The 60948-nt window shown below is 38.0% G+C and overlaps 7 protein-coding genes and 2 pseudogenes across 8 annotated transcripts; 4 read left to right on the forward strand and 5 right to left on the reverse strand.

Annotated features, from left to right (window-relative positions):
• The first annotated feature begins 1951 nt into the window (after positions 1-1951).
• On the forward strand, positions 1952-3044 carry LOC148294811 (uncharacterized). The gene is made up of 2 exons (XM_088252257.1): positions 1952-2702; positions 2734-3044. Exons 1-2 carry the CDS (start codon positions 1952-1954, stop codon positions 2877-2879), a joined length of 897 nt encoding a protein of 298 aa, XP_088108383.1. The 3' UTR covers positions 2880-3044.
• A 9277-nt stretch (positions 3045-12321) lies between these two features.
• On the forward strand, positions 12322-17943 carry LOC110754173 (N-acetylglucosaminyl transferase component family protein / Gpi1 family protein). Its single transcript, XM_021955208.2, has 9 exons — positions 12322-12825; positions 13040-13339; positions 13455-13595; positions 13682-13785; positions 13881-14102; positions 14669-15163; positions 16522-16937; positions 17399-17492; positions 17571-17943. The coding sequence occupies exons 1-9, from the start codon at positions 12652-12654 to the stop codon at positions 17680-17682; spliced, it is 2058 nt and encodes a 685-aa protein (XP_021810900.2). The 5' UTR covers positions 12322-12651; the 3' UTR covers positions 17683-17943.
• Positions 17944-18118: 175 nt separating this feature from the next.
• LOC110754293 (F-box protein At3g56470-like) lies at positions 18119-19682 on the reverse strand. Its single transcript, XM_021955351.2, has one exon. It carries the CDS (start codon positions 19266-19268, stop codon positions 18264-18266), a length of 1005 nt encoding a protein of 334 aa, XP_021811043.1. The 5' UTR covers positions 19269-19682; the 3' UTR covers positions 18119-18263.
• Positions 19683-20788: 1106 nt separating this feature from the next.
• On the forward strand, positions 20789-25255 carry FCLY (farnesylcysteine lyase). Its single transcript, XM_021955319.2, has 5 exons — positions 20789-21546; positions 21637-21810; positions 22883-23242; positions 23338-23513; positions 24794-25255. Exons 1-5 carry the CDS (start codon positions 20971-20973, stop codon positions 25056-25058), a joined length of 1551 nt encoding a protein of 516 aa, XP_021811011.2. The 5' UTR covers positions 20789-20970; the 3' UTR covers positions 25059-25255.
• A 6177-nt stretch (positions 25256-31432) lies between these two features.
• Positions 31433-37078, forward strand: LOC110754191 (cell division control protein 48 homolog C-like). The gene is made up of 12 exons (XM_021955233.2): positions 31433-31586; positions 31686-32670; positions 32808-33424; positions 33536-33688; positions 33812-33928; positions 34074-34178; positions 34324-34389; positions 34489-34553; positions 34637-34838; positions 35006-35146; positions 35269-35350; positions 36731-37078. Exons 2-11 carry the CDS (start codon positions 31698-31700, stop codon positions 35326-35328), a joined length of 2499 nt encoding a protein of 832 aa, XP_021810925.2. The 5' UTR covers positions 31433-31586; positions 31686-31697; the 3' UTR covers positions 35329-35350; positions 36731-37078.
• A 2043-nt stretch (positions 37079-39121) lies between these two features.
• Positions 39122-42007, reverse strand: LOC110754206 (F-box protein At5g39450). Its single transcript, XM_021955247.2, is given in 3 exon segments — positions 39122-39372; positions 39375-39388; positions 39513-42007. Coding segments are annotated over 3 exon segments (1896 nt in total). The 5' UTR covers positions 41372-42007; the 3' UTR covers positions 39122-39349.
• Positions 42008-43429: 1422 nt separating this feature from the next.
• LOC110754187 (leucine--tRNA ligase, cytoplasmic-like) lies at positions 43430-48214 on the reverse strand. 2 transcript variants are annotated; one of them, XM_088252049.1, is made up of 3 exons: positions 46854-48214; positions 46637-46680; positions 43430-43764 (listed from the first exon to the last, which is right to left on the reverse strand). In XM_088252049.1, the coding sequence occupies exons 1-2, from the start codon at positions 48212-48214 to the stop codon at positions 46677-46679; spliced, it is 1365 nt and encodes a 454-aa protein (XP_088108175.1). In that variant the 3' UTR covers positions 43430-43764; positions 46637-46676. The 2 variants fall into 2 exon arrangements, with proteins under 2 accessions (XP_088108175.1, XP_088108174.1); XM_088252048.1 differs by lacking the exon at positions 43430-43764 and adding an exon at positions 43788-45394 and having other exon boundaries at positions 46854-48130.
• A 5-nt stretch (positions 48215-48219) lies between these two features.
• LOC148294812 (leucine--tRNA ligase, cytoplasmic pseudogene) lies at positions 48220-50241 on the reverse strand (annotated as a pseudogene).
• Positions 50242-57791: 7550 nt separating this feature from the next.
• Positions 57792-59770, reverse strand: LOC110773419 (uncharacterized; annotated as a pseudogene).
• Between the last annotated feature and the right edge of the window lie 1178 nt (positions 59771-60948).

Raw genomic sequence — 60948 nt, forward strand, 5'->3', positions numbered from 1 at the left:
GCAATTCCAACCAAGACTAATGATGCGAAAGTTGTTCTTAGCTTTCTTCGAGCCAATATCTTTTGTAGGTTTGGAACACCAAGGGCTATCATTAGTGATGGGGGATCCCATTTTTGCAACCGATCATTTGAGACCCTACTCAAGAAGTATGGCATAACTCACAAGGTGTCCACCCCCTATCACCCTCAAACTAGTGGACAAGTGGAGATTTCTAACAGAGAGGTGAAGCATATATTAGAGAAGACTGTTGGTCCTACTCGAAAGGATTGGTCTTTGCGCCTTAACGATGCTCTCTGGGCCTACCGAACTGCTTACAAAACTCCAATCGGTATGTCTCCATTTCGCTTAATCTTTGGTAAACCTTGTCATTTACCTGTCGAGCTTGAACACAGGGCCCTTTGGGCAATTAAGAAGTACAACTTCGACATGAAGGAAGCAGGAAATATCAGAAGGTTACAACTGAGCGAACTGGACGAGCTTCGCAATGATGCTTATGAGAACGCAAAAATTTACAAGGAAAAAACAAAGGCGTTTCATGATAGGCATATCATTAGGAAGTCGTTTGAAATAGGGCAAAGAGTATTACTCTTTACCTCTAAGTTCAAGCTTTTTCCAGGTAAGCTTCGATCCCGTTGGACGGGCCCGTATATTATTACTAATGTCTACCCTTATGGTGCAGTTGATATCCGACATATTAGCACAGGAAATGAATCGAAGGTTAATGGGCATAGGTTGAAAGTCTACCACGAAAATGTTTTGCATCAAGAAGATGAAGTGCTCCACTTCATTGATGTACCTGCTATGGTGCAAAACTGAGTTGGGAAGGTAAGTCCCAAATTAATCTAAAAAAAAAAATTTATAAAAAAATAAAAATAAAAAAATTAAAAAAAAATAAAAAACCCAGAAAACGACCGGTCGCTTTTCACTTGCGACCGGTCGCGAGTCGCGCAAAATAAAAATTTCAATCTGTGTAAGAGCGACCGGTCTCTTTTGCCTTGCGACCGGTCGCTCGTTGGTATTTTGGAAGAATTAGACTCTGCCTAAAAACGACCGGTCGCTTTTGCCTGACGACCGGTCGCTATTTTGGTTTTCTGAGGAAAATTGAATCTGTTTAAAAGCGACCGGTCGCTTTTGCTTTGCGACCGGTCGCGCTTCGCGAATTTCTTTGTTTTTGAATCTGTTTCAAAGCGACCGGTCGCTTTTCACTCGCGACCGGTCGCTCGTCGCGATTTTTTTTTAAAACCGGTTCCTTTTCTTTTCTTTTCTCTCTTCTCTCTCCTCACTTCTTCTTCTTCCCAGCGACAGAACCCTCTCCCTCTTCGTTTTCTCTCTTCTCCCTCCCTCTACCTCCCTCACAACCCACCCTAATCCTAACCCAAATCACACTTTTCTCACTTAATTTTTCGAGTAGAATCCGTTTTTGGCTTCTATTCCTTGAAATTTCAAGTGTTTTCATCAATTTTGGAGGATTTCAGTTAGGGTTACTGTTCACCCAAGGTAAATTTCGAATTTTTCTTTGAGTTTTCCTTTGATTTTCTTAATCTAATTGCTTTTCTTATTGTTTGTTCGTGATTCTAACTTGTTTTTCTTTGTTTTTGTTGTTGATTGTGGTTTGTGGTTGTGTTGGTGTGATTTTGCTCAATTGGGTATGTTTTTCTCACTCTCAATCTCTTATTTGATTATTATTGTTGTTATTTGTGTTTATTATTGTCTCATTACATTTGTGGTTGAATGTTGGGATTGTGGTTTACATTTTGGAATTTTGGCATAATTGTGCATTGTGATTAATTTTGTGGAATTGTTGAATTTATGCATAATTGTGGTTGAAATTTTGGCTTTGTAAATGCAATTCTGGCATTGTGGTTAAATTGTTGGCATATTGCATGTTTGGGAATTGTGGCATGAATTTTGTTGTTTTCTTGCTTTGTGCATATTGGTTTTTTTTCTTTAGATGTCTAGAGCTAGAACCGGTAAGAAAAAGGGTGCATCTTCTTCAGGAAGTGCACCTCAGTCGGAAGAGGCCATGCTCACAGCCACTGTGGTTACTGAGCGTAACCTCGATCTTAGTCCCTCCATCCAAACCGCTGGACTTCTTCAAGTCCAGTACCTTCTTAGGGACCGTAACATATTACCTCTAGCTCGCATCTATAAAAAATACAATGAGTCTGTTGTGCGAGAATTCTATGCTGCTTTCCCTAGTGAGGAGGTTAGAGCTAATGAAAATGTGCCCATCAAGGTTCGGGGCAAAAATGTTGTGCTATCCCCCTCTATTATTTCTGAAATCCTTCACATACCTGTGCATGACACTTCTGCTTGGAACCCTTCTCTGTTATGCCATTTTGACATGCAAAGCGCAGCTGAAACACTTTTATATGCTGATCCTACTGCCTTTGCATCTCAAACCAAAAAGAATGTCCTCATTCAGGGTAAATTGACACCCTACTTTGCCATCTTGTGGAGCTTTGTGCGCCACAACATCTACCCTTCCGGCCAACGGTCGGAAATTCCCACAATGGGGGTCAGGATCCTGAAATGTTTGCATGAGGGATATTTTTCCCTACCTATTTGTGACATTATTTTTGAACGCTTGAAGGCTTGTGCACGTAAAAAGAGCATAATCTATTATCCTTGCCTTGTTAGCATGTTATGTGAACGCTCAGGGGTTAGGGCTCGCCCTAATGATATATTTGTTGAGCCCATGGGTCCCATTTCGGACACTTCTGTGTCCAAGAGCATTTCTCAGAGGCGCCATGCACCTGCACCTGCACCTGCTCCGGTGCCACCCCATATGCCACCACCACCGCCATTCCCACCTGCTCCCAGTATCGACACTTCTGCTTGGGACCCCAGTCATCAAGCCATCTGGGACATGCAAATGATGCAATACCAGCAGATGCAGCTCCAGTATCAGCAGATGCAGCATATGAGCACTTCCATTGACACCATTTGGACGCACCTCCAGATGCCAGGTCATCCCGGGACCTCTGCACATGTTGATGGTGATGATGTTGATGGTGATGATGATGATGAGACTGATGATGATCAGTAGTTCTTTGAGCTTTGTACCCTTTTGAACTTTTAATTTATTTTGTTTTTGGGTTATATTTTGAGACGGGTATTAGTTAGTTTGTTTCAACTTTTACTGTTAGTTCAACTTTTATTTGTTTACTACTTCTTTTATTTTGTGATTATCCATCCCATTTTTTCTATATGGCATTGTTTAGTATTAATTCTCCATCATTTATAAACATTGTTTCATATAAGTTTGGGAAGTAGGTTGCTTTATGATTATGCACTCAGAATTTTGGCTCAAATGCTTATTTCATTCCAAAACATGTGATTCTACACATAATCTAAAAAATAAAAAATAAAAAAAATAAAAAAAATAAAAAAAAAACAATAAATTTCTGAATCACTTGTTTCTTTTGCATTTTGAGCTAGCTGAGGCTTCTGCTAATTGCCTCTGTCTGTTCTTGCTTGTAGAATCTGCAGCAGCTCTACATGATCTTCGTTCCTTTTCTGCAGCATCTCTACATGCTGGTTGGCGCTGTAGAGCCGCTTCTGCAGGTCCGCCACCAGAGCTTTCAGGGCCGCCACCTCCTCACTCAGTGCCCCGCACTCTCGTGTTCTCGCCAGTAGGCGCATGCCCAAATTTGTGGCTGAGACCGCGTTGAGCACGGTTAGATTGTGGGACTCATCCACTGCCATCTGGTCAGACCTCTGCGCCACATGCAGGTGATCTGCAACTGTCAGTCTGCTGACAGTCATGCCCTCCGGCATTACTACCCTTCGCGGCACCACCTCAGAGAAGTTTGAGGCCGAGCCATGATGGTATGAGGAGTTTTGGAAGATAGGGGTTGGATGAGCCCTTATCTGGGAATTTGGTGGTGCTAGTGACAGCTCAAGGTTGAGATCATCAAGGTGAGTGCATGAGGATGCCATTGTTTTGTTTTTGGATGTTTTTGATGGTTTTCCTTGAATTTGCAGAAAGAAATGCAGGGTACTCTTCCGCTTGCAGAGGCATGGTTTAAATAGACGTTTGCTGATGAGAGATTTGTGGTCCAGCTGTTTGCCATTTTCTCTCGATACCTACGCTTCACGAGGATTTTGCGGTCGCATGCATTTAGAAGGGAGCATTTCTACTTTCACTTTAATTTTCTTTTTACCTCCGTGTTTTCTGGTGTTTTATGTTTTTTTTGGTGCTTTGTGTTTTGTTTTGTTTTATTTTAATTTTGGGAAGTGTGTTTTCCCTTTCGGCTGTCGTCTTTGTTTTGTTTGGGAAGTGTGCTTCTTTTTCTTCTGCAACTTCATTTCTTTCAATTAAAAAAAAAAAAATTTAAAATACACGGAAAGGGCAAAGACAACCAGGCACACCACTAATACATTAGAAATTATTCTTTCACAGTGCTCGGTGTCTCGGCCATTGGACCTTTGAGTTTAGCCCTATGGCTATCCTCTTCCGGGGCTTCTCGCACAGCCTCTTGGGGCTCATCACTCGAGCTCCCAAAGATCGCACTCTTAGCTTGAGCATACCTACTTTCGCGATCTGTTTTCTTGCGTTTACCCGGTTGGTCCAGGTCCTCCAGCTGCTTTCTCATGTCATGGGCGTAAACACTTACCATCTTTGAGAGATTTTGGTTCTCTTCCTGCAACGCCTCTAGCTGGTATCGATTCACCTCCACTATCCTTGCCCTTTCCCTTTTTAAACTTTTAATAATACTCTGGCACTCTTCCACCATACTTCGCTCCGCCGCCAACTGACCTCTTAGCACCTCCACCTCATGGGACTTCGCAAGTAGGCGATGACCCACACTTGCGACTGTTGCGGTGCTTTGCACGCTTAGTGCCAGAGCTTCGCTCACGACCCGGTTGTCATCCCTTGATCCCAGCACCCGTATATCCTTGGGAGTTACTAGATTTCTAGCAACTCCAAGGGCAACATCGTTGTCCAGCAGTATCGAGTCATTCACTGTCACGTGCCCCCGTGCAGAGGCAAAGTAGGGCATCCACACTGGTGCCACTGCTTGGCCCCGAGTCTGAGTCGGTGGAGCTAGGTTGAGATCCAGCGAGAATGGGTAGGAAGAAGCCATTTGAACTTTCTTTTCTTTTTGTTCTTTCTTTTCTCTGTTGTGTGTTTCTGCGTTTGTGTGTTTTTCCCCAACTCTTTCTCTTCTTCTTTTATAGAGTTAGTTTCTACGTAACCCTAGACACGGCGCTTCTGCGTTTTGCGCGGCCCTTACGGCCTATCCCCTTAGGTCACCTCACCTGGTCCCCAACCCCTTTAATTACAGTTCCGCCTTTCAGCACTTTTGAGAAACGAAAGTCGTCACACCTTCCTATGAAGCCAATAATTCTGGCTTGGGACCGAGAGAGAGACCGCTGCTTGTCGACACGTCTCTCACTTTGTATCCCGTGACTCACAGGTGCCGAGACTTCAGGGCCCACTTTTTTCTATTTTACTGAGTCCTCGCTCTTTGTGCTTCTGACTTGGTTTCTCTGTTTTATTTACTTTCTTCACTTTTGGGCTTTCGTTTGGGTTGGGCTTTCATTTTGGTTTGTGCGTTTCTTTGGGTTGGATTTCTGCATGTCTGAGACTGTTGTTAGGGCTTACTGTTTTATTTGTTTCTGTTTGGTTTCGTTTTTGTTTTTGTTTCTGCAACCGTGTTGTAGTTGTTTTTCGTGTTTGTTCTTGTATTTACTTGCTTTATTCCCTTTAATTCTTGTTATAACGTTGTTGATGCCTAAATTCTTTAACATTGAGGACAATGTTTGTTTCTAAGTTTGGGAAGGGATAGCAAGTCTTTTTCGTTTCACTTAAATTCTTGCTTTAATTTGTTCTGTTTTCTTTTCAGTTTTGAGTCTTTTTGTTTTCAAGTCACTTTCCGGACATATATGATGAGATTGTGATGAATGTTTAAATGACTTGATTGAAAATGCTAAAAAAAAAATAATAATTTGTTATTCACTAAATGGCATCGTTCTAGCATGATATGTTTGAAACCCTCTACGCACTTGCCATTTGTTTCATAATTCTCTAGTTGAGGGACTTGCATGATCCAAAGAATTGTTTCAAGCATGAATTAGACTTGTATAACCATATAATGTGAGCTTTGAACCTTGTGCTTCAATTCATGAGTGTTATACACATATTCTTACTTTTCTTGTCATCTGAGTTGTTGTTTGATCTCATTTTTCATTGATTTGGTTGAGCACTTAAAAGTCACTCATTCTTGTGCAATTTGATTACATGACATTTGAGAAATGATATTAAGGCCCTCTTTGGACCGTTTGTGCCTTTCAAGCAAACCCTATGCATGCTTAAGCATGATTTTCCATTGTTAACCACCTTGAGCCTATATGTATGCCTTTTCTTTCAAGTAACCAATTATTACTTCTAGCCTTAGCCTGAAAAACAAGAATTTACCTTTCTAAGGAACTCGTGAGCTTTAATTTAGATGTGTTTTTCATGCTAAGTTTGGGAAGTTTGTTATTACATTTCGAAAAAAAAGAAGAGTACCTCACTCAAAGGGTGAAAGAAAAGAGAAAAGTTGTGGTTATGTGGCAATGGTTTCAAATTCAATTCCATGTTTCTTGGTTGTTCGAATGGAAGGAAGGAGTGTGAATCATAATTAGTGGAGGTATAAGGCTTTGTGGTCTAATTGATCACATAAAAAAAAATAAATAAATAAATAAATGAGTGAAAATCTCAAGCGTGATGTTTCAAAGTCTTTTAGTCAACGATTATATGCTCTTACATTGTGAGTTCCTTGGACTTTGTTGTATCCATATCCTTCATTTCTTACTCACCTTACACCCTTAGCCCCATTACAACCTATAATAAAGACCTAAATTGATCCTAAATGTCATGTGGTTGATTTGCACACATTTTTCAGCTTTTAAGTGTTTAGCATCCTTCTTGAGATCATATTCATGCATGTTTTTCATCTTGCTAATTGTGAGTTAAGTCCCTTATGGTTTAACTCTATTCTCATACTTACTATTGAGTGTTGCATTGTACCCCTCTTCCGAGTGATTCATTTGTGAGAGGACAACTTTGGTGAGATTTGAAGTTACATTTGTGCTTGGAATGATTTTTGAAGTTGTGTAAAAACTGAAATTGGAGAATGAGTTCCATTTGGCCATCACACTACTACACTTGAGCATGTTGTGTTATGAATTTTGCCGCCTTATGAATAATGTGTAAACTGAGTTTTTCTTGTGAAAACTTTTGAGTCGTTTGCATGAGTCGCTCTCTCCTTAGAAAGTGTTCGGAAAGTTTTGTTTCGAGTCTTGTTTTAATTTCTGTTTTGCTCGAGGACTAGCAAAAGATAAGTTTGGGAAGTTTGTTCGGTTCATTTTTACACATGATTTTTCATGTTATTCACCCACTATTTTGAGTTAGTTCTTGACATTTTATAGCTTTTTACTTCCTTTTTGTGTTTTCTTAGATTTTACCTTGGTTGGGATGAAAATGAGCTAAAAGTGCATTATTAGTTATAAATTCTGTTTTTGTTCATTTTCGTAGGTCAACTTCTTGGCCTGGGATCAACATGCTCTGGTGCTCGGATGAGGTCGTGATCTTCATGAGACTTGTTCCAATGGATGTTAACTACAACATATCCAAATTTGAGCTCCATTGGACAAGTATTGCCTATCCAACCAATCCAGCATGTTACCACAGCTCTGGAAATCCGGATTTGGCCAGCTTTTACCTCCTTTGTGTCATCTTAATTTCTTGTTACCATAACTCTTGGTAACAAGAAGTTACCTTAGCTTTGAGATATTTTCTGAAGCAGTTGGCATCTTATTGAGGACAAAGCTTCATCATGGCAAGGGGACAATGGGCTAAGGCTTTATCAAAGGTGGTAGTTTAATATTAAAAGGTAAAAGCTGGAAAGGAGGAGAGAGGGAAGGAAAGGAATTGCAATCTGAAGTTGGGAGAGCCTTTTGAACGTGGGAAAGAAAGTCATTGAGGAGATTACACAGAGGAGAGCAGATTTTGGAGAGCTTGGAGCTTGGAGAAGGCCAAGGTGCAGCCAAGCTAAGTGGAGAAGAAAGCTTCCACCATTGATGACCTTGAAGCTTTCATCATTTTCTCAAAATCTGTAAACTCTTTCTAATTTTATTTTGAGTTTGTATTTGGAATGAGTATGAGCAACTAAACTTCATAGCTAGGGCTTAGGTTGAAGCCCTAAACATGATTACCTTATTGTTTTGATACTTGAATGTATGAATTTCTAGATATTGTTGATGAATTCCAATTCACCAAATTAATCTATCCTTGATGTGTGTTTTTCCTTGGTTGGCCATCTTTGAAAGCATGCTTCTTGAGATTGTTGGGATTATGTGTATCTTCATGTTATCCTAAGCAATAAATGGATGAAGTAAGAATCATCCATGTGAATTGGTTTCTTGAATACCTAATGTAAACACCATGCTATTAGGGTTCTTGTGATGTTCATATTCTCTTTGAACTTAATGGGTTTTTCTTGTAATTGAATCAAAGTACTAAGCACACCTAGATTCGATTATAGGGAAGGCACAAGTATTGTAGCACTCGTACTGCACTTTACGTACATTAGAGAGAATCAATGCGTCTTGAGCCACTCGTACTGGTCTTGATTGCGAACATCTTCATCAACACGTTTAGAGTTCATCACTTGAGTATTCATGAACATTGGTAGAATTGTTTAGGGTGGATTCCGAAACCCTAGTGTTTGTTACATCTTGATTCCACTCTTTGATAATTCATCTCTGCCTTTCTTATTCAATTTTAAAGTCCATTTACTTTCATGCAATAGAAATAGGTCACTTCAAACAAATCAAACCCCCCCCCCCCCCCCAAATGTGTGTGTGAGTTGCGTGTTTGACACGTTATGTGTCTTTGTTACTAAATTTTATCTATTTCCGTAATTGTTTTGGACTTTTGGTCCGCTTTGTGTTCTTGCATTTTCTGTGCTGAATCCAACCGTATAAAGAACGTGAATTTTGGACGTACGGTTGGAAAGTTATAGGCAAAACATTGGACAGAGGTCGAAACTGAAAAACAGAGAATTCGACTCTGCCCAAAAACGACCGGTCGCTTTTACCTGACGACCGGTCGCTTTTCACGTCAAAACAGAGAATTTCGACTCTGCCCAAAAACGACCGGTCGCTTTTACCTGACGACCGGTCGCTTTTCACGTCAAAATTTGAGTTTCGACTCTGCCCAAAAACGACCGGTCGCTTTTACCTAACGACCGGTCTCCAGACCAAAAACGACCGGTCGCTCTTACCTCACGACCGGTCGCTGGTCACTGTTCACAGCACATTTCCTTTTTTTTTTGTGTTTTGTTTGTTTCTTTTACATTTCTTTACTTTCTTTTTAGTTTTAAATTTGCATTTTTTGCATTGTGGTGTGTTAGTTGAGTGTTCTCTTTGTACTCGAATTAGAACTTATAGGCAACCGACAAGTTCTTCGTGGGATCGACCCCGTACTTACATAATCTATACTTCGATAGATTCGTGCACTTGCGGGTATTTTTAATTGGTTGTTTGCACATTAAATTGTGTCCTTTTAGGAATGCAACAGGTTTATGTCCTTCTCCACTTTGAACCTTGCATATTTGCTCTGAATATCCTCTCTGGAGCATTGGAGAATATCTTGTAGCCCTTCGGTGGATTGGTCTTTGTAGACCACGAATTTCTGGTTCTTGACTGATTTAAGAGCAATAAACTTTGGTAATTCTGCCATTTCTGATGATCTCTCGCTCGCACTTCAATATGATTTTTATTTTTATTTTTATTTATTTTTTACGTATACAAATGTAAACTCACTTCTCTCTTTCTCTCTCTCGTTGCTTGTTGCTTTTCCTAGCTCCAACCTACTGTGCTATTTATAATCAAGCAAACCCAAACCATGCATACAGCTTTCGCTTCTTTTTCTTGCTTTTCCTGGCGTAAATGTTGAGATGTTTAGTACTTTTGACTCAAAAGTTTTGAGAGACCCATAGGCATCATGTGATTGATTAATTGAAACGTTTCCTTTATACAAAACAAATTCATGTGTTTGACGGAAAGGTCATTAATTAATTAATTTAGTACTTTTGAGAAAATCATAGGGATTTGCATTCATTCATGAATTCTGTTATTTGCACACACCTCTCCTATTTTCACACCTACTTTATCTTCAAAATTTTAAAAAATACACTCCAACTCCATCTGCTTTCTCCCTCTTTCTCTCTTCCTCCCTCTCTCTCTCTTCAACAGCCAGGACTCACCCTACCATCTGTCTCATAAAATCACAAAGACAGAAAAACCTACAAAACAAAATACCATATCAAATTCTTTTTTTTTTTGTTGTGGTCTGATGCGAATATCAAATTCAAATCAATATGGTTCATGGTGGAGATCTGGGAGGGTGGTTTGGTGGAGGATGATGGTGGCTGGGGTTTTGAGGGTTGCTTTGGGTTTGGTGACAGAGAGACAAGGGAAGAGAGGGGCGGTGGGTGGGTAAGGATGAGAGAGAGAGAGAGAGAGAGAGAGAGAGAGAGAGAGAGAGAGAGAGAGAACCATGGTAACATGGGCGAAACCACACTAAGGGCTACAATGGGTTATAGCCCAGTGTGGTTTTTTAAGGAAAAAAATATAAAACCTATATATTTAACTTGTTTTCAATATTAGCCTAGTTATTAAGGTACAAAGAGGTGCAGCTACACCTCCCCTCACTGGAAAAATCATTGTAGGTGCTTCAAATTGCCCATTTGCTTAGCTGGCGGTGGTGCACTCCAGGTGTATAGATTTCCTTATTTCCATTTTCAGCATTCAACTAAATGTCTTTGTCCTTTTACTTTCAATTATTTTTATATTACTCCATTATTTAAGTTTACAATATAAATAAGGAAGTACCCCCCATTTGGATTCAAATAAAAATACTAGAAAATAAAATTCCCACCAAATCAGAAAATGAAAAATCAGTTTTAGTGCAAAATGCTATTTAGGCTAAAAATGATGGCTCATTAAGTTAATATATATTTCATACTAAAATCCCATAAAATCAAGTTTTCTTATTTGATGTGTAAGGAATAAAAGCCGCCAAAAATTATCTTGAGAAAATGATTCTTCCGAAAAACCATTTTTCATACTTAGTCAATATTTTTACAAAACAATTTTTCATGTATTATATGAATGCATGAAGGGACCTAAGGTAAATCTAGGTAAAAAGCCTTAGATGTTCAATCCACAAAGAGTTCTTAACCTTTCAAAATTGCACATCCGCTAAAAAATTCCTGGGTCCGCCAGTGAGCCCACTATATATTAACTTATTAAAGCCCAAAAAAATCTTTTTTTTTTTTAATAATAAATTTAGTTGGAGGGTAGCAATAAAAATACACATTAAAATAGGTTCGCTTTCAGTTATGTTATTGAACATATATTCATTTTGATCATATGTGTCTTTCAGTTGCATTTTATATGTATTTGTTTTTGGTTTTTGATAAAGAGCGATAGTATTTTATTGATAAGAGGAACATAAACAAGTACAAAGCCACTATGGTGTTAAACCATATTTGGTTTATGTTAAAGCTTATTGAAAATAGTCTATGGAGCTATGTACTAGTGTGGTTTATATGATTTAATATTTACTTTTATTTTTAGAAAGACTAAGTACCAAAAAAAATAATCATTAAATTTTAAGCTAATAACTTTAGGTAGCCCATCCATTGAAAAATTCATGGTTCCGCCCTTGGTGCCATCCTCCCCAGACCCATCATTGGATAAGATCCCATCCTCATGACAAGAGGTGTACACATTAGCTAGAGGACTACGTACGAGAGCCAATGTTCGAGTTGGATGACTATGTGATGCATTTAAAATGACCATTTTGCCCATAAATTCTCATAAAATGTAACAAATATGACAACAGGAATAATGGTACTAACGAAAGTAGAGTGGGGGGACTACAACACCCATTTTCCGAATCCAATGACCAAATGCGAATCGAAAGAAGTTTGAACTATTGCTCTTAAAAAGTTAAAAACCCTATATAAGATATAAATAAATAATTTTTTTAATAAAATATGAAATTTTAAGCTGGCAGGTCCAACGGTGGTAGATCCATCCAGCTCGAAAATTCGTGCTATGCTTAATTTGGCCCGTCCAAAATCGAGTAATGGTGTGCTGGAAACCTCTTTAAATGGGCCGGGCTCGCGCCATATTCAAATCGGCCGGCCCATTGTACACACCTCCAGTTGCGCGCAATATCTTTGTTTTTTTAAAAAATACTGAGCGTGACCCAACCTCATCAAAAGGTCGAGATTTATAACTTTAAAAACGAGCAGTGCGGAGGAGTTTTATAGGAAATAAGCTGAAAAACCAAGTGAGGACTAGCGAATAACATAATTCAGGGGTCGTTTATATATATGACCCGTTCAGACGCTGAAAATCGGAGCCAGAGGAATAATGCATGGCGATTTCCCTTCCCTTCCCTCCCTCTCCATCTCTGAACAATAGCTAGCGAGAACCCTAACCCCAATCGCTCAAGCTGGTTCAGAAGGGGGATCTGAACCAAAAGCAAATTTTGGAATGAGAAGCAAAATTTCGATAAAACTTTTGAAGTTGGGATAAAATGGAGACTGTAAGTTGAGCCACTGATTAGCAATCATATTCACAAGGATGGGAAGGAGGTGTAGGGTTTGGTGGCCAAAGCAACTCTCATTGAGCACACCATCATCCTGCTCCAATTTCTTGCTGGGTTGGTTCATTTCGTCGTCTTCGTCTTCTCTTGACGTTGTCGTAGCTTTTGCCTGCACTGAACAAGCGATTTCTGATAAAAAATTAAGCATTCAGGTATATAATGTTCTTCAGTAATGAATGCTAATCAGATTTCAATGACTTGTAACTGCAATTTAGTTGGGTAGGTTTCAATTTGTTTCTTTATCATTGTATTTAGTGATTTTGGCATGCATTCATTTGTTGCTTATTTTGTATGGTTTGGGAAATTGCTTTATTGAAATTGTATGTGTTTTTCTTCTCACCAAAGAAAAGTATTTATTATTTTCAGGGAATCCTTCATGACACAAATGGAAGGATGCCTGTGTTACTCCAGGATAAGTCATTGTTGTGTATAGTGGGTCAATTTTTTAAGGTTCACTCCAAAGAAGATCAATATCATTCTTCTTGTTGTGGGTGCCACAATCTCAATGGATCACTAGAACAATGTAGGCAAACTTTTGTAGGAAGCAGTTATTGGATCCAGATGCTATGTGATCCTCAAGAACAAGTTGGAACAGAAATTAGTTGGATTCCTAAACTGCATCACATCCACTGGAATGGGCAAATGGTGTTTCCATGTGATATCCACGTATGTAAGTCATGAATGCTTCAATGGCATGCGTTGGGCTTATTTTTATTTTTATTTTTAAGTATGACATCTGTTTTGATTGATTAAAATCTTTTCTTCTCTTGATCAAATGTAGTTAATATTCTACGAGACCCCAGCCTATGGTGCTCACCATTTCTCATTACATCCTTGGAATTCATTTGATCAAGTGAATGCTCCTGAGAGAAAACCCAAGTGGGTTGATGAACTTCACCAGAAGCAGCCACTCCTTGACTTGGTAAGAGTTTTTGAGAAATTTTTTTGCATCAAGACTTACCTTTGTTGTTAATATTGCAATACGACTATTATTTTGTTTACATGCAGGATACGGTCATTCTGGCAATCAATAGCTCTGCTGCTGCTGACAAAGTTTTCGAAACATGCATGGGTCCCAAGAAATCTACTGTGTGCTTTTCCACAGTTTACATGTATTTTCTTCACACATTTGTCCTCCCCACTTCCTTTGCTTTTGATGTCCTGCTTTGCTCTGTAGTATTCAAATGGACTTTGTGTGGCATTTCAGGTTTCTTGCCTTCACATGGCAACTATTTGCTGTGTCTGTGGCTTCATTGTCCATGTTATTCTATGTCATTGTTCAGTTTCTCTATAGGCTTCTGAAGTATGCATCAGATTCATGGGTATACATCATATCAGTAAAGGTATTCAGCAGTTCAAGGATAAATATCAGAATCCGTTGTTCTCAGATCTTGTATTGGCCAATCTTTCTTCAAGATAATGGCACAAGGTAATATGAAATTCTATGTTGAACACTGGAAATTTATCTGATTGATGAGTTGTGTTTAAAATGCCATTCAAAATAGCATTCTAATTATTGATGAAATTTACAAATGCAAATACAGAAATCTATGTTGAATACAGTTGAGTTGTCTAACTGATAAGTTGGGTTTCAAATGCCATTTCATTTAGCGTTCTATGTTGAATACTGGGAAGTTATATGACTCATAAGTTGGTTTTCAAATGCTATCAGATTTCACACCATTTTGATTTATGAGGAAGTTTTTCTCTGTAAACTTATGCATGTTAATAAAGTGTTAACATTTTATGATCTGTACTTTTGTAGGCTGGGTTTGCTTGACTACCATGATTGGCATTCACCTGATCTCTTTCTTTTCGTCCTTGTCTGCTTTGCCTTACATTTGACCCCAATTGACAGTTATCGTGATTGTGTTTCATCTTGTGTATATTTATTTCTTTTGTTGTGTCATCATTTTTTCTTTTTTGGTATTGCACTTTTATTTCTTTCATGAACAAACTGCAAAAAATTTCATCATCTTCTTCTTTATTTCAAAGGTCACTATCAAGTGTTGAATATGCGGAGAAAGCTGCATTGCATAAGCATTCCATGTGGTCAAGTTTAGCTGTTGATGTACTTCTGGGAAACTTGTTCGGTTTGGCACTGCTGTATCATGCAGAATCTGCTTGCATGTGGGTCCAGAAATTTGCCAGTGACATTACAAATGAGTTATTGCGCTCGGGTTGTGTGTGGTTAATGGGAGTTCCTGCAGGTTTTAAGTTAAACACGGAATTGGCAGGAGTTCTTGGGATGATTTCTCTAACTGCTATCCAGATTTGGTCTACCATTTGGATCTTTTTGGGGTTTCACTTCATTTATTTCATTAGAGGACTTGCTATATCAGGAATCATTTTTGGGGTGACTATACCTGCTGCTTTGATAAAAGACTTGATTGCACTAGCAACGTTACATGTGTCCACTCTTCACTGGTTGATATCACTTTTATATTCGACTCAGATACAGGCATTGGCAGCTTTGTGGCGCCTTTTCGGGTATTACTCTCGGATTTCTTGTTCTTGCTTTTTCAGTCTTTAAAACTTCTACACATGGCCAACCAAAAGCAAATGTACTTTGTTTGGTAATCCTATGCATGCGATAGGGTCATTTTTCTAACCGACCTATTCTCTATACCTTAATGTTTATTCAGCACCTGTTGGTTTGGTTGTTATGTATTTAATACATGTTCTGCGGTCAAATCACACTTTAAGTTGATGTAGTTTAGTCTGTTTTCTACCTAATTATGTGTAGTTAATAAAATTTCAATTGTACCCCTATAGTTTATTACGGTTACAATCAAGGACAAAACATCAATTCCGTCTAATAAATTGATGGAGTGGCAACCTGGAAACATAGGTATGTCAAAAGACATCTACGACCACATGTCTTTAAAATTATTAGACTAAGTTGATGTTTTTTCCTCAGTTGCAAATGAACCAAAATACAAGGGTACAATTGGAAAAATTTAGGTGTACAGGAATTGAAGTGTAAAAAAGAGGCTGAATACAGGGACTACATGTGTAATTTGATCTAGTTCTGCCAGTAGCCAATATTCCATTAAGGAGGCAAGTCCATCCATGATTGCTGTTATTGTGGAACTTCCTCATTGGTTTGACAGACTTTTTCTTTATTTCTCAAGCTAGTTGGGACTATGATTTTGTTTTTGCATTTTATTGTATAATTGTATTAGTTAATATATTTTAATGCCCATAATTTAATAGATATTTGAAACATGTAAGTGTGCCTTGAAGCATTGAGATGCTTAGTTTATAATGTGCTGGGACAAAGTTTACCATCGTGCTGCCAGTTGAATCAGTCCCACGACTATGTGACTTTTAAGTTTTTTATGCTTGTTAACTACTTCCTATGGTCTTTATGTTCTTTACACTGTCTGTAATTTATGCATATCCATCTAAGAATTAGTGTGCACTCAAAACTTCAGACACTTTATTAATATCACCTCTTGAGACCCATAGCAGAATCATGTTCGTGTAAGTTGTACACCAACCGACCAAAAAAAGAAAGTAAATAAATGTACACCTGTACACCCATGCAAGACATGCTTGTCTATACAGTAGTGGAGATAATTTTGTCTCAAATTGGTTGATGCAAATTGCTGTTTTCTGAGAAAATCTTCTTTTCTTGTGCATGCGGCTACAATTCAATACCCTTTAGAATATATTCAATGGAATTTTCAAGGCATTTATTTTTTCTTTTCTTGAATGGCAAACTCCGATCAGAATTTTGATTATATATAATTGGGGAAGGTGCAAGTAAAATTTGTCCTTTATCCATGATTGTTTTTCTATTTTATAACATCTAATTGCTTGTGTACTTGCCGAATGCTCTCCAGGGGTCGAAAGTGGAATCCTCTTCGTCAGAGATTAGATAGCTATGACTATACTGTCAAGCAACACATCGTTGGATCTCTTCTGTTCACACCACTCCTGCTTCTATTACCGACAACTTCTGTTTTCTATATTTTCTTTACCATTATGAATACAACCATCAGCCTAATCTATATACTGATTGAAATCACTATATCTGTTATTCATGCCACGCCTTACATCAAAATTTTCCTTTGGTTGGTCATGCCAAAAAGATTTCCCTCTGGGATATGGTTTGAAATTGTGTCTGTTTGGAGTGATTGCATTTATTCACATGAGGATATTAGTTCACCAGCAGATAAATTGCAGAGTGAAAAGGGCCTAACTGGAGAGAGAGCTTCTGTTGTGGTTTCATTTCTTCATAGCAACTTCTTGACTGTAGGTGAGACCTCAATTCTTTTATTTAGTGAATTAGTGATGTTTCATTGGATTGCATCTGAAGAAAGCATCATATGTCAACTACTTGGGCTTGGATTTTGAAATAACTCACCATTTATAAGTCTATCAGGAGTCAGGACCACACATAACATTATTAGCTTTGGCTTTAAAACTTTGATAATTTTGAGTGTAAAGTTGTGAGGCTCTGTTTACGTGTGTGTGCGCATGTGCTGTAGCATTGATCTTTGATAATTTGAATGGTTAAAAGGAGTAGTCCAGCTAGCTCCAATGCAAGTTATAATATATGCTGATTTTGTTTTAAAAGCTTTAAGGTAACTCATATGCATATGCATGCATATTCATGATAATAGCTGAAAGATGCATCTCTACTGTTGAAGTGGAGAAGTACTTATTTATGTCTGGTATTTGTTCTGCCAACTGTTATTAATGGGGCATGCATATCAGGACAAATAGTCATGCCTCACTACAACAAGATTCTTTCTGGGAAACCTCGGACATTGGTTGCTACAGCAGCTTATGGAGTCCTTACTGGCAGACGGTGAGTTGAAATTTGAATATAGTTTTGATGGTTATTTTGTGGATATTTCAATTTTTTAACTTTTAAAATTGGTTCCAGGATTCCATCTACAATTGGGACTGATCTTCCAATATTTCCATGGATGCTAATCTCCTACAAAGAGTATTGGCGGCTCTGCCATGATTCAATTCTTGCCTGCTACAGAAGATGACTAGATATTTTTTTAATTTTTTATATATTTTTTTTTACAACTAATTGCATTCTTCATTTAACCTAGCTAGCGATACTCTCTCTCTCTCTCTCTCTCTCTCTCTCTCTCTCTCATGTAACCACTCTTGCTGCCCATTGATTGCTTCTAGGACCGTTCAGGCTACACACCTGATTCAATTTTGAAAGGATTTGTAGGATGGGTTTTATGTAAAGAAAAAGTAGGTTATTTTTTCAGCTTATTAAACTCAGTTTAAGTGTTAAATCTAGAATGTCTGCTTGAATTGTTGTTAGCTACTTGTTGCAGCTGCCCTCAGTTAAAGCCGACCCGACCTCTATTACCTGCGTTGCTTAGAAACATGAGAACGAATTCTAGAGCAAACACGTTTGGATTTAAACTAGCTGTATTATAATTTTCAATTCAGGTTAATTCTAGCAATGCACAGCAAAGAAGATATAACAAATCAGGTACTTAGAATTAACCAAGAAACAAGTTTACCAACAAAAGATAAACTGCTATAATAATTTTCCAAGCTGCTAAATTCAGACACAAAGTTGACCAACAATTTAGAAAGCAAAACGGAATCACCAACTCTGATGAATTGGGGAGATTTGACAGAATATTGGGTGGATCCAAATCCCTTTAAAATCAGGGCTCTTGGTCTTGGATGAGGAGGATTGTTCAGCAGACACAATGCTCCCATTCTCATTGAAAACAACACGGTCTTGGCCATCCAACACCCGGATTTGTGTTCCACAAGTAGAAATTGAAACATCCCTTCCCATCCCCAGCTGCTGCTTCACATTCTTTTTGTCCAAATAACCCATTTCATCTCTCAATGATACAATTTCATCTTCAGCTGGTGGTGGTGCTGAAACAGCCGAAACAGGAAGAATGGAAAAGCACTGCCACTGTAGGTTGCTGGCAGCAGTGACAGCAACCTGGATCAACCTGTCTCCTCCGCAGGCGAAAAAATAGAATTCTCCATTGTGAAAAGCACCACATTCAATTCTGTTAACTGGCCATGGGGTGAAATTGCGCTGGTGTCGGATCCATTCATTGCCTCCGCGATGAAGAACATTCAGCTCCAGTTCTAAATCATTGATACGGCTAATGACAGAAACAATGCAATCTTGACAAGTGGGAGGGGATGAAAATGCTGCAACATGCTCACATAGTTGTGAGGCTGGCAACTTTGGAAGGTCGATTTTCGCACGAGAGAAGGGGCAAAAGAAGAAGATTGAGCCGCATGATGGCTTGAAAAGAAGTAGCCATCCTTGGTTTGATGCAAGGCAAGTTGCTCCTTTTAGTTCTGGAATATTACTGATAGTGTACGTTTTACCACTTTCACAGATTAGCAATTGGCATTGATCAGAATGTTCCTCGTACAGTAAAAACCAGGGTTCATATGAAGATTCATTCTGAGCTGAAGCTGTTGAAGAAGCAGAGTTCCAAGCCTTGCAGACACTGCGGAAACTCAGAAGATCGATTAGGCTTAGACCATCTGCTATTTTTGACAACAGTTCAGGAGGAAGAAGATCGAACAAGGGCAGCGGGGGACGGCTTTCCATGCACACTTTTTTCCTCATTTGCTCCTCAGAAGATCACCTTTGGCGCTGCATATCAAAATGGAACAAAAAACACAGATGGAGGCAACCACATATTACTATTCTTATATACCAAACAACAATATCTCATGCATTTATATTAAATGAACATATAACATTGCATATGTCTACTGTCTACACATACATATCAGTCTTAGTCCCCTTCTATAGGCACACCTTCTTCATTCGTAGATTATCCTTGCAAAAGCTTGACAAATTGAAAACTTTAAGGCATCTAGTTGCAGAGGAATACCGTGTTTCAAGAAAAAGACTAAAATAACAACCATCTAATTGAGTGATCAAATAATTTTGCATTTAAGTGATTTTTTTGTAGAGATGGTGTTTGAGAGAACATCTAAAAACTAACGGTTCAGATCAGGGAAATATAATGCGTGATGGTCAGGATCCCTCAATTGAAGCTCACTATAGCTATATATATACGTATAACATAATCATGGAAAGTTCGGAAAGAGAAAAAAAAAAAAAACCCAACAACAATAAATCAACAGCTTCCAAACTCTATGTTTTGGCACACAAAAAATAAAAAATAAAAAGAAGAAGAAGCAAGAGATGGATGAAATATACTTACACCTGAGAACTAGTTGAACAAAAATGGAGTCACCGGAACGACACAGAGCAAATTTTGTGCTTATTTCGATCGAAAAACGTTGTATATATTTCTGCCTCTAAGAGCTTCTGTTAAGAGTGTTTTGTATGAAAAAGAAAATATATTATAAGTAGTGTTTACGGTTTAACATGAAATATTCAAATAGAATTGGGTGTTCTAATTTCAGTCAATCACAATAGCTATTTTACTCCAATAGGAAATCCTAAATTCGACCAAATTACTCACTCCATCAACTATATCGTTTGAATTTCTATTAAATTGATAACTTCACTTTTATTGCCTACGTAATTTGACAACAATACCATAACCCGCAACTTCGCCGTTTGATTTTCTATTAAATTGATGACATCGCTTTTAATCCTATAAATAAATATGATCCACTTTAAAAAATTTATTCCCAAGTCAACATCGTGGCCGCATCCCTCATCCATTTTTTTGGTGAAATAAGGGAAATCCCTAGAAAACAACTAAACCCCGCACATGAGTCGAGGCCTAGCAAGACCAAGTAAGTCATCCATCAACAAATAGCTAACCCAAACAGGAGCCTCATCAAAGAAGCAAATTCCCAAGTCCAGATTATAACTCCAAATTGCCAAACAATCCGCAACACAATTCTTTTCCCTGTAAATGTGGACAAGATGACAATTTCCAATTTGTCTCACGAGATCACAACAACTATGCACCAAAGCAGCATCCATTTCAATAGCAAGGTTAGTGACACCTTTCTCAACAGCAAGCTTTAGACCAAACTATAGGCCCCAAACCTCAGCCTCCAGGATATGACATTGGCCCAAATTCACAGCAAACCCGACAATCCAGTCACCTAGGAGTCACGAATAACACCTCCTGCTCCAATAATATTAGTGGCAGCCTTTCTAGAACCATCCACATTCAGCTTTAAGTTAACCAATTGTAGGAGGTTTTCAAGCCAAAAAAAACAAGTACTCTATCAGAATTAGAAGTCAGAACGAAGCAGATCAGAACTTCAGACTCTCATCCATCCATCTAATCTAATTAAACTTGGTTCACTGCACAATTCGCAAAAGAAAGAAAAACATGTTGTTGGCAATGGCATCATCAGCTCCCACAATCAGACTCAGTAGTAGGAGCTTAATCTTCTCACTCTGCTTCCTCCTCCCACTGTTGATATCAACACTTTGTTCAAATGCAAATGCAAATGAACATGGCGACTCAGGCTCTGCTGCTTCTATTTGCATCGTCGGCAGCGGCATCGGTGGGTCCTCTGTGGCCCACTTCCTCCGCCGCTACTCTCCCCCTAATCTCGACTTCACTATTCGGGTCTTCGAGCGAAACGGCGTCGTTGGGGGTCGCATGGCCACGGTCAACGTCTCCGGCCAGACCTTCGAGGCCGGCGGCTCCGTTCTCCACCCGAGGAACTTGCACGCCGTGAACTACACGAAGCTCCTCAACCTCACCATCAACGCCCCTTCCGATTCCGATTCCGAGTCCTCTTCTGGTTTTGCAATTTGGGATGGCCATAAGTTTGTATTCAAGACTCTCAGCTTCAAATCCAAGCTTCCCTTTGCGCAGAAGATTGTTTCTCTTGCTAATTCACTCATCATGCTCCTCAGATATGGCTTCTCTCTTGTCAGGATGGAGAGATTTATTGAGGTTCTCTCTTTCTTTTTTTTCTTTTTTTTTCCTTTTTATTATTCTATTTTATGTGGGCTTTAGCGGTTGATTGTGATTTTTCTGGTGCAGAGTGCTGTGAATAACTTCTGCAAGTATTATGAAGTCTTTGAGACAAGACCTGTTTTTGAGACAGTGGATGAGATGCTTCAGTGGGCTGGTTTGTACAATCTCACCAAAAGGACTTTGGCTATGGAATTGGCTGATGCTGGCGTGTCTCCCTTATTGATACAAGAGCTTGTCACTGTAAGAACCTTCCCGCTACAACAATTTTCGAGGGTCTTTGCTATTCCTTAGTTTTCTTTTTCTTTTTTCGTTATATATGAAAAATATTGTGCATAACAATTATCACTAGTTTCACTTCAATTAGATTGTTATGAAGAATGCAGTTTGGATTATGTTGTGAAGTAAATCTAACCTGACAAAAAATTATATTTGAATACACATGTTGTACTTCTCTATAAAAGCATAGAGTATTTTGGAAGTTTCAACTCATGTTATAGAAGTAGCTCAATTGATCTACGATGGTCACTTTAGAAAATTTCTGTCCTGTTTTTCTGATTGTTAATTCCTGTAAAAAGGGCAGGGACCTGCAAAACGCAGGACATCGTATGCTTTTGTTATGAGTGGTTTTAGATCCGTGCAACTTCAAATTTTTACGAAATTGTCACAAATTGTTTCAGTGTTTTATAAACTGTATCATCATGCATGGGATTGCTAAATTTGCAGCACGTGCATATTAGAATTGTAAAACTCGGTTTGATGATTTAAGATGATAGCCTTATGGATTTCGGTTCTTACTAGGAAATTTTGCAAGACAGGGGATTCAGTACAATGAATGGATGTATAACCTCAAACAAAAACACGAGCATATGGGACCCTTCTTACCGTCTTTTGTTGGCCTAGCTTCATGTTTGAAAAGTACTTTATTTGATTTTGATTTTGATTTTACTTTTCTCGTTTGTGTATTACATATTTTCTCCTCAACAAGGATTTGATACAAGCTCATTTACGTATTATTGGACATAGGCCATGTCATTCATTTCCCTTATCTAAAAGTGCTAGTTCAGTTCTTGTATGTTTAGGATTTCTTAGCATACGGGGCTTCTACTTTTCTGGTTTCCTTTCAGTCAGTGTAAATGGAAACAAAAACATGTTTCATAGGTGTGGGGAGAGGTTCCACTTCATTTCAACTTAAGGAAAACTCTTGGTTTGTTGAAATGTTGATACTTTGAACTATGAAATTGGTTTACAAGTGCAGCAGTGTTTGAGGTTTTAGAGATTTCATTAGAAGTTAGTTCTCTGCTGAATTCTGCAGGTCATCACAAGAGTCAATTATGGCCAAAGTGTCAGTATTAGTGGACTTGCTGGTGCAGTTTCATTGGCAGGATCTGTCAGAGGATTGTGGTCTATTAAAGGAGGAAACTGGCAGATGGCTGCCGGATTGATTGATCGTTCAGAGGTTGAATTGCACCTTCATGAAGAGATAGAATCTATCTCTTCAAAGGGAGAATATTATGAACTTAATTCCACCCAGAGAAACAGTTATACATGTGACGTTGCAGTGGTTGCTACACCTTTAGATGAGTTGAGTGTTCAGTTTACTCCGCCAATCTCAATCCCTAAGAGAGAGTTGCAACACACACATGCAACTTTTGTTAGGGGCCTCATAAATCCTGTAAGTAACCCAGCAATGCTAAATATCATGTGTGACTTCTTTTCTTTTATATTCAGATAGGTTTTGGGGTTTAATTTGTATGTTTTTTGGGCAAGGTATATTTTGGCCTGAATTCTGTGGTAGAAATCCCAGAACTGGTTGGCACAATTGAGGATCCTGATCTTCCATTCTCAAGTATCTCGGTTCTGGAGCAACATAATGAGAATGATTTCACGTACAAGATATTCTCTCGTAAACCAATGGCGGATGCAACTCTTGATAGTATCTTCAGGTAACAATCTAAGTTATAGTCATCACTCATTTGCATTATACAGGAAAAGAGAATAGGATAACCCTCAGAGTGTGATCAGTTTTTCTCTCTTGTCCCCAATCGTCAAATGTCAATAATGTTAACCTTGAATGCTTAACATTGTTTCACTGTAAATCTTCCATCTGACATCTTGAAAAAATCTTGAAATTTTGAACCCAGGTTCAACCATTGAAAGGAATTAAAACTGAAAAACCTTAGACATGCCTTTTTTGTGCTAAAAAGTTCTGGAAAATGACGAAAAAATCCTTGTTAAAGAATACATTTTTTGTATGTATTTCACAAGGTTCATAGTTTTTAAATTCAACCATTGACTTCAATCATCATGATCCTGTCAAAATGTACAAAACTCATTAAAACCATCCATCATCACGGTAGTCCATTGATCTGTCCAATTAGGCATGGCCTGGCCAATTGATAGATAGGCCTCTTTGACAGTTGACAATAGATGCACGTCAATGATGTTGATTCCAGTGATGTGTAGTACATTTCTCCCGTAATCTTTCCTTCATAGCAGTTTCTCTCTCTCTCTCTCTCTCTAAATGTTGATTCCAGGGATGTGTTAACTCACACTTTGTTATGATTTCCTGTAATGTCTGTAATCATGGCTTGTTGACCTACTAAAATCTTAGTTGAAAGTATCTCCAAATGCATATCCTCGTTGATCTCTCGCATTTGGTCATAGAATATTGTTTTAGTTTCTGTATGTCATTGTAAATGGAAAAATAACATTTAAGTAACTTGTCTGCTCGCTGCATGGAAGTCACATGACTGTCGCATGCTACACTTGTGTTCAGCTAACAATTTCAAAAATTCAGGGTCGCCATTGTTGAAATTGAGCCTAGGTTTAAAAAAAACTCAGGATGTCTGTTGAACAAAAATATTTGTGGTCGTCTAGAGCACTAAGTAGTTTCAAAAGTCGGTTTCTGCTAATCTTACCCGGACAACGACTTTAAAACTCTTGGTGTAAGTCAATGCAGGTCCACAGATGTAGTAGGTAACTTATGTAGTTTTCAACAGAAGCGTTTTGGTAATTTAATCTTTATTTTTTGGTTTGCTTGGATGAGTAGACTGTTTGCCTGACTGTTCCCTAATAACAAAATCCAATAGGTGGAAGTGGTACCCATTTATTTGCCAATCTTTCCATGAACTGGTGGGATCTTTATCTGGTTTATTAGGCCAAGAGGGCAGGTTTAATTTTAATCATTTGAATACTGATTATCGTTTGCTTCTGCAACTACTAGTGTGCAGACGGAGACAATTCGAATAAATTGGGGTGCATACCCCCATTACACTGCTCCTGAAGTGTTTGCACCATTTATTTTGGATGGTCAGCATTTGTACTATGTAAATGCTTTTGAGAATGCAGCAAGTACAATGGAGACGAGCGCTGTCGCGGCTGAGAATGTTGCAAGACTCATCCTGTCAAGATTTTTCACCAGTGGACCTATAAGTTTGGCAAACTTGAGCTCCAGCTCCGACGGAGGGGTTCGCCATGTAGATCTGTGAATTGTGTTTGTGGTCTCTAATCATTAGTTCTGGCTGTAATTAAGATTAGGTAACACATGCAAAATGTTGTAATTCCTGGCAAAAAGCGAACCAACTCAAAGAATGAACGGTTACAGATTGATTAATTTGTAAGCTTTAATTATAGAATCTATTAGAATGTGACTTGAAATGCCTCTAGAAATGGCATTACATTTACACGGGACAATTTGTTGAACTGATTCAGCATAAGTTAGGCCAAAATAATAAGTTTGAAAAATTTGTTGATACTATTTTGATTTTTGAGGATGAAAAAAAGATTTGTTCAGATTTACAATCAGAATTTAGTTAGATTTCTCAGAGAGTCCAGGAAGATATAAGTTTTATATAGAATTAGTTGTGCCTCTTTTTCTTTTGAATTATAACCAATACAAATTGGCCCCTAATTGCAGGTCGTATAGATAAGAAAATAGGGCGGCCAACATGAGCGAGGGGCTGATCCTGTGTTCAACGCCAATGAAAAATCCAGTGGTACTAGAACTCATGTGTTCAAATCCTCCATCCCTCAACGCGTAGCATATGAATTGCCATTTATTCCAAGTTGTCCTGGTGTCTGCTGTGCAAATCTCACGGCTTGGAGTTCCGGGCCGAGGGGATGTGCGTTAACACGGGGTTTCCTGCTTTTGGGTGCGGTGCGGTTGTGCGCGGGCGTGCCAGCACGGTTTACCGTGCGTTGATGTGTTGATGAGTGTTGGATGGATGAGTGGTGCGCCTATTTGATCTGTCTTCCTAGTCAAACAATTGTAGCCGAGAGAGGAACTGGTCTCGGCTGTTAGGTTCACGGTCTGAACTACAAGGCCGTCGAGTGATGGTGTTGGTGGTGGGTTTTGGGCGGTGCTCCGGCGCGCTGCTCAGGGAGCGACGGTCGTGTGATATATGGGGTGAGTGAACGAACAACAAGGATGGTGCTCCGGCGCCTTGAAAATCAAGGGTCGTATGATATATTGATGAATGGATTTTGCTTACAATCTACCACTACTCCTAGGAAAGCAAGTAAAGATATTGAAAGTGCATTACAGGAAAAAATAAGTTGCTCCGTGGGAGGCTTGTTTTGGTGTTGAACCCTTTGAATGTAGCTCGAGTCTTGTATTTATAGGAAGAGTCCCTGGATGAGTAATCGAGGCTGAATTTACGCGTAGTGGAGTCTGATTAGTGCAAGTGGGCAGTCCAATCGACATTTGGGATCGTGAAGTATGGTGGTGAGACCCCAGAAATCCCGGTGAATCTCGGCCGCCGCTCTTGATAGTGGGTTCTGAGCCTCTGGCCGTGGAGACGCATTTATGGCCTGGATAGCTGGTGAACCAACATCTCAGGCTGTCAGAATTCTTGTGAGAATGTCCACGTCTAATCACTCTGATCTTCATCACCAAATCCTGACTTCAGTCACTTCCCACCTTTCCTCATGCATTAAATGCTTCTTTGTGGCCAATGGGTTTGCTGCATTAAACATGCACTACTTCATTAAATGAAGCCTAGGACCCTGTTGTCACGTGATGATTCGCTTTTAATGCTTTGGCCGCAATTTTGTTCGGCCTCGGCCTCGGCCTACGCTTGAGGCCGGGATGATCATGCCTTAGCATTTCTTCTTTTATTTTTAAGAAGGCGAAATGCCCTGGCGAAACGCTGCGTTTCAGCTTCTGCGAACAAATGCCAGGGCCGAGAGAAAGGGCTCCTTCGGCCAGCTCATGGCTGTGATTTATCAGGCACAAACACCTGGTGAATCAAAGACTCCTTTTTTTTCTTTTTTTCCTATTAAATTTATCTATAACATTAGCAACAATAACATAATTAACCTCAAGTCTTCTTTTTCCATAGGTCAAAATGTGTTTTAAAAAAAAAAACTGTTCTGTTCTTCAATGTGAACATTATATTTTTCAGCAATTAGTTCTTCTTTTTCTTCTTCTTTTTTTTTTTTTCTTTTTTGCCATTTCAGCAATTAGTTCTCAGGTGTGTGGGCTGTAAACACACGTGTTTAAAAGGGCTCCGCTAAACTTTTTTTATTTTTTTAAATTTCGATGCTATTTAATCTAAATTAGAAGGACAAATAAATACAAATACTCCTAGGCTTATACCAGTGGATATGTTTTGATAGAGTAACGCTATTTAGAGACACAACATTGACCACTTTAGCTGACCACCTTATATGGCAACTAATGTGTCATGCCATGTCAATTAATGAATGTTGCCATGAGGCCACTTACTAGGAAGCTAGGGTTTTTTAATTTGTTTTTTAATTGACACAGCGATATTCATTAATTGACTTGGCATGACACATCAATTGCCACATAAGTTTGATATTTATTTATATTTTGGGTGGGCTATTGTGATTTACTGAATTTAGAACACCAGTTCTATTTGAATATTTCATGAAGGGTGGCTTCAGTTCAACAACCGAATCGAGCTAGGGAAGCCGACTACCAAAATGGAGAGAAGCGGATTGCCTATAGAGATGCCAAAATTTGATTTGACCGAGACTTTTGATTGAATCTGTTCAGCCCTAATATGTACCAACCCTTTGCAAACGTGGTTATTGGGCCTAATTTTGAGTACTTTTTAAGTGGGCTTAGTTTTTTTGAATCCAGTTGGGCTTGTTCTCGGCAGTTCCATTGAATTTAAATATGAGATGGATATTTAAACAGCTGAGCAATCTTAAACAACTTAAGGCCATCTCCAATCATATGGTTAAATGTAATCCAGGGCTATAAATTTAGCCCTCCAAAATATTAATTTTTTAAAGAATAGTGTAGGGTTAAATTTTTCCATCTCCAGTCATGTAGGGCTATATTTTACGGTCCTTTGTATTTTATTATTTTGAAAAAAACTATGCTACAACACTCATACATTCCACAACTATGTATTGTTTAATTTAATTAAACTACTATTTAGAGACAATATTCCTTATATGACACGTGTACGTTGATAAGCATTTAACAAGATTTCTGATAAGATTTTGTGTCCATGTGGCACGTCTTATCCTAAAGGAATCTTAATAATTTTCGGATATGATTTTCAAGTGACACGTGTCGGTCCTAGAGCAACTATCTAGATTTCCGATTAGATTTTTTTCGACGTGGCATCTCTTATATTCATCTTCAAATGTCAATAAATGGAGTGTTTTCGATTCAATATCTCACAACTTTATCTACATCCTTTGTAAATGGAAGGATTGATGATGCCTTTGTGTATTTTTGAGAGATGTATTCCCAAAGCCCAATGTTTTTTTGGTTAGTACCCACAACGCTATCTTCGGAGACTTTTATGAAAACCTTACAAAGATGTTCATCTTCCACTCGTGACTAATTTCGTCCCTTCAAAGTCCGAGATATTTTTCAAACAGTATGAATAACAAAATAAATAAAGAAAATAAATTTGTAAGAAATGTGGAATGAAATGAGTGGGAAAATTTTTTAAGAAATTTTGAGGTATTTATAGACATATTTTAGGTTTTTAATTTTTTTTAAAGATAATAATAATAAAGCCAACAAAGGCAATTTAAAAAATAATAATAATAATAGGCTGCATTTCAAAGGTTCTGACCTCCAATGATCATAATCAATATATATATATATATATATATATATATTCAACAAAATGTTATAAAACTAGGGGTAATTGTAGAGACCAATAAGAGGAAGAGAAAGACAGAGAATTTGTTTTATGAACTTTTTGTCTTCTTCTTTGATAAGTACCTATTTATAGGCTTACAACCATAGGAAATTAACCCACTAAATATAAATTAAAGGCTACTAATTACTATACTAATAACATATGTTACAAAACAATAAAAAATGGAGATAATGGATACAATGGTAGTCATCCACATTCCATGGATTTATAACACAAAAAGAATTTAAAACATTTTAAAAGGTTTTAATTTTTTTTTAAAGTAACTTTAATATTGGATGTTGGATCTGCAGTTGTACGAGATGTTTCATGCTCTTACCCACATGTGATACTTTTTCTTCTTGAAAAGCACATGCGATGGACCCACAAAAAATTTGGCCTAGGCCAAAGCTGGGCTACAAGTAGCCTGGTTGGAGGGCTAAAAAAATTTTGGGTTTTGCAGGCTATATTTGACATGTGGCCCATGACTGGAGATGGCCTTACATTCTACAAATATTTCTTCAACTGGGCAGTTCCTAAACAAGCAAATAACCAAAGTTCAAAATTACAAATGAAAGTTGAAACTTTAACAATCCAAAGTTCTAAATTACAACATAATTCTTCAAAACTTGGGCACCTAACTAGACAACTTAAAATAACCTAAACAACTTAAAGTACTTTGAAACAATCCTAAGTTCAAAATTACAACACAAACAAATAATATAAAAAAACATGGGGTAGTCAAGATTAAATACAAACTTAACCTAAACTAAGAAATGAAAGTTAAACAATCTAAACTTCAAAAAGTCTAATTAAATACAACCCAATAGTGAAAGAAATTGTATCAAATTAGAAATTCAAATTAAACAATTGAAGAAGCATAACAGTACATGCAAAAAACAATTGAAGAAGCTCTTGCATGTCACATGAGTAGGCATATTCTTCAAAAAGGAGGTGGTAGATGAGTTGTAGTTGTTGTAAAAGCTTGTGGATTAGAGGATACTACAAAATAAAAAGGAATAATCAATTAAATAAATGAAAACAAAAGCTAAAATGTAAAAAAACATAAGCTGAAATTCAAAAAACAGAAGCTTAAATGTCTTACTTATTTCAATTTCTTCACATTCCTTGTAGAGTTCAACCTCATCTTCCGTTGGTTTCTTGTAGAAGTTAAATCATTCGGCCCTAAGCCAATCACTAGAACACATTAATGCCTCTACCATTTTAGGTGTCAAGCAACTTCTAAAAGGATCAACAACCCTCTTACTTAGGCTAAATGCATTCTCACTAGCCATGGTAGAACTTGGGATTGAAAAAACATCATTGGCAACCTTTTGAAAGGAATGTATATCTTGATTGATTCCCTTTCCATCAATCCAAGAGGTTGAACCCTCTATTCTAGGGTCTTCAAAGGGATATGCAAAATATTTATCTACATCATTAGAAATTTCCACAAGATGTTGTTCTCTCCTTTTTAGCAACATGTCCCTTACCATTTGGGATTGAACATCGTCACCATAAATGGCGTCATCAATTGCATCATTAACTACCTCATTTGATGTTCAACCTCAAGGGTACCATCAACCCATTTATACTCATTATACAAAATGAGCAAACACTTTTTAACCTCACTAACAACTCCTTCAACCCTTGTCTCATCCGCTCTAAGATTATGGAAACTAATTTTGAGGAATTCTAGTTTCCACCTAGGGTCTAGAACATGGCCTAAAAACACAAGCTTGCTCTCACCCTGAAAACTGCCCCAATATTTATCAAATTTCAGCTTCATTGAACCAGCCACCCTTTGCATTATATGATTAGCATCCTTCATTTTCTTCTCAATTTCAACTTGTAAGCCAACCAACTCTGTAAAAATTAGATTGGATGTTACTGTTTTGGTTGCACTAAGCTTGAGGTTTGTCTCATAAAACTTTTTAAGTAAATGCACACATAATTGTGCATTCTCTCGATCCTCTCTATTGGAGGCCCCACTTTGTTCACAAGGTTTTTTCTTGAATCCTCAAAGGGAGTATTATCTTTCGTCATCCTCCTAAAAACAATCTTTGTAAAACAGGCCCTAGGCTCTAAAAGCCTACAGAGGGGGGGGGGTGAAGTAGGCTATATGCCAATCAGCTATCTTTTTAAAATTTAAGCCCAGCTAAGAAATAATAAGCGGAAACATAAACACATGCACAACCATGGTGTTTAATTACTTAGCATATGCAGTGAGTAAATGGAATTGACTTCATGAAACTAGATTGATAAAAACGACACCACGTATTAATACAAACAGAAACCCTTGTGATTATGGATCAATACAGTGCAACACAATATTGATCCACGTTAGTGTACTGATGTCATTTGAACAAGATGCAGCAAGTACAACTAATGACAACATGAATATAAACATAAACAAAGATTTGTTAACCCAGAAACCCAACAATGGTGAAAACTGGAGGACCAAGCCAGTAAGAGAATCCACTATCAATGAGAAGTACAAGATACAAAAGGAGTTGAGCTCCATCTACACTCAGTAGGCAGCTAACTATCTAACCTTCTAGCAAAGCACAATATTAGCTCATTTACACACAATAGGCTAAATCAGTAGGCAGCTAACTATCTAACCTTCTAGCAAAGCACAATATTAGCTCATTTACACACAATAGGCTAAATTTGAGTGTTTGGTTATTTTTGAAAGATTTTATAAAAATTGATATTTATGAAAGTATAGGGTAAATTTGGGCTATTTTTAATAAAAATTCTTGTTTGACAAAGAGAGGAGAGGGCCAACAACGTTTTGAATCAGAGAAGAAACGGCCACAAAGAAGAAGAAAGAAGAGAAGTCGAACTGACCCGCCGTCACCTCCGCCTCCGCCTCGCTCCTCTCAGGTCAGCTTCTCTTCGCTCTCTGTCTTTCATCTCGTCACTCAATCTCTGGCTTTCATCTCCTCTGCTAACTCTCTCTCTTTCTCTTCGCCGCCACAACAGAGCAACTAAGAGATGAAGAAGACGGGAAAAAGGTTAGACGGAGGAGGGAGGTCGCTCTCTGAACAAAAGCAGAGGATTCTTCGTTGTCGTTTGGAGACCTTCAAGCACCTTCGCTCCTCCTCTCTGGACGAAATCGTCCACCAACTTCGCAATAATTACCGAGACTACCACCGCATCAAGCTCCAGTCTTTCACCAAGTTCGTCCAGCAAACGCTAGACTCGCCTTCCTTTAAGCAATCCAAAACCCTAATCCATGTCAGTGACTTAGAAGAAGATGAAGATGAAGATGAAGAAGAAGAAGAAGAAAACGGCCAAAGCAATTCCCAGAGAAGGCGGAAGCGTGCTGCCAGTAAGGGCGAGGATAAATTGCAGCGAATGGAGTCTGCTCACCTCAGAAGGGTTCGTCAAAAGAATGGTGACCGTCCATCTACATCTTCTTCTGATGATGATGCTGATGAAGATGGGTCTGTGTCGACGTCGGAGGACGCGATATATAGCGAGAAAGTGGACCCGGAGTTTGATGTGATGAAATCGAGTCTCCGAGCATCGTATATGGAATCGAACAGCGCCTTGAAGCCCAAGGCAGCCGAGGAGCAGAAGGAGAAGAATGTAGAAATGGAGCTTCCTGGGCGCGAGCAAGTTGAGTTAATGGGTGGAAATGGAGGGCCAGGGCGGCCAAAGACATTGCAAACACCTGAAGCCAAGGGCTCGGTTTCTACAGGGGTTGAGGTGAAGGGAAGCGAGGGGCCGAGGTTTAGTGACTTAGGTGGGATGGAGAAGGTGATAGAGGAGCTGAAGATGGAGGTGATTGTGCCGCTGCGCCATCCCGAGCTGCCTCGGTGGCTCGGAGTCAGGCCAATGTCTGGGATTCTGTTGTACGGCCCACCCGGGTGTGGCAAGACCAAATTGGCTCATGCCATTGCCAATGAAACCGGCATTCCCTTTTATAAAATTTCTGCTACAGAAGTCGTCTCTGGTGTCTCAGGTATTAGCATTACTCACTACAAAAGTTTGAATGAGTTGAATTAAAAAGCTGCAAAACCCTGTTATTGTTAAGGTTTTTATCTTCCTTTAATTTATGTTGTTGTGAATTGTAATCTGTTGTCACGTCATAAATTTTAGGTGCATCTGAAGAAAATATAAGAGAGCTTTTTTCTAAAGCTTATAGAACTGCCCCTTCAATTGTATTTATTGATGAAATTGATGCAATTGCTTCAAAAAGAGAAAGTTTGCAACGAGAAATGGAGAGGCGAATCGTGACACAACTAATGACTTGCATGGATGAATCTCACAGTCTTGTACAACCGGCTGATGCAAATTCCAACTCTGAGAGTTTTGATAATAAGTCTGGCTATGTTCTTGTTATTGGAGCTACCAATAGGCCTGATGCTGTTGACCATGCTCTGAGGAGGCCTGGGAGATTTGACCGTGAGATTGTTTTAGGTGTTCCAGATGAAAATGCCAGGGTTCAGATTCTTTCTGTGCTTACACGCAATCTAAGACTTGAAGGTTCTTTTGATCTTCTTAAAATAGCCAGGTCTACACCAGGGTTTGTTGGGGCTGATTTGGCAGCCCTGGCCGACAGGGCTGGTAACATTGCCATGAAAAGGATTATACACAAGAGGAAGACTGATATGTCTATAGATTCTATGAATGAGGAGTGCAATGAAGAGTGGTGGAGACAACCATGGTCGCCTGAAGAAATGGGAAAGCTTACTATCAGTATGGCTGATTTTGAGGTGTTTTGCTACATATTCTCTTCTACATATTATTGCAATAAAAAAAACATTTAGTATGCTTTCTTCGTGAAATTTCTCAACTTGACAGTGTTATCATGTGAGTTCCTGCAGGAAGCAGTTCAAGTGGTTCAGCCTTCATCAAAAAGGGAAGGATTCTCTGCAATTCCTAATGTAAAATGGGAAGATGTTGGTGGGTTAGATCTTTTAAGGCAGGAATTTGATCGTTATATAGTTAGGCGTGTTAAATATCCTGAGAACTATGAGGTATCTTGTTGTTCTTTCACTGCTTCATACTTTCTGCTGCCTGTACCTTATTCTATATATTTGTTTTATTTAAGTCTGCAATCAAGTGGCTAATTATGATTTTGAAATGGTTTGTGGTTTCAGGAATTTGGAGTAGATTTAGAGACAGGATTTTTGCTCTATGGGCCTCCAGGATGTGGTAAAACACTGATAGCGAAGGCTGTCGCTAATGAAGCAGGAGCCAATTTCATTCACATTAAGGTCAGTCATTGACTTTTCCTATAGGACACTTTTGATTTGTTAGGTTACTTTATTTTGGTCACTGTAACAATAGATATTACAGTGCATGTTTTTGGATAAGCTGAGAGGATCCATTTGATTGACATGGCTTTTCTTATCTTGTTAGGGCCCTGAACTTCTGAATAAATATGTTGGAGAAAGTGAGTTGGCAGTTAGGACATTGTTTAGTCGCGCAAGGACATGCTCACCATGCATACTTTTCTTCGATGAGGTTTGTGGTTCTCTCTTCCTGCCAATTGTTATTGCTACCATCAGCTTCTTTAGAATTTTATCTTTTGATTTGAACATTCAATGATATGAAGTAGCATAGATTACTGGCTTGTCGTGATCAAGTTTTTCCCCTCACTTACTGATAGGTTGATGCCTTAACAACAAAGCGGGGGAAAGAAGGAGGATGGGTTGTTGAACGGCTATTGAACCAGGTAAAATAATTTGCGAAGGCAATCTTTAACTCACTGCTTACAAACTCACTCGTTTTCATTCATTTATGGATACAAAGAACTGACTTCTTACAACTGCAGTTGCTTATAGAGTTAGATGGTGCAGAGCAGCGGCGGGGTGTATTTGTTATTGGTGCCACTAATAGGTAAGACTCATTGTTCATTGTTCAGTGTTGGTGGTGATAATTATCATTATGCATTTCTTACATGCTGTTATACCTTTTGTCAGACCCGATGTCATGGACCGTGCTGTTTTGCGGCCCGGTAGGTTTGGTAAACTTATTTATGTCTCCCCGCCCACAAAAGACGAGCGTGGTTTGATTTTAAAAGCTCTTGCAAGGAAGAAGCCTATAGATGCCAGTGTAGATCTCAGTGAGATTGGACAAAGGGAAACTTGTGAAAATTTTAGTGGAGCTGATCTTGCTGCACTGGTTTGTCTATATTCTTAATTATATAAGCTTTGTTTTGCTTTGTAATATTTAGTTTATTATTTGATTTTAGAGCTGATTTTTCCTCTCTCATTTGCCGTTACCTCTGTTTGAGTGTTGGGGAAGAAGAAAGGTGATTGGGATTCTCTCTAACGTATTGATCCTTGCAGATGAACGAAGCGGCTATGGCTGCTCTTGAAGAAAAACTGACATCCACACCTGAGAGGAGTTCAGATGCATCTCCATGGACTATCAAAGACACTCACTTTGAGCAAGCACTGGCTAAAATTGCACCATCTGTAACAGACAAGGTATGGATTTGATTTTCAGATGCCTAATACTTTCAACGAACAATTCCTTCGCTCCTTTTTGTTTTTCGTAACACTAAATTTAAAATTCCATTTCCCATTGCTTTGTCCATATGGTGGACCAGCAAATGCAATACTACCAGAAATTTGGAGAGAGCCTCAAAGCACCAAGAAACAAAGCCTAAGCCAGAAATGTCCCATTGAAGAGTACGTTGTAAATGTCCCTAATACTTTCTATTCATGTTGTTTTCCTTACTTCCTTCGTTGCTGACAGTGTTGTTGGGCCCGAGGTTTGCATAATAAACTTGACTGATTTTGGTTTTCTGCTTTTGTTATAATGTTTAAAGAACTTTCTCATCCAAGAAAAAAATGGTAAGCAGAAACTGGGACAAGTACCTTCTTTACAATTGGGTAAGCTAATTATTTGAACAAAAGGAAGACCAATATATGCCCTCTCTTTAGTTTTAAGAACTTTTGATTATATGATTTCTTTTGCCTAGAACGTTTTCTATAATGTCATACAAATGAAAGAAAGTACAATGATTTAGGCATTAGAACACACACTTCTATAATTTGTCATACAAATGATAGAAGGTACAATGATTTAGGTATCCGAATATGTTAAATTAAATGGTTTTTGAGAATAATACAACCAATCTGATGATGGATGAGTTATGCAAGGACCTCATAGTAATTGATGATGAGTTGTAGGAAGGAGGTTGTATTCTTCATTTGTCATGATTCATAGTGCATAGAGAATTTGAGAGATGAAATTGTATAGGCGACTGATTCTCATTGACTTATTAACCATTACACAGTACAAATCTTAAAGAGCCTTGGCTAAACTAACTCTAGGCTGTTGTAACAGCTCACAATGGCTCTGCTAACCAAAACTGAACAAACTGACAATGACTTGGTTTGCTGAGATGATTCTGCAGCTAATACTCTTAACATTATTCAGTGCTTGATAAAATGTTTCAGATAATGTAATGTTATGTTTTCAATAATTTTGTTTTCTGATATTATTTTCATTTGATTTCACTATTTATGAGTAAGTCGATGCAATTTGATTTTAACTAGTTTAGAATCATATAGGGCTTGGTAGAAGAGGCTTTTACAATTGGAATTAAGAATTTTGCATCTAAGATAAAATGATCTCACAACTGCATCAGACAAGAAGTAAAATATTTTGAAAGGGCCCAAGACGAAATGAATAAGGGGATAAAAGCCTAATCTAAGTCACTAAAAATTTCCCAAATCAATCTTGATTTACTATATCTCTAATTTCGTGTTTCTTGACCTCTTCAATATATATGTTTTCCAATGCAATTTAACCCATAACTCTAAGCAGTTGCTTCAACAATGTGTATCATCTGACCCCTTAATGCAAGTAGAAGAAACTTCCAAAGAAGTTGGCTTATTTTCTAGCTGTTCTAGATTTTCCTATAAATGGTTTTTGCCTTTTCAAATTCTTCTCAAATATTACAGCTTATATATATATTTCTCTAAATACATTGATCAGTGGTTCAATTTTATGGAAACTCTGTTCCTCCTTCAAGTAATTTATTTTACATGATATCATTGCAGGCTATAAACAACCCTGTACTCAAAGAAATCCTGGTACGCAGCAACATCTCCAAAGCTGCTTCTGTCCTTGTATATTGCATTGTCACTCCCGTGCTGGAAGAAACTGTTTACAGGTGATTTTTACTAGGGTCAATTTAGTCCACTATGAAATGGCAGTCAGCAGTTTTGATAAGCTCAGCTATTTTTAGTGCTGCTCACTTGTCTGGTGAGAATTCTTTACAGTTGTTCATCATTGGATGTGTGCTTGGATGCTCTTATTGTTGGACTGGAAACTTGAGATCTCCCATTTTAATACGTTCCCTGTACAATGCCATGACTCTAATGATAACTTTCTTATCTTGAATTTCACATTTAAGCCTCCTCACAGTTCTATCCTGTTTCTCGAAAGTGGTTTCTCGAAAGTGGAACCTACATTTGTTTCTTAAGAGTCGGGTAATTGATACTATGGCTTTGAATTGACAGTGCTCACTTGATTTTCAGATCAATGTTATTAACTCACACGATGGCTTTGAGTCTCACAATATGCAATCATATAGTTGAACCTGTCAGTTTCAACACCAGAAACAGACAAAAGACTCTTCTCCACAAGTGCATTTTCTGATAAATGAAAGAGTAGGGCTTGCATAAAATATTACTGAATAAACGTGATTTGCATATTTTCCTCCTTTTTGATTCCTTCTTTGGTTATCCTTGAAAGCCAAGTGTTGAAGTTGGTTTTGCCACCCAATTAGAGATTGAGGCCATAACATAGGATTGTCATGATTCTTCAGGTCAACAGAAGATCATCTCGAGTGATTTCGTAGCGTCTAGGATTCAATTAGCCCAAGATTTTAGCTTCCCTTTACTTTTTATTCTTCTCTTCAAATTTTCTATGGCATTTAGTATTTTCACCTCTCCAAATCTACTTTCACAGTTATGTTCACCATAGAATGTCATATATGTCAAAATTTCTAGCAGAGTGAAAATACTGTGTTTTTCCTGTAGCAGTGCACTTGCAGGCCAGCTAAACTTGAATGTTAAGAGATGATTTTTTTTTTGGGTCGAAAGCCGAGAAAGTTAAGATAGGAGGGAATGGATAGAGAGAAGAAGATTTAGGTGAGGGGATTAAGGAAGCTTAAGATTTATTCGTCGGTCATCAAGTGTGAAGATAACTTACTCACCAAGTCACTTCCATTTCTGCCACTTGATAACCTCACGTTGGCTTTATTCAGACAAGTCTTCCATAGAGAGCATTCATCGTTGATGTTCTTGAATCGAGATTCAATAGCCTCACGTGATCGAGGCCCCAAGATTTTCGAGCCGGAATTATTTTTGTGATAATAAATGGCAAAATGTAACAGATTGATTTTATTTTATTTTTTTGGTTTTAACTGTTAAAACATTCAAAAATCAATATATGTCGTTGATTTAAATTTGAAAAGAAAAAAAACCAGATTTAAATCTGAATGGCAAGCTGGTCCCAACAGCATGCGGCTCCAACGACACTTTGAATAAACCCTAAGCAAGTCCAACACTTGGGAATCCACTTATGGATATATCTTTGATGATATCTATCATGGAAGACGCTAAGAACATGTTGTTACATGTCATTGAGAAATGTTCTACTCATAAACGTTGTACTGCTATTATTTATCATTGAGAAATGATTGTGAGGGGTTTTGGTTCCTTCTAAACGCTTTTAGCTTAAAGAAAATAGACTACTCAGTTAATCCGACAACCAAACCCTTATGTGTAGATTTGCTAACCTCATCCTTTTGAACAATGTCCGCTTTTTCCTAATTCTTATGTAACTTGCCTCAATAATATATTATCGCTTCAATTAAAAAAATCATTAATTATCCTCCTTTTTAATTAATATTAATTAGTTTTGGGTATCTTCTTTCAAATATCTTTAGGAAAGACTAGTCTTTAAGACTCACTTATGGTTTATGGGCTTATTGCACTGCATTTAAAACTCCCATTGGTATGTCTCCTTACAGACTTGTGTATGGAAAGTTATGTCATTTGCCTGTTGAGTTAGAGAATAGAGCTTTTTGGGCTATCAAACAACCTAATTTCATTCTAGACAAAGCATGAATTCAAAGAAAACTCCAACTCAATGAACTAGAGGGAATAAGGAACGATGCTTATGCTTGTGCTAAAACATACAAGGACCGTATGAATATGTTCCGTGATAAGAAAATTTTGCGAAAAACGTTTGAGAACGGTTAGAAAGTCCTTTATTTTGCGAAAAAAATAAAGAAACTTTGGGGACAAACACATCTCATGTTATAACCTCCTTGTACCTCTATATTCTATCTCTCTTTTTATTCATTAAGAAACTCTAAACCAATAATCTGAGCATGTAAAAAAAAAAACACCTTAAGTTTTATTTCGTTTTGGCTTCCTTCATTTCTCAATGATGATTAATAAATCATGATGAAATCAATGATATTTTTTTCATGCCACAAAATAAAGTTGAAACAAGGAGATAATCATGCTGAAAACCTCAACACTCACCACAGCAAGCAAACTCCTATCATACAGAAGAAAAGAGAAGTTACAGAGCCACCACATCTTCTCTTTAATAATTCTTTGTATTCTAACTTTTTCTTTGGCTTCATGTGTATCAAGAAGGCCTCATCTATAGTGTTCACCTAGGGATCAGATTGCTCCTCCCTGTTTCAATAGAATTTAGCAAACGATATAAGTAAGGAGACAACATTTATGTAATTATTTAGGGGAGTGGGGAAGACCCCAAATAGTACAAGGATTTTCAATGGAGGCAAGGCATAAGGCATACCTTGATGGCACCCAAGAAGTTGAGGTGTTTGGGAACTCAGCAAAGACATTTGAGTAAGACTTGGTCAAATATGAAAAATTAGCAATTGGAGGTAGCGCAGGCACCCTTTCACCTTTTTTTAAAAGCTCTTGCAAGTTAAGCCTCTGCAAAGTCAAGACAGCCCTAGACTCCTTCCAAATGAAGGCAAGTTGACCATCTTGAAATACAAAGAGAGAACCCGGTTTCGAGCCTGGATACCTAAACCCATACCCATTTGCAATACCCTCCCCTTTAAAAACATCCTTAATATTCACAGCAAGGGAATCTGCATCTGCATTAGTATCCCAAGGGAATGGATCGAATGAAGGTTCATCGATATTAACTACAAACATGGCTGAGCCATTAGGATGCAGAACATAGTGGGTACCCTCTAATATTTTGGTTGCAATTAGAAGTTGTTGCCCCTGGCACTCCTCATAAGAAAGCAAAAGAAAGAAGAGAGCCTTTCCAGGCTTGTCTTTGGACGACTTCCCAGGAGGCCAACCAAAAGTCCCTCCCCATAAACCAGCATATTCTTGTTCCGCAGTTGGGATCCGCAAGGGCAATCTGTAAATGGCAAATCGACTGTCATGCATGTTTGGCCATGCTCGATAAGAAGATAACTTCACATGCGAAGCATGTAAAGTCAATCCTATTGTATCACCTGAACTCAGAAAATCCTCAAGGGATGCGTGCTTATTCTCACTGCTCGAAGAACTATTCTTTGAGTTGGCATTGGTTGCGATCGACTTCCCAAAGATCTGATTGAGGCTGTCCCTAAAGTACTTGCTAAGAGTTTTCCTCCTGTTGCACTGTCTGTGACCGTCATCCCCATTAATAGAGTTTTGAGAACCACTTAACCGATCAAGACTCTTTCTGATCTCACTCAATTGCAGCTGAGAGGGATCAGATGGCAGCAGACTACTTGCCTTCGAATCCATGTGACCTCCACCAAGCTTATGCATTTGAATAAGCATTGATCTTCGTTCCAATAAGAGCACCAAATCCTTTTGAAAGTTCTCATCATTATCCCTCAACCGAGGAAAGAGTGGCCCAACTGCTGCATCAGGAACCTTTAGACGAATTTGGCTCGTGATAACATCAAGTAATTTTCTTCTGTCACTGAAAGCCAATCGACTGAAGGGCACCAATGTCTCACTCTGTCCAAACACCCTCTGCGACCTTGAAAGTCCACTATTTGACCTACAAATCTTCCTTGACAACTCCTCATCTGAGTGGTGAACAAAACTCTTGCTATGCAATGATTTACCCTGATTTTTATGTAGTCTAGGCTCGATCTCAAGCAAAAGCACATTGCATGACCTGCCGATAGATTTCACAAAACCAGGATAAACATAATCATGTCCCTTCTCCCTTCCATGTAGAAAAAAGGATGTGGAGCCATCAAAATCACCAATAATTTCAAATACAGGAGCCCACAGAATAGGACCGTCTTCAATGCCTAACGGCCCGAGTTCTTGAGGTATTATGCGGCACCCAACAACAGAAACAAAACCTGGCATGACATAGACTACATTGCCAAGCTCTGGATTCTGATGAACCCATATTCCCATTAGTGGCTGAACACTAAAGAGAAAGCGGAAAAGTGACTTGTATGATGAGACGGCCTTACGCCACTGAACAAGGTCTTGAAGAGGTACAATTCCAACGATTTCACATTGGATTTGCCACACTTTTTCGGACTCCATGAGTGCATACAAACTACGGCAGCATAGACTGAGATTGCCTATATCCCTAGGTGAGAGGGACCAGGTGACAATAGAAAACACATCATCTGACAGAGCCAGAAGCAAGCTCGACCCACAGGATTCAGAGGACATGATGATTCAACTAATAACAAGAAATTCAATACAGAGCTAGAAATCTATTTCTATATATGCATAATTCACGATTCATAACATACACGAAGCTATGAAGCAAAAGCAAACAATCAGATAAAAGATGACAAGAAAAATTCAAGTGGACCACCCTTGAAACTCCTTCAAAACCCTCCTTTTCAAAACCAAGATGGAGAAATTTTGTCTTTTTTCTGGTCAACCAAAGACAGTAAAAGTTTACAGATCAGACCTGGAACTGAAATGGGTTTGCCTCAAAATTTTCATTTCTTGCATTGAAGCACCATGTATGAGATAAGGGTAGAAACAAAATACAAATTGGGTATGTTTCAGACCTTCCAAAACTCCAATTGGTGTTTATTAGATTCCCAAATCATTGGACCTATCAAAAATCTGCACACAAGAACTAGAATATAACAGGTTCAAGGAGAGAAGAAACCGTGGAGAAGGATGAGAGAGAACCTAGGAACTGGATGGCGTCAAAGTCATCACCAATGAATCAAAGTTCATCTCTTTAGGCTCTCTCTCTCTCTTTCTCTCTCCCCCTCTCTCTGTCTGAGCAGCCAGCCAAAGTTGAATTGAATTCAATTGAGCTTAAGAGAGACCAAAAACTATAAAGAGAAAAAGACTGTTTAGTCCAATGATTCTTGACCATGTAGTGTGGAAATAACAGTTGATTTATATCATATTGGGAGTGGGCCATGCTTATGTTTGGACTTTCTTGACACTCCATCACTTTTCCTTCTTTTTTTTCTCCATTTTTATTCATGCGCATTTAATAAGTTTTTCTATTGTGTTTGTGAAGAAACTTTTTCTATTATACAAATATTAAATTTATTGTTTCATTTAGATTGTCCTCAATTGATGGGATTGTTCAGAATATATGAGATTCATATATATTTATAAAAAATTCATCATCGTGTTATAAATTTAGAAGATTTGAAAATGTTTGACTAGTAAAGCAAGAAAGTCTAGATGAAATATAAAAAATAAAAATAAAAAAAGAGAGGAGAAGAACTTTTTTTTTTTAGAAAGAGAATTTATTCATAGAACCAAAGGCATATAAAGAGCGACACGATATAATGCCCTCGTTAAAACCTTTAGAATCTATGTTTTTGCATATGCAAAAAAAAAAATTCAGAAAACGCCGATCCAATAACACTCGTCCATCAGCAACAAATCTAATCTTTAAAAAATGTGAAAAAATCACTTTCAAAATAGAATGCTACTAAACGAACCCTAAAATTAACTTAGTAAACTCTATGAATACGATTGGTATTAGGGTGGTGTGTGATAGAGTGAATTAGGGTGTACCGAGGGTATTTTTGGTAGTTAAATAGGATGTACTTAGTTAATTTTACATTTTAATTAAAATATTAGGGTGTACTCAATTAATTTTAGGGTTCATTTAGTAGCACTATTCAAAATATGCACACATCCTTAAAAACCCTAACCTTCTACAAAGCCCAATTAGAACAGCATCAAACACATACCGAATCCTGATTGCACTAAAGCAATCAAGATACATAATAAAGACTAAAGAATGCCACTTTTCATAGTCCAACTTCAATTCCAGTTCTAACATTAGGAAAAAGAAAAGGGAGAGAGAGCATATGAATAATCTTCTCTGTGCTAGGGTTAACGACATATGAAAGGGTGAGGATGCTTCACGACAAGACACAACTTTTTCAACAACAACTCAACACAAACCCTAACTCCTTTCTTAAAGGCCGGTTCATTGTTATTTGCTCTGCCAGAATTACCTCTAGTATCGATTTCCAATTGATCTTCCAGATCAATTGAAGGTTCTGCTTGCAGTGCATGAGAAGTGATCCAAGATGGTGACAACTTCTTGTAGTATTTTCATTTATTTACGACTTTATTTACTTTTAAAGTCCTTTGTCATTGTATTAAAGAAGGGTCGTGAAATTATAAGTCAAGAATTTACGGAGGTTTCAATTCCTGGAAATCTTCTGCATAATTATACATTCCTCGCACAAAAGCCACACATGCTAATTTTCCTGAGTCGACTTGAAAGTTGCATGACAAATCATCACTGTCCGAATATAAATTATTCATATTTTCCGCATACAAACTCATCTCATCAACCAGAATGCCATTCCACACTGAATATGGGTAGCATTCCAACAACTAGTTATCTTAATATGAGAAGTTTACACACAACCTCAAAAGTATTACAAACATTGCAATGAAAAAAACTAAATAATGCTTGCTGCCTCCTTCGAAGCTCTTCCTCCACAAAAATTTGACACAACCATACGTGCATTTCAAATCAATTTCGATTCATATCTGAGAGAGAGACCTTTATCTCCGTAAAATTTCCTCACGAACTTCATTGCTACTATTAGACTTTTTATCTAGCAAAAAACAATTTCAAATTAGTATTAACAATTCATAAGCAAGTACAAAAACAATTCGAATGTGTATTATCAATGGCTAAAATATTTTCGTAACACCTTAATCAGCTAAATAGAACTCAACAGAGGTATCCTACTTGAGGTCACAATGCAAGTAATCATTTAACTATTGAAAGCATCACCAGTATAGGTTGCAATTGTAAACAAAATATGAGACAGAAACTGGAAAAAGGATGGCTTGCATAAGTTCTCACGTACTACCGCTAACACAGTTTGTACTCCTTTTTTAAGGAAGCAATAGCTCCAAAACTTCCCATGTGATCTATGCCTAGACCAAGGCAACATCTGCTTTATATCATCTATATACACAGGCCACAAGGAGATACAACAGACAAGGAGTCGTAGTGCTTGCAATCTATATGAATCAAGGCGATCAAGTTTCTATCAGCAAATGTTCTTTCACAACTTGATATTAAGGCATAGAACAAACCAGTATGACCTGCCATGATATTACTTTCAACAATACTAATCCTGTTTTTTCTCTTTCTTCAAATATGAAGTAGGACCATATCAAAAACTATGCCCCAATCAGATCAATAAATAACCATTACCATACCAAAACAATTTTAAAAAAATACTACAACTCTTGAGGATGAACCAGGAAGCAGAGGAAAAGGAAAAACCAATACTCAAATCATACCCAAAACCACAGTAATCAATAATAAAATCAGTTCTTGAAACCCATTAAAACATATATCAAAACTCAGTCCAGAACCCCCAAATCAAAGAACCATGGCCAAGATACTGAAACAACCATAACCCAGGATACCATACCTGTTTATCACTGAACAGATTCAAATAAATTTAGGCCATTTTTCTGCATTCCATAACAAATTCAACAAGTTATATCTGTTAACTTAACAACAATAAGTAAATCACCTAAATTTTCACAAACTCATTCTCTATTATTGCAGATTAGTGAGTCCTAGAACTAACCCACTGCCATTATTTTTTCTTTAAAAAAAACAAATGGGGAGCATGAATGAGACTCAATAAAAAATCAACAGAAAGTAGAGAAAACTGTCATGAACGTGAAAAGAAATTTAAAAATCAAAGTTTAATTATTCGAATAATCAAGAAGATCAAATGGTTTTTTGTTTTCTCATGATACTCGAAATCAACAAACCCACAAGAAATCAGGTGTAATCTCAACCGCTTGCTCAGAAATCTTACAACCATATTAGAAACCTATCTCGAAAACCACAACCCAGATGGAGAAAAGAGAGAAAAAAAAACCATAGCCATCGATACTCATACCTGATTGCTAGAGGAAAAATATATATTTTTAAAAAACAGTTTATTTATAGCTTCTTTTGTATGATATATAAAAACTACTGAGGCAACCATATATATAACTTAATTGGTTCCTAACTTCATGTCTCCAGATAGACAATACTTGGTTCCTAAACAATTCTGTTTCTCAAAAAGAAAAAGAAAGAAAACTGCATACTAATCCTTCAAATAAACAATTCTACTTCTCAATGTCTTTCATTTCTCTCCCACAGGAGCATGCATGATATGTATTCTTCTTGTCACTCCTTCATCAAAATGACTCTCATATCGAACATGCCTACATACAGAGAGCAGTATTGGTCATAATTATGTATGAAGCAGAAGCTTGCTATGGACAGTCCAATTCTAAACAATGCACGACTCAAATGATAATGCAGAACCAACCACATATGTTTTGATACAAAGAGAGCTAAGCTTTGATCATGGAGAGGCATAAATTTCCAATTAAAAATGATAAGATCAAACACCAAAACTTGTAGAAGACTCCTATTCCGGGTAGTGTTTTTTATATAGTCCTATGCTCTTCACAAACCCCAGACTCGTTCATTCACTCGCTTGGATTCAGTCTCTCATATTATTACAGTAGGCCAGAAATCAATAAAAGCAAAGAACAAATGCAGAAAAATGGGAGAATATACAAAGTACAGATCACAACAAGCAGCCAATCCCAATGCCAATATTACCACTAGTGTGGCCTATGACTAACTTAACGAAGGAAAGTTGGAGACCGTTTGATACAGATAGAGAGTTTTGATCATGAAGGAACTGGTGCCCCACAACAAGTTCTGTTTCTAATTTGCCAACCCAGGTACTATAACAATAACCATTACTACTATAGCAATTACAAAAAGCATAAAGAATAACTAATTAATACTAGGAAAACAGAAACCTTACTCAAAGATCCAATCATTATAATTAAATGAAGAAATTCAAGCTTCATTCAAGACAATAAGGAGGCCACACTCAGCTCCAGAAAACAAAACTTCAAGATGTGTTTCCTCGTTTGTGTCATCTACAAATTGTAAGATTTATTTTTGGGGGAAAGAAACCAGACTTCTAACCAAACAACTACTTGATGCTATTCAGTGTATAATAAATAAACATGAACCAAATACCATATGTTTTGTAAAAGGGATATCAGATAATTAAGATGTCATTTCCTTAAATTCCAATGAAGAACTTGGTTTTGCACACCACCCTTAAATTAATCACGGTTTCCTTATCTATTTGTCACATTTGTTAGGTCTCCAAAACCAAGAATAAGGATTAGCCCCAAAACATGAAAATACCAAACAAAATCCTTAAACTGATACAAGATAGAAAATGCAGAAAAAATGAGTTTTACACACAACTCCAAATCTGAACCATAAACTAAACAGTAATCAATATGAAACAGCTACAGAATTGAAACTTTCATTTAGTTGGTTTAAACAACCTAACTTTCTGCCAACAACGACATAGATTCAAGCCCAAACACTGAAATACAATAAAACTCAAATAAAAAATAAAGGATTCTCACCAAAATGTGGAGCAGTCAGTGGTCATGGGGTAGTTGATCCTTAGCTGCAGTGAAAGAGGAATTTAAAAAATAAGCAAAATTAAACATCCAGATCCATAATTAAAATAGAGAAAAGGAAATAGGAGGACAAACTAGAGAGGACCAAGTTGGGCTTGGAGTGGGTTTCAGTTCTGATACAAATTGCAAATAAGATAAGTACCAAAAGGATTAAAATTACAGGGTCAAGAAGATGGTAGTTGGGCTTCCAGGGAATGGAGGATTCTGCTCTATCTGTTTAACATGAGGACCAACTTTTGCACGATCATCAGGGTTGGCAGCAGACAAAACTTCTACCTCTTCAAGATCCAGTTGTCTCTTAATCAGGTCTAAGTTCTCTTTAAGTACCTCAATCTCTCCAAATGGTAACTTCAAATCTAAGGCCCGAGCCCCAAGTTGAACTGCCTCATTCTTCTTCGACTTCACGAAAGGCATGCAAAGATTCTGGATTTGTCTAAAATCTTTAGCCTGTCCAAGAGAACTACTCTGCAGTGCCTCCAATATCTCCCTGTCCGGAGCAAAAGTACGAGTCTCTATGTTGAAGTTATTCTGGAGTATCCTCAAGCAATCTGCCTTCCACTCATCAAATTGCTCCCTCACATATATCAGGCCTATTAGCTTCTTCCCTTCTACCGAAGATGAAATTGGAGCACCATTATTACCGGCTTTCTTAGAATTTGGCTGGTGCTTTCTAAGCTTCTTCCTCATTACATCAATCGACTTTTTCAAATAGTTATTGGCACTTTGGAGGATTAGATCCGGAGCATCAGCTGCCGGCCAGCCTGCGCTTACTACAAATCCATCCTTCTTCAAAACCTCCCTCCACACATATTCAGCATAGTGTGGACAGATTGGAGCAACCATGCGCGTCTCTACATCCATATAATGCCACACCAAATCTCGATTCATGTCCTGAGCACGACATGAATTCTGGTACCAATCCCTGGCATCTTGAAGACCATAAAATCCAGTGATAAGGGCTTCACGGAACATGCAAGAGTGGTAGTTCTGCTCAGTCCTTTTCACAGCGATATTTATTTCATTCAAAAAGACATGGTCCGCAAAAGTAGAAGGAGAACCTCTTCTCAAAGAGTCTGCACTCAAATTCTCCTCCATCCATGCAATCTCTTTAGTGAGTCGTCCGATGGCAGTATTTGCAGTGCCAAATACAAAGTTTGCATCATCAACACCATCACCGGCATCGGCCAAAGCCATTCGTGTGGCATCAGCAGAATATTCCTCTATTGCCTGCCGCAATGTCAAAAAATTCCCTGTAGACTTGGACATCTTCTTAGAATTGAGCATGAGGTGCCCATTACATCTAAACCCACGAGGCCAATGCTTCTTGGGCATAATTGCCGTGTGGTTGTAAATGCAAAATGTTAAATGATTCTGGATGAGATCCTTACCAGACACTCGAAGATCAAATGGATACCAATATTCGAACTCCTGCTTCATCTTATTCAGAATTGATGATGATATGTCAGATGATTTTGGAAAGGGCCCATCACAAAAGATAAAATCCCATACCTCATCGGTCATTTGTCTTAAGACCTATGTGTTGAATAGGGTATAACCCCAGATGTGTTGGAATCCCCATACATGTCTCCATCGTGTAAAAAGTGAGCAATGGTGTAATAAGCCATGTAAAAGGTTGAATCAGACAAGGACTCGACCAAGTGTTTTTCATCCCAGGGAATACGTGTTCCAAGCCCAAACGATCGTGAACAAGCCCACTGATTCAACCAACTTAACGTGTGTTCAAATCCATGTCGTGTCACGTCAGAGTACAAGTTCATGCTCGACAAGCATTCCTCAGCCAATTTTTTCCATTCAGCTTCACCATAAGAGACGTACCATTGCTCTGTTTGAGCCACAACACATTCATCCCCTGACCGTGACACTACGTGCTTCTCCGGTTCACTATACATGATTGCATTTCCTGCCTCCATTAGTTTGCTCCTTATCCACGATTTTGCCTCCTGGACTCTCCTTCCTGCAAATTCTCCCACGAGCAGTGTTCCTTCTGTAAACCCTTTCAAGTATGTCAACCTCTTGGCTTCTGCTAGCTTCTCTTTCTCATTCTGGCTTTTGATCTTGAGATCCCCACAGACCTTTTCCGCAGCCTTATCTCCAAATTCCGGAATATTGATGATCGGTACAATCTCAAAGGGCACAACCCATTCATCCTTCACGCCATATTTGTTTCTAAAAGCTGGTTTCGATTTTAAATCATGCAGGGCCATATAATCATCAGGAGCATCCCCAGGTACACTAGTCACAATCCCAGTCCCTTTGTCTGCTACGATGGTTAACATAGGAAGGGCATAAATAATCTGATGGCGTGCAAGTGGTGACTTCAATGGAAGGCCAATCAAATCATAACCAGTTAGTTCAATCAAGCAAGAAGGTTTCTCAGGTATCCTAGAGAACCCCTGATAAGCAAGATTACGTGCTGCTCTCTGCGTAAGAATAAATACATCTGTTTCATTGACTTCAAAGGCTCCATACCTTCCATTGGGCAATACCCATGCATTTGTTTGTCCATACATGGTCTCAGGTCTCAATGTTGCTGCAGCAAGGAACACTTTTCTCCCCTCCAACACTCCCAACTTAGAAGGAAAAGGTATCGCCACCTCCATTTTGATGATAGTATATTCTTGGGGCTGAACTCCTTCGCCAATTGCCCTATCATGATCTGCACATGGCTGCCCGTCCATTGGAGAGTAGATGGTGTAACGTTTCGCTTTGACAATCTTATCCTTGTCTTTCAATTTCCGCATCTGCCACCTCACAAACTTATCAAAATACGGGTTCCTGTCTGTAGTAATAAAGGAACGGCTCCAGTCACATGCCAAGCCAAAAGCCTTGAGGTCTTCCATTGCCAATGGAGGGAAGAAGTTCAACCACTCAGATGGTTCGCAGAATTTGAATATCTCACTGTCAGAAAGGCCAAGACTACGCATGATTTCCCACTGGTACGCTTGTCCGCTTGATTTTGATGCAGCCTTGGACTTCTTTCCCTTGAACTTAGTTTCTAGAGGTGCACCTGCATTTGCATCTTCAACTTCTTCTTGGTTCACTTGATCCTCTTCGTTGATGGGAAAGACAGGCGGGTGTCCAAACTGTTGGATCTCTTGTGCAATTTTATCAGCAGAGGCTTTGATGGGCATTCCGGTTCCATGGAAACCAAAAGGGAAGAGCACATTTGCACCTCTTAGTTTATGATAACGTGCAGAAAACTCTAGCTTTGAGAGTGAGAAAGCATGTCCAAGATGCAAAAAGCCATTCATGTAAGGAAACGGGAAGTTTCCAAAGAACTTCTCCCCTGGCTTAGGAGGCTTTTCGCGAGATTCAGCCCTGTAAACGTCATGTTCTTTCCACAAAGTTTGAATCTTTGCTTCTATTTTTTTGAGAGTGTCTCTCTTTACAAAGCTCTTCCCATCTTCAGCGGCCATTTCAATAGTTTTACAGAAACTGCAAACAGCAAAGATTTCCATTAGCAATGTATATTTGTGTGTGTGTGTGTGTGTGTATATTTTCTGTACAGTGTGAAATTGAAACATAAATATTCAAAAGAAAACTCAACACAGAACAATGTCCAATGTCAACAACAAAACTAAAACAAAAAGCAGAGGCCAGAGGAGAGATCATATTCAGAAGAATTAGAAAATAAAAATATATATTGAAGAAGATAAAAGGCAAGAAGGAGGGTACTACCGTACCAGTACCAGAGGAGCTGTTGATGGAGTCTTGACTGCTGCACTCTCCACGTTGTTGCTCCAGCAGAAGAAACAAATTGACAAGCAGGAAGCTCAAGTCCCTTTTGCACGAAAACTGGTTTATGGTTGAACCAAAGACGACAAGGACCAAAATTTATAAGGAAAATTGGCACAAATCCTATTCGAATTAGGCGACACTAATTCAGGAAAATTGGGACAAAGGTTTTCACTGGCTGGCGGCAAAGATGCACTTTTTTCCGTTTTGGTTGGTATCCTTGAGAAGCCTTGGGTGCGTGAGAGTGAGAGACACGCTATACGACGGCTCCCTCCTTCTGTCGTCTAATTTTCTTATGCAAGCGAAACCAAACGACGCCGTATCCATCCAGTTTTCAATTTTTTACCTTAGTTTACCCTAAACCTAGTTCCATAAATAAAAATAAAAATAAAAAATAAAAAAGACAACTAAATCACGTAAATACCTTCTTCTTTTTTTTCTTTTTTTTTTTTTTTTTTTTTTTTTTCCGAATATGCCTATTCCGTGTACACAACTTGGGTGTCTACTTTTCACTTCTGTAGCCGCTTCTTTTTTTTCTTGTAGTACAAGCAACTCCCTACTAATTGTTACATTAATCTTCCTTTGCTGCTATTGAATCAAATTCAGAAAATTAAAGCCTGCCTGCTGCTAGTTTGTTACATGAATATAAGAAAGTATCAGCATATTCAAATAAACATAGTTAAAAATTCCCAAATCATTCAAAATTCTAAACTAAGAAACAGTAGGTGACTACCAAGATTCTCAAACGGAAAATATTTACATGACAAAATGAAGAATAAGAATCACACAGACAAAGAAGTGGCCAGAAAATGTGATAATTCAAAGTAACCACAAAGTGAATACGGATTTAAGGGTGAATCTCATGCATCTTAAAAAATATTCTAGATTTTGATCTGCGGCATTATGTTTTTTACACAAGTTTTACATCCTTGGATTAGCCCACTATGAATGAATGAGCTTAAACTTGACATGATAAGCTTAGCATTTATTACTAAACACTCTACAATTTTGTATCTCTTATAAATAAAATAGGCTTATTAGTTATAATGCCCCTTGAAATTTTGGTCAAATCTCACTTTGTGACCTGAAACTGAAAGTCATCCATATACCCCCTTTAACTGTGATTTCATGTTTCACTTTACCCCCGCCATAAACTCCATTAAAACTATTGACGTGGCAGGAGTACCCGACATTTCAAAGCACTACCAATTTACACCCGCCGTTACATTGATCGTCAAAGTCAGACGTTAAATGCTGACGTGGCAATCGTGGGACCCACCTCATAACCAAACAGCAGTTAGAAAGAGACCAATATAGGACAAATAATATTAAAAAATTCTTTATTTTTAAAGTTAATTAAAATCAATTATTTAAAACCAAAATAAAAAAAACATAATTAAAAACCGGCAACAAAACCAGCTAATTATCTAAGCAGCTAATTAAACAAAACTGAAGAAAATTCCACGAAGGTTCAGTTTTGCTTGTTCATGATCATAATATTAATCAGATCTCCGAGGAATATTAGACTTTTAATCATAAGACTGGATAATGAGTGTATGGGGCTTGCACTTGCAGATCAGAAAGGCACCATCTTTTTGAATCTCGAGCTTCGGAGAGATAACAGGGGAGGCTGTTCTGAAACCAACAGCTGCGTTGGGATGCAATTGATTGATTTGGGCACCTTTATATTGGAAAAAAAAAAATGTGTTTTTTTCTTAGTTTCCTTTTCTGGGTTTAAGAGAGAGAGAAAGAGAGAGAGGTTTTGATAACAATGGATTACACACGGTTTCTTTAATTATGTTCTTGACCAGAAAAAACCCATTTCCCAAATTTAATTCCTTTATAAAAAAAATTTATTTCCAAATGTTAAAGCAGCAGTTTTGATTTGGTGAAGGCTGAAAGCAATAATATGAATCAATGGCTTTTGTCTTTTATAACGGCTAAACAAAAACATATGCAAATAAATAAATAAAGAAAGAAGGAAAAAAAAAAAAAAAATTGCTCAGTGTTTTACTGGATTAAGACAGGCTCGCTTGCATTTTGCCATCATTTATGGGGAAACTTCATTTCCATTTGTACTGCCATTGTCATCCAACTCAGCTGGTGAGGTCAAATACTTATGGCGCATAACTGGATCGAACCAGATGTAAGAGAGAGAGAGAGAGAGAGAGAGAGAGAGAGAGAGAGAGAGAGAGAGAGAGAGAGAGAGAGAGAGAGACTAAGAGGGGCGGAGATATTTCAGAGGAGGAGGGAAAGGGGATGGGGCTGGGGCGGGGCTGCGTGGAGAAGAGGGGTGACGCTGGGCTGAGAAATTTCCGGGTGATCGGGAGGTGCGATGGGCAATCGGGAGGGGCGATGGGTCTTTGTCGACCTCGAAAATCCAGGTGCCGAATCTGCCATACGTCTCCGACGACGCGTAGATCTCCTCCTCAGATCTATTGGCTAGGGCTCTGGTATTGGTTGGGGCTAGGAGGAGAGGACTGAGGGAGAATGAGGTGGTGGGTGGTGGGTGAGGAACGAAGGTGGGGATGTTGGAAGAGAAGGAGGAGGAAGAAGAAGGATGGGTGGTGGAGATGCTGGGTTTGGATTTAGGGTTTGATGGGTGGAGAGAAGAAGGAAGAGGAAGAAGGATGGGTGGTGAAGATCTGGGTTTGGATTTAGGTTTGAGGGGTGGGGAGTTTGAAGGGTTTTTTAATTATGTTTTTTTTTTGGTTTTAAATAATTGATTTTAATTAACTTTAAAAATAAAGAATTTTTTAATATTATTTGTCCTATATTGGTCTCTGTCTAACTGCTGTTTGGTTATAAGGTGGGTCCCACGACTGCCACGTCAGCATTTAACGTCTGACTTTAACGGTCAATGTAACGGCGGGTGTAAATTGGTAATACTTTGAAATGTCGGGTATGAAATTGATTGAATTGAATCCTTGGGGCCCATTTCGATACTGACACTAAACCTACAGGGACTAAAGTGTAGTTAATCCTAAAATAAAATAATTGTTCACTACTGTTTGCATGTGGGTGCCAACACTTTTTTCTCCTTTTCTTCTTCTTCTTGTGGTTCTCTTCTCGTGCGCTTCCTTCGTCAATTCTAATTTTCCTATTACCAAATCCCCGATGCCCCCTTGTTTCCTCCTTAGTTTTGTGACATGTGGCACTATGTTAACTCTCTTCATCCCTTTATTTAGAAAAATAATTAAAATATATTAAAATACATGTTTGACAAAGGAAACTGAAGTAAAAAAAAAAAAGTTCCCAGCACACGATGACCATCCAACCCCAACGACGAAGCGTCCCTTTCCCCTCTTTCTCACCAAATTTCTGGCCTAACAGAACATATTTATGTCGTTTGACTCAGATATTGTTCTTCCTTGGAGGAAGCAATCATGGGAAAAGTCAAGGTCGCGATGCAGCAGCCGTGGGAATGTCTAGCTCGCGATGAAGCTTGATGGCGTCTTCGAGGCAAAGGACTTGTGGATTCTAGATCTGGTGCGGCAGTGTGAAGGGAGAGATAGGAGAAAAGGAAGGTGTACTTGTTGAAATAAAGTGACCACGATAATTGAAGGCAAATCTGGATCTATATCTGTTGGCACCGCATGGTGGGTGGCGGAGAAGATGAATGGACTATGCTTGTGAATAAAATTATTTTAATATTCTAATATTCTTTAATACAAATAACAATTAACATAGTTGCCGCCGCTAGGGTTGGGTTGTGGAGGATAGGGGTTGCCACCACTAGGGTTGGGTGGTGGTCGTGTGCTGGGTGGCTGTTGAAGTTCGATGGGTGGGTGCTGGGAATTTTTTTAACTTCAATTTCTTTTGTCAAACATTTTTATTTTTAAATAAAGGGATGAAGAGAGTTAACAAAGTTAAATTAGTGTTAAGTTGTGTGCCACATGTCACAAAACTAAGGAGAAAACAGGGGGGGCACAGGGAATTTGGTGACAGGAAAATTGGACTCCTCCTTGGTCTGGTTTGAGAGAAAGAAAAATAGATTTTCTCATAAAATCTTTGGAAATTCATATCTTTAGTTCTAGAGCTCGAATTGTGGAACCGTTTTCACCTACGTGATCTTGAGAACGAACCCTACAATCTAAGGTAAATTTTGAAGGCTTTCATACAAATTTCGAAATTGCTACAATAGTGGACTTTTTATGATTTCAGTTCTAAGTTCATATTTTGAGGTTAGGTTGTAGTCCTCATTATAATGAGCACGATGGTCTACTCGAAAGTGCGAGATCTGTAGTTTGACCGACGATTTTTGCATTGCAAATTCTTGCTATTAGATCGGACTGCTAGATCATGTCCAATTTTCTGTATCTAGTAGTTTGTATTGTTGTGAGTCTGTAGGTTCACTTAGACCCTAAGTTATCGTGCCTAATCATGCGATCTAGAATGATCTGACCGTTGGACCGGACCCAAATTGATGCCAGTAGATGTCGGGGCTATTTAGAGTCCATTGGTGCAATCGTATGCGAAATCTGAGGTTGTGGGCCTAAGGCAGATTTTTGGAGCGTCATGTTGCCGTGTGGGACCTATGGGACGCAAATAGGGACTTTTTGGACAATTGGAGATTTTTGTCTTGTTTTGATGCTAACAGTGCGTATGTCATAGTTTTGGAGTTGTTTGGATGAGATTTGATCGCTTTGGACCCTGGGTTGGTTTGAAGGGCATTTTCATCATTTGAACGCGAAATCTTGGATTTGCGCGAGGTTGAGGATAAGGTTGAAGACGTGGTTGGTCATGAATTTTTTGGAATTGTCAGTGACTTTCGGGAGTCACATGTGTGGTGCGTCTCGAGTGATGTGTGCCTCGATTTGCATGCCAATGCACGATGAGATGAGTTGGGAGCTCTTTTTTTTTGGAGTTTTGTTCTAAGTTGAAATATGTACTTTGAGTCTGTATTGACATTGTAGTTCGGAATAGGTTGTATTGTATTATGGAAAGAAAAAAAATTCATGGTACATTTGTTGAAGATTCCAAGCTTCGCATCCCGTATCGGTTTGTTTGTAATAACTCGAGGGTTATTTTTTATTGAAAATTCGAGGGCTATTAGAATTTTATATTTTTACTTTTGGAACACTCACAACACACACATTCTCAAAGCCTATTCTAGGGCTTTGACAATTTCAATTAAACAACCCAACTACCATCTTAGCTGATAATTTTAATATTTTGGCACATATCTAAAGTTTTGTATCAGATTATTTTCCTCATTTAACATGTATGAGTTAAAGCATCAGACTTAATGGTCGACTTACAATTTTTTCTGCTTTTTTAGTTTGCAATTGTATTTTTGTAGATGGGCATTTTATCACCCGTATTTTTCTAGACGTGCGTCCAAATAGTTTATGCGCGATAAAAGAAAAAAATAAACTATTGAGACGCATATCTAGAAAAAGAAACTGTTGAGACGCACGTCTAGAAAAATATGGGTGATAAAATACCCATCTACAAAAATACAATTGCAAACTTAAAAAAGAGAAAAATTGTAAGTTGAGCGTAGCGTGCGTGAAGGAAAAAAGCCTCTAGCACGCTCGGGATCGCGTGCAAGGCGGCTAGTGAACGATTAAGTTCGCCCAATAAATGATGGTTACGTATTGCCACATCAAATTTTATATATTAAATTGATAAAATTTATGATCAAAACTTGTTTGTGAACCAAACAAAACTACATGACTAAATATGCCAAAGTTCTCTATAAAACAAAATATGCCAAATTCTATGAAAAAAAATATCCCGAATTTGAAATGACATGGAAAATAAATCAAACTACGAAAACCAAAAATATTCAAGTAAATATAAATCATTTTGCTCATTATATAAATCATATTAACTAATTCTTAGTCTAGTGGTATTTCTCTTTTGACAACGTAATCGTATTTCTCTTTTTCTCTAAATGATTGTCTTAAAAATTTTCTTTTATCATCTGTATTTTTCTAGACATGCGTCTCAACAGTTTCTTATTTCAATATCTCGTGTGTGATTATTGGCGCATATTTTTTATAGACATGCGTTGTAACTTTATTTTATTTTTTTCTAACTTTTAAAATGGATGTCTATAAAAATTACACGTCATTACTCACATGCGGGAGGCCTTTTTTCAATCTCTCGGGCTACCCACAACTTACAATTTAAAAAAAAAACAATTGTACTTTTCTAGACAGGCATTTTAATTCAGGCAAGCAAAAAAAATCATCTACAATGCCTGTCTAGAAAAATATAATTTCTTAATAGAAAAAATTGTAAGTAGCACATAGTTCGAGAGATAAAAAAAAAAGTCACCTGCATGCACGGGAGAGCTTGCAGACAAGCTAGTTGTTGAAAGGTATAACCAAAACAGAATTTAAAAGTATAAATTAAAATTGGAAGATATAGAAACATAATAGATTCAAACATACCTTCAAATATCTTGTTCTGATCTCTGAGAGTGAATCTTCATAAGAAAAAAAAGAAGAAGAAAAGAATGAGGAAATAGTAACAGAGAAACAGAAAATAATTAACACCATTACAAATAGATCAAAATGAAACATAATAATAGAAAATTAATCCTTCAAATCTCTTATTTTGATCTCCGAGAGTAAATTTTCATGCGAAAAAAATAAGGCATATTAAATCAAATGACCGAGTAATAGAGAAACAGAAAATAATTAACACCATCACAAATAGAACACAAAGAAAAATATGATATATTCATATTTAGATCGGTACACTAAATACGAAGTTATATCAGGTTTGATAAGAGGTTATTTCCTTTTGCGCGAACCATTGCTTGATGGGCTTAGAGAGTTAGTCAAGTCGGCCCTTGGTGATGAGTAGAGACGACTTGACCTAGCCCTATATAAGCTTAAGACTCTGCTCTCATCACATACATTCTCTAACCCTAATCTCATCATAAAGAGAGAGTTGAAACAGTTTTTGAGAAAAAGCAGAAGTCTTGAGCGGTTTGTGTCTTTTGCTAGAGTTGCTGTTGCTGCGATTGAATGAGTTCGGAGATCGTGTACTCAAGGAAGATGATGCCAGGTATATCTTTTATGCTATGTTGCACCGATACAGATATGGGTACGGCAATACGATACGATACGATACGTTGATACGGCAAATCTCCAAAAAGTAGGATATGGGTACGACACCGATACGACGATTAAAATAATATATATTAAAAAAATATATATAAATTGAAAAATTGAAAATTGATATTTCATCCATAATAAGTTCAAAACACATAACTTCATTCAAATCTCCATAAACAAAGCACAAATTAAACAAAACACACAAAATACAATATCCATAAACAAAGCACAAATTAAAACATTAGAAATCACTTCTCAAAGCTCTAACTTCATTCATCATGGTTGAATATGATGGCTTCTAAGTCCAGTTCATCAAAAGAGAGGTTTGCAATCTCAAGCACTCCGGCATTTTCCAAATCCATGGAATCAAATGCATCTCCTCCAACATCCCACATATGAGTTTCCCCTTCTTTATATTCGGGCCTTTTCCTTGAAAGGAGACGAAGATTGCTATGCACAAATACTAAATCTTTCGCTATTTCCAGTGTTATCTTGTTCCTCTTAATAGAGTGAATGAAGTTGTAAGTGCTCCAATTTCTTTCACAACATGAGGAGGAAGAAGGATGTCCAAGTAGCTTCAATGCTATGGTTTGAAGTTTTGGTGTGGAAGCTCCATAGATAACCCACCATTTTACCGGAGCCATGAAACCTCTATCCTTCATAGAGTCCATACTCGAAAAATCTTCAATACATGCCGAAAAAGAGGCATACTCCTCATTAACCGTTCTTCTCTCCACCTCATTAGGAAAGAATCTCTCAATACATTTCTTCCTCTCCCTTGTAATCTCAATGTCTTTATGTGGAGCACAACGATTAGGAGCCATATCAAGTCATTCCTTGCAATAATACCTAGAAGTACATGATAAGAATTATAAAATTATAATGATAAACACAAGGAGAAATTTACTAAAGTAAAGACTTACTTAGGATTTAGAGAGTGTGCCAAGCAATGGAGTGGTGTGTAACTCTTGGTCCATCGGTCCACCAAAATTTCATGCACCACATTGAAGAACATTGACTCTTGATTGAGTTGCTTGCGCTCCTTTCAATATATAATTGTCTTCACTTTTTCTATCATACTATCCCACCACTCATAAATCAAGTGAAGACAAGGCATATCCGTGTCACTCAACCTAAGCATCTCATATATTGGAGAAGTAAAGTTAAGTATGTAATCAATGTCCTCCCAAAAGCACTCATCCAATATTTTTTCCTTCACCGTCCTTGCTTTTACCACATCATCCTCTTTATAAATGTCTCATTGCTCACTAATAACCATTTGCTCTAAGCCTTGTTTCACTTGCTTAAATCTTTTAAGCATCACAATTGTAGAAGCAAAACGTGTCTCAGCAACGAAGAGCAACTTCAACTTACAATGATCATTATACATTGACAACCTCATATTATGGTTCATAATAAAATTCTTAATAAACCATGCATCACTTGAGATTGTTGAAATCCAACTACATTGCTCATACACTTCCGGATGTCTTAGCACGGGTGAGCATATGTTCTTCAAAGCAAGATTAAGGGTATGAACCACACATGGTGTCCAAAAGATGTGCTTAAACTTTGCCTCAACAATATGTCCGGCCGCCTTACAAAGCGGAGCATTGTCGGTGACCACTTGAACCATATTTTGAGGACCTATTTCCCGAATTGATTCAATAAGTAAGTTCGCCATGAAAAATTTATCCTTACACTCACCTTCACAATTTATTGCCTTCAAGAACATAGGCCCACTTTCACAAACGGCCATGATATTAATGAGAGGTCTTCTTTGTGCATCCGACCACCCATCACTACAAACACTTACCCCTTTATTTTGCCATGCCCTTTTCATTGGTTGCAAACACTCCTTAATGTTATTCTTCTCTTTTTGGAGAAGTGTAGTTCTCAACATATTGTAACCGGGAGGGTGGTAACCCGAAAGTGTTTTACTACAAGCGATTCTAAAGGCATTCACATAATGGGGATTCCTTGCAAATTGAAATGACAAGCCGCTCGTGTAAAACATTCTTGCAATCTCACCATCTAATTGTTCTCTAAGATTATTGTTAAATGCTTTCTCAATAGGATTAGCCTTCCTCTTCTTTGGGTCACTACTTGTGGTGCCACACCAATTTGAACCTACACCCAAACCACTACTTGAACCTCCTTGACTTGAAGTGTTGGAGGTGGGTAAGGGTACATCTCTAAGTTGTGCCATTTTAACCCTCAATTCCGCTTCTTCCACTACTTTCTCCATCTCCATCAAATGAGAATTTGTAACTTTAGTGCAACAAGCAACTCCATTGCCTTTGAGTTTTAACAAGTGGCTCTTCACTCTAAAGTATGATCCTTTGAAAGTTTTTTGGCAATAGTTGCATTGGAAAGAAGTATTGCCACCGGCTTTACCGTCTTTGTCAAGCTTCTTGACATATTTTCATAAAGGAGTATTATCATTCTCCTCATGCTCCCCATTATTATTACTAGCATTCCCATCACAAGAACTATTACCCACACTACTCATTTCCTGTAAATCAAATTATATACCCAAATCACTTCATAAACTAATTAAATTATATACCCAAATCAACAACAATTCCAACCACACAAAACTTATTAAATAATATAGTAAACAACCCATATAACAACAACTGGCCGCAGCTTATTAAAAAGAAAGGAGAACCCAAATCAAATCAACAACAATTCCAACCACACAACTTATTAAATTATATACCCAAGTTCCAAACCCATATAAGAACAGCAGATTATTCAAAGAAAGAAGAAGAAACCTTGAGCTGCGTATGAATCTGAGTAGCGATAAAGCTGCTGCAACGGCGCTGGTTGAGAAAGCTGGGTGCGACTGGGTGAGTTATTCCCTTCCTTCTTCCTTCTTCCTCCTTCTTCCTTCTTCCTCCTTCCTTCTTCTTCTTCTTCTATTTGGTTGGTGTTTGTCTGAATGAAACCCAAGACCTAGCCTCTCTCTCGACTTAAGCAGTCTGAAATTCTATGTTTTATTTTTACATTTTAACCCCAAATACTAAATAACTTTCAAAATTACCCCCAAAGTTTCCAAATATTTTCATTTTTACCCCCAGACGTATCGGTGCTGTATCTAGATCGTATCATGACCATATCAAGGACGTATCGAGGACGTATCGGAAAGTCAACATATCATAAAAGTCTACGATACGCCACGTGACGTATCGGAAAGTCAACATATCATAAAAGTCTACGATACGCCACGTGGCATATCGGATACGCATCGGTGCCGTATCGGATACGCGCATACCCCCAAAAAGTGGCGTATCGGTGCAACATAGCTTTTATGTATTTCAGGTTGTGTGAAAGATCATGAATACTTATATAGAAATTCTAACAGTTGGTATCAAAGCACATGGTTACTCACACACATTGAAATTGTTTTCAAGCATGCCTATT

This window comes from Prunus avium, chromosome 4 (assembly GCF_965620075.1).
Source record: "Prunus avium chromosome 4, drPruAviu1.hap1.1, whole genome shotgun sequence".
NCBI lineage: Eukaryota > Viridiplantae > Streptophyta > Magnoliopsida > Rosales > Rosaceae > Prunus > Prunus avium.

Excerpts from the sequence above, each read along its gene's own strand:
- LOC110754293 (XM_021955351.2), bottom strand. The coding sequence starts at position 19,268 with ATGAGGAAAAAAGTGTGCATGGAAAGCCGTCCCCCGCTGCCCTTGTTC.
- FCLY (XM_021955319.2), top strand. The coding sequence starts at position 20,971 with ATGTTGTTGGCAATGGCATCATCAGCTCCCACAATCAGACTCAGTAGT. Across the intron at positions 21,811-22,882 it reads TGATACAAGAGCTTGTCACT|GTCATCACAAGAGTCAATTA; the intron begins GTAAGAACCTTC and ends TGAATTCTGCAG. Across the intron at positions 23,243-23,337 it reads TTAGGGGCCTCATAAATCCT|GTATATTTTGGCCTGAATTC; the intron begins GTAAGTAACCCA and ends TTTTTGGGCAAG.
- LOC148294811 (XM_088252257.1), top strand. The coding sequence starts at position 1,952 with ATGTCTAGAGCTAGAACCGGTAAGAAAAAGGGTGCATCTTCTTCAGGA. Across the intron at positions 2,703-2,733 it reads TATATTTGTTGAGCCCATGG|CATTTCTCAGAGGCGCCATG; the intron begins GTCCCATTTCGG and ends TGTGTCCAAGAG.
- LOC110754173 (XM_021955208.2), top strand. The coding sequence starts at position 12,652 with ATGGGAAGGAGGTGTAGGGTTTGGTGGCCAAAGCAACTCTCATTGAGC. Across the intron at positions 13,340-13,454 it reads TGTTTCCATGTGATATCCAC|TTAATATTCTACGAGACCCC; the intron begins GTATGTAAGTCA and ends GATCAAATGTAG. Across the intron at positions 14,103-14,668 it reads CTTCAAGATAATGGCACAAG|GTCACTATCAAGTGTTGAAT; the intron begins GTAATATGAAAT and ends TTTATTTCAAAG.
- LOC110754187 (XM_088252049.1), bottom strand. The coding sequence starts at position 48,214 with ATGACCGATGAGGTATGGGATTTTATCTTTTGTGATGGGCCCTTTCCA.
- LOC110754191 (XM_021955233.2), top strand. The coding sequence starts at position 31,698 with ATGAAGAAGACGGGAAAAAGGTTAGACGGAGGAGGGAGGTCGCTCTCT. Across the intron at positions 33,929-34,073 it reads CCAATTTCATTCACATTAAG|GGCCCTGAACTTCTGAATAA; the intron begins GTCAGTCATTGA and ends TTATCTTGTTAG. Across the intron at positions 35,147-35,268 it reads CACCATCTGTAACAGACAAG|CAAATGCAATACTACCAGAA; the intron begins GTATGGATTTGA and ends ATGGTGGACCAG.